This window comes from Gigantopelta aegis, chromosome 11 (genome assembly GCF_016097555.1).
Source record: "Gigantopelta aegis isolate Gae_Host chromosome 11, Gae_host_genome, whole genome shotgun sequence".
NCBI lineage: Eukaryota > Metazoa > Mollusca > Gastropoda > Neomphalida > Peltospiridae > Gigantopelta > Gigantopelta aegis.
Genome location: NC_054709.1, coordinates 14,956,988 through 15,010,403, shown reverse-complemented (window position 1 = coordinate 15,010,403; position 53,416 = coordinate 14,956,988). Strand labels below are relative to the sequence as shown.

At 36.8% G+C, this 53,416-nt stretch overlaps 1 protein-coding gene across 3 annotated transcripts; it reads right to left on the bottom strand.

Annotated features, from left to right (window-relative positions):
- Positions 1–19,129: 19,129 nt before the first annotated feature.
- Positions 19,130–51,016, bottom strand: LOC121385433 (pyruvate dehydrogenase (acetyl-transferring) kinase isozyme 3, mitochondrial-like). 3 transcript variants are annotated; one of them, XM_041516112.1, is made up of 12 exons: positions 50,516–51,016; positions 38,603–38,744; positions 37,004–37,075; positions 32,575–32,638; positions 29,927–30,047; positions 27,999–28,085; positions 27,151–27,228; positions 25,435–25,511; positions 24,361–24,459; positions 23,510–23,620; positions 23,269–23,382; positions 19,130–21,582 (listed from the first exon to the last, which is right to left on the bottom strand). In XM_041516112.1, exons 1-12 carry the CDS (start codon positions 50,616–50,618, stop codon positions 21,394–21,396), a joined length of 1,257 nt encoding a protein of 418 aa, XP_041372046.1. In that variant the 5' UTR covers positions 50,619–51,016; the 3' UTR covers positions 19,130–21,393. The 3 variants fall into 3 exon arrangements, with proteins under 3 accessions (XP_041372046.1, XP_041372044.1, XP_041372047.1); XM_041516110.1 differs by lacking the exon at positions 50,516–51,016 and adding an exon at positions 41,694–42,091; XM_041516113.1 differs by lacking the exons at positions 19,130–21,582; positions 23,269–23,382; positions 23,510–23,620; positions 50,516–51,016 and adding exons at positions 24,073–24,229; positions 41,694–42,091.
- Positions 51,017–53,416: the final 2,400 nt, after the last annotated feature.

The window sequence follows — 53,416 nt, the reverse complement described above, 5'->3', positions numbered from 1 at the left end:
TATAAGAACGCACTATAGTGGTGAAAGCATTGATATACGTGTTCTGACATCTACTTCACCCCACTCCTTCAAATAAAATGTGTACATCTAAAGGCAAATGCATGTATCGTATGTACGCACTGCGTGGGCGAATTATAGGCACATTTATTTTAGTCCTTGGCCCAAGTAATTGCTGAATAAGTGAAAAAAATAATTTTGGGGCCGAATTTTCCAAAATGGATTTTTGCCGAACGGTGAGTCATAAGTAGTCGAATAAACAAAGTTTTTGGTACATAATGGATTGGGACCACTCACACAGGGTCTCCTCCACTCTATAAATATCAGAACCCTTTCCGGAAGTCAGTATATGAGGCAATTACCGTCATATAAGAACGCACTATAGTGGTGAAAGCATTGATATACGTGTTCTGACATCTACTTCACCCCACTCCTTCAAATAAAATGTGTACATCTAAAGGCAAATGCATGTATCGTATGTACGCACTGCGTGGGCGAATTATAGGCACATTTATTTTAGTCCTTGGCCCAAGTAATTGCTGAATAAGTGAAAAAAATAATTTTGGGGCCGAATTTTCCAAAATGGATTTTTGCCGAACGGTGAGTCATAAGTAGTCGAATAAACAAAGTTTTTGGTACATAATGGATTGGGACCACTCACACAGGGTCTCCTCCACTCTATAAATATCAGAACCCTTTCCGGAAGTCAGTATATGAGGCAATTACCGTCATATAAGAACGCACTATAGTGGTGAAAGCATTGATATACGTGTTCTGACATCTACTTCACCCCACTCCTTCAAATAAATGTGTACATCTAAAGGCAAATGCATGTATCGTATGTACGCACTGCGTGGGCGAATTATAGGCACATTTATTTTAGTCCTTGACCCAAGTAATTGCTGAATAAGTGAAAAAAATAATTTTGGGGCCGAATTTTCCAAAATGGATTTTTGCCGAACGGTCAGTCATAAGTAGTCGAATAAACAAAGTTTTTGGTACATAATGGATTGGGACCACTCACACAGGGTCTCCTCCACTCTATAAATATCAGAACCCTTTCCGGAAGTCAGTATATGAGGCAATTACCGTCATATAAGAACGCACTATAGTGGTGAAAGCATTGATATACGTGTTCTGACATCTACTTCACCCCACTCCTTCAAATACAATGTGTACATCTAAAGGCAAATGCATGTATCGTATGTACGCACTGCGTGGGCGAATTATAGACACATTTATTTTAGTCCTTGGCCCAAGTAATTGCTGAATAAGTGAAAAAAATAATTTTGGGGCCGAATTTTCCAAAATGGATTTTTGCCGAACGGTCAGTCATAAGTAGTCGAATAAACAAAGTTTTTGGTACATAATGGATTGGGACCACTCACACAGGGTCTCCTCCACTCTATAAATATCAGAACCCTTTCCGGAAGTCAGTATATGAGGCAATTACCGTCATATAAGAACGCACTATAGTGGTGAAAGCATTGATATACGTGTTCTGACATCTACTTCACCCCACTCCTTCAAATAAAATGTGTACATCTAAAGGCAAATGCATGTATCGTATGTACGCACTGCGTGGGCGAATTATAGGCACATTTATTTTAGTCCTTGGCCCAAGTAATTGCTGAATAAGTGAAAAAAATAATTTTGGGGCCGAATTTTCCAAAATGGATTTTTGCCGAACGGTGAGTCATAAGTAGTCGAATAAACAAAGTTTTTGGTACATAATGGATTGGGACCACTCACACAGGGTCTCCTCCACTCTATAAATATCAGAACCCTTTCCGGAAGTCAGTATATGAGGCAATTACCGTCATATAAGAACGCACTATAGTGGTGAAAGCATTGATATACGTGTTCTGACATCTACTTCACCCCACTCCTTCAAATAAAATGTGTACATCTAAAGGCAAATGCATGTATCGTATGTACGCACTGCGTGGGCGAATTATAGGCACATTTATTTTAGTCCTTGGCCCAAGTAATTGCTGAATAAGGGAAAAAAATAATGTTGGGGCAGGATTTTCCAAAATGGATTTTTGCCGAACGGTGAGTCATAAGTAGTCGAATAAACAAAGTTTTTGGTACATAATGGATTGGGACCACTCACACAGGGTCTCCTCCACTCTATAAATATCAGAACCCTTTCCGGAAGTCAGTATATGAGGCAATTACCGTCATATAAGAACGCACTATAGTGGTGAAAGCATTGATATACGTGTTCTGACATCTACTTCACCCCACTCCTTCAAATAAAATGTGTACATCTAAAGGCAAATGCATGCATCGTATGTACGCACTGCGTGGGCGAATTATACGCACATTTATTTTAGTCCTTGACCCAAGTAATTGCTGAATAAGTGAAACAAATCTTTTTGGGGCCGAATTTTCCAAAATGGATTTTTGCCGAACGGTGAGTCATAAGTAGTCGAATAAACAAAGTTTTTGGTACATAATGGATTGGGACCACTCACACAGGGTCTCCTCCACTCTATAAATATCAGAACCCTTTCCGGAAGTCAGTATATGAGGCAATTACCGTCATATAAGAACGCACTATAGTGGTGAAAGCATTGATATACGTGTTCTGACATCTACTTCACCCCACTCCTTCAAATAAAATGTGTACATCTAAAGGCAAATGCATGTATCGTATGTACGCACTGCGTGGGCGAATTATAGACACATTTATTTTAGTCCTTGACCCAAGTAATTGCTGAATAAGTGAAAAAAATAATTTTGGGGCCGAATTTTCCAAAATGGATTTTTGCCGAACGGTGAGTCATAAGTAGTCGAATAAACAAAGTTTTTGGTACATAATGGATTGGGACCACTCACACAGGGTCTCCTCCACTCTTTAAATATCAGAACCCTTTCCGGAAGTCAGTATATGAGGCAATTACCGTCATATAAGAACGCACTATAGTGGTGAAAGCATTGATATACGTGTTCTGACATCTACTTCACCCCACTCCTTCAAATAAAATGTGTACATCTAAAGGCAAATGCATGTATGGTATGTACGCACTGCGTGGGCGAATTATAGGTACATTTATTTTAATCCTTGACCCAAGTAATTGCTGAATAAGTGAAACAAATAATTTTGGGGCCGAATTTTCCAAAATGGATTTTTGCCGAACGGTCAGTCATAAGTAGTCGAATAAAGAAAGTTTTTGGTACATAATGGATTGGGACCACTCACACAGGGTCTCCTCCACTCTATAAATATCAGAACCCTTTCCGGAAGTCAGTATATGAGGCAATTACCGTCATATAAGAACGCACTATAGTGGTGAAAGCATTGATATACGTGTTCTGACATCTACTTCACCCCACTCCTTCAAATACAATGTGTACATCTAAAGGCAAATGCATGTATCGTATGTACGCACTGCGTGGGCGAATTATAGACACATTTATTTTAGTCCTTGACCCAAGTAATTGCTGAATAAGTGAAAAAAATAATTTTGGTGCCGAATTTTCCAAAATGGATTTTTGCCGAACGGTGAGTCATAAGTAGTCGAATAAACTAAGTTTTTGGTACATAATGGATTGGGACCACTCACACAGGGTCTCCTCCACTCTTTAAATATCAGAACCCTTTCCGGAAGTCAGTATATGAGGCAATTACCGTCATATAAGAACGCACTATAGTGGTGAAAGCATTGATATACGTGTTCTGACATCTACTTCACCCCACTCCTTCAAATATAATGTGTACATCTAAAGGCAAATGCATGTATCGTATGTACGCACTGCGTGGGCGAATTATAGACACATTTATTTTAGTCCTTGACCCAAGTAATTGCTGAATAAGTGAAAAAAATAATTTTGGTGCCGAATTTTCCAAAATGGATTTTTGCCGAACGGTGAGTCATAAGTAGTCGAATAAACTAAGTTTTTGGTACATAATGGATTGGGACCACTCACACAGGGTCTCCTCCACTCTATAAATATCAGAACCCTTTCCGGAAGTCAGTATATGAGGCAATTACCGTCATATAAGAACGCACTATAGTGGTGAAAGCATTGATATACGTGTTCTGACATCTACTTCACCCCACTCCTTCAAATAAAATGTGTACATCTAAAGGCAAATGCATGTATCGTATGTACGCACTGCGTGGGCGAATTATAGGCACATTTATTTTAGTCCTTGACCCAAGTAATTGCTGAATAAGTGAAAAAAATAATTTTGGGGCCGAATTTTCCAAAATGGATTTTTGCCGAACGGTCAGTCATAAGTAGTCGAATAAAGAAAGTTTTTGGTACATAATGGATTGGGACCACTCACACAGGGTCTCCTCCACTCTATAAATATCAGAACCCTTTCCGGAAGTCAGTATATGAGGCAATTACCGTCATATAAGAAACCTCTATAGTGGTGAAAGCATTGATATACGTGTTCTGACATCTACTTCACCCCACTCCTTCAAATAAAATGTGTACATCTAAAGGCAAATGCATGTATCGTATGTACGCACTGCGTGGGCGAATTATAGGCACATTTATTTTAGTCCTTGGCCCAAGTAATTGCTGAATAAGTGAAAAAAATAATTTTTGGGCCGAATTTTCCAAAATGGATTTTTGCCGAACGGTCAGTCATAAGTAGTCGAATAAACAAAGTTTTTGGTACATAATGGATTGGGACCACTCACGCAGGGTCTCCTCCACTCTATAAATATCAGAACCCTTTCCGTAAGTCAGTATATGAGGCAATTACCGTCATATAAGAACGCACTATAGTGGTGAAAGCATTGATATACGTGTTCTGACATCTACTTCACCCCACTCCTTCAAATAAAATGTGTACATCTAAAGGCAAATGCATGTATCGTATGTACGCACTGAGTGGGCGAATTATAGGCACATTTATTTTAGTCCTTGGCCCAAGTAATTGCTGAATAAGTGAAAAAAATAATTTTTGGGCCGAATTTTCCAAAATGGATTTTTGCCGAACGGTGATTCATAAGTAGTCGAATAAACAATGTTTTTGGTACATAATGGATTGGGACCACTCACACAGGGTCTCCTCCACTCTATAAATATCAGAACCCTTTCCGGAAGTCAGTATATGAGGCAATTACCGTCATATAAGAACGCACTATAGTGGTGAAAGCATTGATATACGTGTTCTGACATCTACTTCACCCCACTCCTTCAAATAAAATGTGTACATCTAAAGGCAAATGCATGTATCGTATGTACGCACTGCGTGGGCGAATTATAGGCACATTTATTTTAGTCCTTGGCCCAAGTAATTGCTGAATAAGTGAAAAAAATAATTTTTGGGCCGAATTTTCCAAAATGGATTTTTGCCGAACGGTGAGTCATAAGTAGTCGAATAAACAAAGTTTTTGGTACATAATGGATTGGGACCACTCACACAGGGTCTCCTCCACTCTATAAATATCAGAACCCTTTCCGGAAGTCAGTATATGAGGCAATTACCGTCATATAAGAACGCACTATAGTGGTGAAAGCATTGATATACGTGTTCTGACATCTACTTCACCCCACTCCTTCAAATAAAATGTGTACATCTAAAGGAAAATGCATGTATCGTATGTACGCTCTCCGTGGGCGAATTATAGACACATTTATTTTAGTCCTTGACTCAAGTAATTGCTGAATAAGTGAAACAAATCTTTTTGGGGCCGAATTTTCCAAAATGGATTTTTGCCGAACGGTGAGTCATAAGTAGTCGAATAAACAAAGTTTTTGGTACATAATGGATTGGGACCACTCACACAGGGTCTCCTCCACTCTATAAATATCAGAACCCTTTCCGGAAGTCAGTATATGAGGCAATTACCGTCATATAAGAACGCACTATAGTGGTGAAAGCATTGATATACGTGTTCTGACATCTACTTCACCCCACTCCTTCAAATAAAATGTGTACATCTAAAGGCAAATGCATGTATCGTATGTACGCACTGCGTGGGCGAATTATAGGCACATTTATTTTAGTCCTTGGCCCAAGTAATTGCTGAATAAGTGAAAAAAATAATTTTTGGGCCGAATTTTCCAAAATGGATTTTTGCCGAACGGTCAGTCATAAGTAGTCGAATAAACAAAGTTTTTGGTACATAATGGATTGGGACCACTCACGCAGGGTCTCCTCCACTCTATAAATATCAGAACCCTTTCCGTAAGTCAGTATATGAGGCAATTACCGTCATATAAGAACGCACTATAGTGGTGAAAGCATTGATATACGTGTTCTGACATCTACTTCACCCCACTCCTTCAAATAAAATGTGTACATCTAAAGGCAAATGCATGTATCGTATGTACGCACTGCGTGGGCGAATTATAGGCACATTTATTTTAGTCCTTGGCCCAAGTAATTGCTGAATAAGTGAAAAAAATAGTTTTTGGGCCGAATTTTCCAAAATGGATTTTTGCCGAACGGTGATTCATAAGTAGTCGAATAAACAAAGTTTTTGGTACATAATGGATTGGGACCACTCACACAGGGTCTCCTCCACTCTATAAATATCAGAACCCTTTCCGGAAGTCAGTATATGAGGCAATTACCGTCATATAAGAACGCACTATAGTGGTGAAAGCATTGATATACGTGTTCTGACATCTACTTCACCCCACTCCTTCAAATAAAATGTGTACATCTAAAGGCAAATGCATGTATCGTATGTACGCACTGCGTGGGCGAATTATAGGCACATTTATTTTAGTCCTTGGCCCAAGTAATTGCTGAATAAGGGAAAAAAATAATGTTGGGGCAGGATTTTCCAAAATGGATTCTTGCCGAACGGTGAGTCATAAGTGGTCGAATAAACAAAGTTTTTGGTACATAACGGATTGGGACCACTCACACAGGGTCTCCTCCACTCTATAAATATCAGAACCCTTTCCGGAAGTCAGTATATGAGGCAATTACCGTCATATAAGAACACACTATAGTGGGGAAAGCATTGATATACGTGTTCTGACATCTACTTCACCCCACTCCTTCAAATAAAATGTGTACATCTAAAGGGAAATGCATGTATCGTATGTACGCTCTCCGTGGGCGAATTATAGACACATTTATTTTAGTCCTTGACTCAAGTAATTGCTGAATAAGTGAAAAAAATAATTTTTGGGCCGAATTTTCCAAAATGGATTTTTGCCGAACGGTGAGTCATAAGTAGTCGAATAAACAAAGTTTTTGGTACATAATGGATTGGGACCACTCACACAGGGTCTCCTCCACTCTATAAATATCAGAACCCTTTCCGGAAGTCAGTATATGAGGCAATTACCGTCATATAAGAACGCACTATAGTGGTGAAAGCATTGATATACGTGTTCTGACATCTACTTCACCCCACTCCTTCAAATAAAATGTGTACATCTAAAGGCAAATGCATGTATCGTATGTACGCACTGCGTGGGCGAATTATAGGCACATTTATTTTAGTCCTTGGCCCAAGTAATTGCTGAATAAGTGAAAAAAAAATTGTTTTTGGGCCGAATTTTCCAAAATGGATTTTTGCCGAACGGTGAGTCATAAGTAGTCGAATAAACAAAGTTTTTGGTACATAATGGATTGGGACCACTCACACAGGGTCTCCTCCACTCTATAAATATCAGAACCCTTTCCGGAAGTCAGTATATGAGGCAATTACCGTCATATAAGAACGCACTATAGTGGTGAAAGCATTGATATACGTGTTCTGACATCTACTTCACCCCACTCCTTCAAATAAAATGTGTACATCTAAAGGCAAATGCATGTATCGTATGTACGCACTCCGTGGGCGAATTATAGGTACATTTATTTTAATCCTTGACCCAAGTAATTGCTGAATAAGGGAAAAAAATAATTTTTTGGGGCCGAATTTTCCAAAATGGATTTTTGCCGAACGGTGAGTCATAAGTAGTCGAATAAACAAAGTTTTTGGTACATAATGGATTGGGACCACTCACACAGGGTCTCCTCCACTCTATAAATATCAGAACCCTTTCCGGAAGTCAGTATATGAGGCAATTACCGTCATATAAGAACGCAATATAGTGGTGAAAGCATTGATATACGTGTTCTGACATCTACTTCACCCCACTCCTTCAAATAAATGTGTACATCTAAAGGCAAATGCATGCATCGTATGTACGCACTGCGTGGGCGAATTATAGACACATTTATTTTAGTCCTTGACCCAAGTAATTGCTGAATAAGTGAAAAAAATAATTTTGGGGCCGAATTTTCCAAAATGGATTTTTGCCGAACGGTCAGTCATAAGTAGTCGAATAAACAAAGTTTTTGGTACATAATGGATTGGGACCACTCACACAAGGTCTCCTCCACTCTATAAATATCAGAACCCTTTCCGGAAGTCAGTATATGAGGCAATTACCGTCATATAAGAACGCACTATAGTGGTGAAAGCATTGATATACGTGTTCTGACATCTACTTCACCCCACTCCTTCAAATACAATGTGTACATCTAAAGGCAAATGCATGTATCGTATGTACGCACTGCGTGGGCGAATTATAGGCACATTTAGTTTAGTCCTTGACCCAAGTCCGGAGTTTGCCGAAGCTTAGCTGAATGTGGATGCTGTCGGGTTTCTTTCTGTAGTGTGTGTATTAGTGATTAATATCTGACTCTTTTTTTTTTAAATTTAATCAAGGAACTCAAAAATGGTCGATGTAAATGTATTTGACGTCAAACATAGGATCCTTGTGGTATTAGAGCGGGATTTTTTGACTACTATTTGGCGGTCGGCGATTGCCAAAAAATTAAATAGCTTGGTCTCTGAGTGTAATGAGAGCGTATTTATGTCCAAATGTCCGTCTAGCTCTCTTACAGTCAGAGTACTTGGGCTATAATAACATATGTGGCTGAAACTCCTATACCTGCAGCGTATTAATCGAGACAAATGCCACGGATATAAATACTACCACCCCCTCACCCTAACGGGTAGCGTCTATGACTACCCTTGTTCCGTACAAAATTCGAGTACTTCTTTTCACAGGCACCCCATACATGTTTCAAGCAGAAGGCTACTTGACAATGTGGTACTAGATGAAATAAAACTGCATACATTGTTTGCCCAGATGAAACTATTTTTATTATTATTATTGTTGTTTTTACAACCAACACTCACATTTATGACCAATGACAGGACTTGTGGTGTTTACTTCTCTATCGAAACTTCGGTGCACCTCCAACTTTGACCCGGCTGGAAGTTATTTCGTTTAGTACTAGGGACCTACCTATAATGATAACATACGTTTTTCAAAAAGTGTCCAGCTATGTGTTTTTTTATGACAAACGGGAGCTGTTGTATTCTGACATAAACTGACAACCTCACTGAAACTATTGTTTCTACAGTGCAACCTAATACAATGTCCACCTCGTAAGAAATGTGTTTGAGAAAATCGTGTTATTAAAAAAATGTACCTTTTACGAAATATGGATTTCAAGTGAAATTACGGTAAGATATCCGATATTTATTGTGTACGAAGCCAAAACAAGGGTGCGAAAAGTGACTGTCATCGACCGTAGTACTAAACCTATTCTAAATACAAAGTGGTCATAGTCTGATTTGCATTTCGATTGATGGTCAGTGTATTTTCCCACCAAAATGTCTAGTCATGGATATTATTTTTAATATAATTTAAAATTTAGTTAATATTTGTATCCAAAAGTATTGAAGGCAGGATCCAGAGCTATATGACATACTAAATGTAGAGATATGCAGATTATATATGACGGGTCCACGGGAATAACCTGTGATGTCACATTCTTGGTAAGGTGATATGTTTTGTAATTTTAAAGTTTATAACACAATCGTGGAATATTTATTCCCAAGAAAGCATAATTTACCGACAACTTTTAATGGCCTACCATAGTTATAGGATTTTAATTTAGTGAGTCATTGTGATCTTGACATACACAACCGTTATAATACTGACCATCTGTTTGGACATAGGTTATTCCCGTGGACGCTTCATATAATTTCATTCGCAGTTTGATGGTTTGCACTTTCCAATTCAATAGTGAAATAAATACATTTTACTTATAATAATTAATGTGTATTTATTTCAACAAAGTTGGGCCATTGCAAAATATTACCAAAAACATTATAAATGCCATTTTATCTAATTTCGTATCTGTCATCGATGTATAGGGGAATGGTTGAGCAACTCTCCATACCTGAAACGTGCACGGGACGTAGCCCAGTGGTAGAGTGTTCGCCTGATGCGCGGTTGGTCTAGGATCGACCCCCGTCATTTGACCCATTGTGCTATTTCTCGCTCCAGCCAGTGCACCACGACTGGTATATCAAAGGCTGTGGTATGTGCTATCCTATCTGTCCGATGGTGCATATCAAATATCACTTGCTACTAATGGTAAAATGTGGGTATGCTCTCTAAGACTGTCACAATTTATCAAGTGTTTGACATCCAATAGCTGATGATTAAAACATCAATGTGTTAAAGTGGTGTCGTTAAACAAAACAAACATTTAACTGTTTCACCATTCCAACCAGTGCCGCACGATTGGTATATGAAGGGCCATGGTATGTGCGGTCTTGTCTGTGAGAAAGTGCATGTAAAAGATCCGTTGCTGCTAATGAAAAACTGTAGCATGTTTCCTCTGAAGAAATGTTTGACATCCACCAAGTCATGATTAATACATTTATCAATGTGTTAAACAAAACAAACTTTTAATTTTATTTTACATAGTAACTGTACATCAGTGTTTTATATTTCATATAAGTATTTCAATAAAAAATAATAACTGAAAAACATGATTTGGCTTCCATCGTTTTTGTCATAAAATGAAAACAACAAAATCAAACAAACAACAATAGGTGCATATCAGTGGCGTAGTGCGGGGAGGGGGGCACAGTGACAATGCCCCCCAATCACAATTTCTTTTTAACTATTAGTTTATAAAATCAAACATCAATAGTGTGAGTTGCCCCTCCCCCGAAATAGTGCATCCCCCCCCCCCCCCCCCCCCCGCCCCGTATAAAATCCTGGCTACACCAGTGGTGCATATTGCATAGTACATGGCTTGTATTTGATAAATGTATTGCCTAATTTCCTTTGTTCAATTTATTTTGGACAGGATGTCGCTTAATCAGTGATTAAGTACGGTAATCTGTGCTCTAGTGGTGTCGTTAAACAAAACAAATTAAACGTTTCTAAGACACTACTGCTGTAATTTCTGCCCATCACAAGCTCCAAACTTCATCCAATTTAAATCGGCATCTCCCCACTATCATACTACTAGTTTAAAAAGTTTGGTTTGTTTAATGACACCACTAGAGCACACTGATTCATTAATCATCGGCTATTGGATGTCAAACATTTGGTAATTTTGACATTACTCATCAGAGGAAACCCGCTACATATTTTCTAATGCAGCAAGGGAACTTTTATATGCACTTTCCCACAGACAGGATAACACATACCACCACCTTTGATATACCAGTCGTGGTGCAATGGCCTGAACGAGAAATATCCCAATGGGCTCACCAACGAGGATCGATCCCAAACCAACCACGCATCAATCGAGTGTTTTACCACTGGACTACGTTCCGTCACCTACTAGTTTAAAGTCACAGACGCTAGTTTCAGTGGACACTAAGTTTGGTTAATCTACAAACCATTGAACTGAACACAAAGTTTGGTTAATCTACAAACCTGTAACATGTCTAGATAGTTACAATAAGAGTGAAATACCCTTTAAAAATACACAAGGTCATCTCCATAACTGTTATTTCACAGAGATACAAATCATTTTAAAAAATACTAAAGTATTTTTTGTAGCACAGGCTCTCTGCAACAGAGTATTAAAAACATTCTTGTTAAAATTTGTTTTTTTTTCATTTATACTTTCTGCAAAGATATTAATTTCTAACAACAACAACACATTAAACTTGCAGGAATATATTTATTTTAACAAGCGAGCGAAATAAAAATAAACACCATTTCGTGGACTACAACAGATTTCTTTAAGAGAAGATCGAAACCGATCCACCTCACTACAACGTACATATGCATGTTTGTGTACGCTACACACTTAACATTGTCAACTCTTCATGTTTTCAGTGACAGATCTCGTCGTTACGGGGAGCTATCACTCTCGCTCAACATCACTCACCTGAGACTAGTTCAAGGAGAGTAATTTTTAGCTCTCCTTAAAGGGCCATTCTCATTATGCGATTAGTCGCACCGGCAGCGAATATCACTATGCAAATTTCACATATTGATCAATACACAATTTTAAAACTATCGCTAATAAAATTTTAAAACAAAACGTTCCCTGATTAAATGACAATTAAATATTTACATGTTAACAAATAAGGTGTTGGGCCGTGCCTTATGGGGAGACGAGGAGGTACAGATGAAACCTTTTAGTTTAAAAATGCCATTATAAGTTTGAAACTGCCAACGTTTCGCAAATTATTTGACTGGTTCACGATGTGGCCATCTGGTTTAACGTGAAGCGCATAAACCAGTCTGGCGGACGTTTTCCTGCTCGGTCTGGCTGAACGCAACCATGGAGAATACACTGTCTAGACTATCACTATGGCATTGCCCCATTCTTTTTGTACTGCCAACTGTCTCAATATAGCCATAGCCTTGGCCAGGGCCCCGTTCCACAAAACGATCTTAGCCCTAAGATCACCTCAAGTGCATAGCTACCTTATGCACTAAGGTGATCTTAGTGCTAAGATCGCTTCATGGAACGGGGCCCTGGTGCTTATAAACGTTTTAGAGTCTAGAGACTCAAGACTCTTATTAGTCTGAGACTTTAACATCATGATAATGCCATACAAATTGTATGTGTGTGACGTCATTAGAGATCGATTCTGGACTCTTTAAACGTTTTATAAGCACGGGTCCTGGTTATTTAGTTGAACAAGAGAACTGTATTAGCAGCACGTGATGTTATCAATGATGGATAAACAAGCACTCTGAGAGTAATACTGAAGCAGTACATGTCCCCTAAAGGCCCAATAAGTCCAATAGCCATAACCGTGTGAAAAATGGTAAATCACCATGAAAGGCTGTAACAGAACATGATAAAGCTATACACAATATTTCAGCTCAATATCGCGAGGCATTGTGTAGAAAAAAAACGTGTGGGATTTTTTGTTTTATATCTCCCAAGTTCAACGGCCATAATTCTGTGATGAAAAAAAAGAGGAGGATAAATCATATGAAAGCAAACGTGGTCTATAACAGTATATAATAACGTTATATACAAAACGTAAGCTCAATATCTTGAGAGACAGACAGACAGACAGAAGGACAGAGACAAAATTTACATGCATAATCCACTCCGGTTGCACGGGTAGGGTACTATTAAGATAGTTTTACTGGTAGCACTGAATGTCATCAAAGGTGGTTTAATAAGGACCGTGACACATTCATCCCAGTACATGTAATATTGTATATTAATGGGGAACAAATAAGGGCTCACACCAACACTATAATAGTAGCGAGAGACTGCAGCCAAAACCTTTATCCATTTTGTCAGGACGTTAACCGTGTTATTAGCATTAAATCTCACATTACTGATATTCAGTCCCATAATTAAATCTTTGTACTTTATACAGACATTATGATGCTAATGGTGACTGAAATTTGGTCTACAGTACCAAGTGTTCCTTATTTCTTTCTCTCAGTATATTTATTAGGCTAAACACTGGTACAACCGGACACCTATAAGCATGTCCTCAAAATGTCAACTGTAGGAATAAAATATGACATTTTATACAATAGAGCGACAGTTGTAACAATCATTAAAATAGGGGATGGGACGTAGCCCAGTGGTAAAGTGCACGCCTGATGCGGTCAGACTAGGATCGATCCCTGTTGGTGGGCCCAATGGGCTATTTCTCGTTCCAGCCAGTGCTCCACGACTGATATATCAAAGGCTGTGGTATGTGCTGTCCTGTATGTGGGCTGGTGGATATAAAAGATCCCTTGCTACTAATGGAAAAATGTAGTGGGTTTCCTCTCTATGACTGTGTCAAAATGACCATATGTTTGACATCCAATAACCGATAATTAATAAATCGATGTGCTCTAATGGTGTCGTTAAACAAAACAAACTTCTTCATAGAGACAATATAAGTCTGTTTTTGTGACATGTGCAACCATGCACACAGGCCACAAAAGTTAGTTTGTTTTTGTTTAACGACACCACTAGAGCACATTGATTAATTAATCGTCGGCTATTGGATGTGAAACATTTGGTAATTCTGACACTTAGTCATAAGAGAAAACCCATTACATTTTTCCTAATGCAGCAAGTAATCTTTTACATGCATTTTCCAACAGACAGCAAAGCACATACCACGACCTTTGACCAGTTGTGGTGCACTGGTTGGAACGAGAAAAACCCAATCAGTTGAATGGATTCACTGAGGTGGTTTGATCCTGCTATGCAAGCTATGCAAGCATCTTAAGCACCCACAGGCCACAATAATGACCATCTCAGAATGGGAGGATGAAAACCATCGTCATGGCTTCACCAAGAAAATGTGACGTCATTTTGTATATTTTTTCTACCATTTTTGTTGTTGTTGTAAATACTGTTTATGCCAAATGGCAGTACATATATGTTGTAACAATTTTGATATTTTCGAATAAACCATACACAGAATTGATTAATTTGTATTTATCACAAAATAATTGCCAAAACAATAAAATATGACACATGCAATCATGATAATGAAAGTTTAATTAAACATGTATTATTTAACCGTAGACATAAATTCTTAGACAATAGTTTACATTAAATTTGGTTTTCAATAAAACAGAATTTGTATTAAAAACAATGTGGTTAAAAAATGAGGGGTTTTTTTTATAAAATAATTTTCTGATATGCAGTTAAGTTTTGAAAAAATACATGTAACTTTACAATACGAATAATAAGCAGAGGTCTTATTTGAAAAATATTGGAAATGCATATCTCTTATCTTAACAACAAAAGATATAGCTGTCAATATTTGGTTCTGACACCAGCCTTGGTGGTGTCGTGGTTAAGCCATTGGACATAAGGCTGGTAGGTACAGGGTTCACAGCCCGGTACCGGTTCCCCACCCAGAGCAAGTTTTAATTACTCAGTGGGTAGGTGTAAGGCCACTACATCCTCTTCTCTCTCACTAACCACTAACAAACTAACAACTAACCCACTGTCCTGAACAGACCGCCCAGATAGCTGAGGCGTGTACCCAGGACAGCGTGTTTGAACCTTCATTGGATATAAGCACGAAAATAAGTTGAAATAAAATGAAATGGTTTCTGACATTCTACAATAATAAAGCTGTGTTGACATATACATAGATATGGCAATTGTTTTCAATAGAGGTATTCCCATGTCTAGATACGGATACAGGCAAAACGTTTTCGATCGCTCCATGTAGCGATTGAAAAACTGAATGACGGAAGTTGACAAAAATAGGTTCTCATGCCAGTTTCGTTTGGAAAGACCTGTTACTGAATGTGTATTGTATTTACAATCATACACATGTGAACACTACGTCCCATTGTTGGATCCCATTTTTGTATGCATATGCCACATGATCAGATCAGATGTATCCGTGTATACATATCCATGTATATGTGAATATTCATTGTAGCTTAACAGTTGTCTCACACTGAACTTTGGTTTTGATTAGTTGTATAATATACCGGTACTTTGCAAATTGTTTAGCAATGTGGCAGTATGGGCAAAAATAAATATATTAACAAGGCTATAATAAAATAAATGCAAGGTTTTCATTCAAATATGTTTCAAAATGAGGGCAGTGGTGATATATTATTGTTTTTTTATTTTATATTTTCAAGACAATGGAAATTATACTGCACACTGAGATACACTAAAACAATATTCCAATTTAAAAACAAAACACACACACACCCCTCCCTTGTTGGCCTCTACTCTCTGAGCAGACAGCAGTGAAAATCTAGGATTTCATTGTGGTTTCATTATGGCCTAAAAGAAACAAAATGGGTTTTAACCAATTATCACAAACAATTATGTTTTTAAAGGCATGATCACATGACACTTGATCCACTAAATGGCCTCAAAAGATAAAATAAAATGTTCAAATTGTTTAGTTTTTTTTGGTTTTCATATGCAATTAACCAATATTTGTCTTTATAAAGCTATTCAATTACGCCATATATTTGTATTGGTTTAATGCTAAAAGGTTCTGTGCAGCAGAATAATATGCAAATAACTGATTTATGCTATAAACTGGTATGCATTAAAGTGGATTCGACTGTACCAAGTCTTGTACTTGCACATATTACTCGTTATTGGTATTTTGGTAAACACTGATAACTGAATTATGGCTACACGGCCATAAATTGGAAAATTATATTCTTTTTCATATTTACATGTATCTAAGGCCTAAAAGAATAAAACTATGTGCTTCTGGGCAACCAAATCATTATATTATATATATATATATATATATAAAAATTAATTTGACATGTGGATAAAAAGAATACATACAGAATATTTGATTTGGACTCATAGGGGTGAATGTAGTAGTGGGACCATGTCTTTAGTAGTACACCTGTGATGTGACCATGTCCTTGGTAGACCAAATGTTGTGTGACCATGCCTTTAGTAGACCACCTGTGGTGTGACCATGTCATTAGTAGACCTGTGGTGTGACCATGTCTTTAGTAGTACACCTGTGGTGTGACCATACCTTTGGTAGACCAAATGTCGTGTGACCATGTCTTAGTAGATCACCTGTGATGTGACCATGCCTTTAGTAGACCACATGTCCTGAGACCATGCCTTTGGTAGACTACGTCGTGTGACCATGTCTTTAGTAGACTAACCATGGAGCGACCATGCCTTCAAGTTGAAAATTACCCAAGAAATATTGTTAATGGATACCCGCAAATCCAAACAGCCCTGTGGACCATAAGGGTAAATGTAGGGTTTGTTTTTTGTTTTTGTTTTTTTTAAATAAATAATGAAACACCATACAAATTGCATGCATATTCATGACATCATTACATATTTAAGTCTAAAGTTTTATACGCACAGGCTCAGGACCAAGACCAAACAAATTCAAGACTTTCAAAGACTTTTGCCTGCCATTTTCAAAGACTTTCAAAGAATTTTACACAGTGGTCAAAGACAATAGAATGCAATAAAAATACCAAAATCAGTTCATTTACGTCGATGTACATGGCAAACTTTAAAAGTTTTTTGTACATGCATCATGACCGATTAAACCTTGCAAATGGAAAATATCAAATGCATGTTGCTGTAAAAGACATCATCATTGCTTTGGCTATGATTTGTGAGAATTTTAAAGACTTTTAAAGACTTATTACAATTCCAAGACTTTCAAAGACCTAAAAATTATTTTCTTCAAATTCCAAGACTTTCAATGAATTTAAAGACTGCTACGAACCCTGAGGACCGAGTCAGAAAAAAGTGCAACTGTTTATAAGTAGAAACAAAACAGAACTCTACGAACAGGTTAAAAATGTGTTTTGTAAAAGCAAAAATGAGGACTTCCTGGGTATATACATGTACAAGTATGAATAAAAAAACAACCATTAAAGGGATACACTCTAGTTTTTAAACACTAAGGCACACTGTTTCACCTAAGACTAGTTTCAACACTAAGGCACACTGTTTCACCAAAGACTAGTTTCAACCCGTAAAAAATGGACACTTAAGTTTGGTTAATTTACAAACCGGTAACAAATTGGAATACAACAGAGTGAAACAGGAGGTTGTGACGTTGAAATACCGTTAAAAATAGACTAAAATGCAACTCCATAAGCGTTACTTCTCAGACGCACATGCATTTTAAAAATATAAAAAAAAATGCTTTTTGTGGTACAGTAAAACCTCTGTAAACTGTAATCCCCTGAAAAGAGGATGTTTTCCATGGGCCTTTTTTAAACAACTGTACATAAAAGAACCTCTCTAAACAGGATACCTCTTAAAACCGGACATTTTACTTGGTTCAGAGGATGTCCAGCTTAGGGGTGTATCACTGTATTAGAAACACCAGGATGACCAGAAACATTTCGGTTCTACGGAAATGGATAATCTAAACAATAAAATTTAAGTGATGTTTGATTTTAATGACCATAAACTGCCCTAATTGTAACAAAAAATATCCTTAGTGTTTGAAAACTAGGGCCTCTGTCCCTTTAATCAGATAACACATTAATCAACAACAAATAAAATATATACACAAAATAATATAAGGAAACACAAAGATTTGTTAATGCTGTTTCATTAGTTACTAATAGAATGGAAAACCGATAAAACAAATTAAGATAAAATTAAACGTTGAGCCAAATCCAGAACAAGAGTGGTTATTACTGTAATAGACATTTGTTGTTTCTATTCAATACCAATACAGGATTTACACAGCTAAAACACTGGTACTACACATCAACACAGGCATTGAATTTAGGAATTTAAATTAAAAAACATTTTTTTAAGGATTCCGCTGTAACCATAAAAATGACATAATACAGTGAAACCTCTCAAACCCGGACCCTCTAATTCAAGAATTCCCTCAAAATCGGATGGTTTTTGTGGACCCTTTTTTAAATATCTGTACAGAAGGGAACCTCTCTAAACCGGATACCTCTTAAAACCAGAATTTTTACTTGGTCCCGAGAGTGTCCGGTTTAGAGGGGTTTCACTGTTAGATAATGTTGGATTCCATCTCATTATCTAAGTTATGCTTCTCAACTAAAATCTGGGATTTGTGGAAGCACATAATCCTCCTAAATTTGCAGCCTGGTTCATAAAAACAAACAAAAACAAAACAACAACCACTCCCCAAACCCCACCCCACACACAAAACAGTATTGCCTGATGTACTAAAATACCAAAAACATTGTTACACAGTGACTTACTACAGATACGTGTAGATGCTTTTATAAATTAATATAATTTTTATTATTATTTCTGAGGGCAACATACAATGCACATACACATACAGGTATACATGTATATATATATATATATACACACACACACACACACACACACATATATATATATATATACATACACACACACACACACATATAATATATATATATATATATATATATATATATACACATTTTTATTTATTAGCCACATGGTAGTTTTTTTCAAAGGAATATATTGTATGTACATGTATGTTTAACATTCTCAAGTAAGTTTACATAATTTAATTAATACCAGATACATACACATGTATAACATAGCACATAGGTCCCGTTTTCCATCGAGGTGATTTATTGTGCACATTTCCAAGCAGATTACCATACAAAATTAATGTTATTGAATTGCACTTTAAGCCGCTAGTAAACACTTGGTGAAAAATCACTTGTCAATCAACTCCACTCACCCACCTCTACTGAAATTCACTGAAAACCGGACATTTTTCAGTCCTTTTTTTAGAATATTAATACAAAACAGAACCTCTCTAAACCAAACACTCTTAAAAAACCAAATGTTTTACTTGGTCCCTTGGGTGTTCCATTTAGAAATGTTTAATTTTATATTTTATCTTGTAAAAGTACCCTGGTACTTGTGCATTTTATTTGTACATAATGAGATACATAAACATTTTAAATACTAGTACGTACATGTACATTAACAAGGTAACCAGTGTTAATGATTTAACAAAACTTTCAAACAAACAAGATGGGCAATAAGAGAATGAAATTTAAAAAAACCCCAAACAAACCCAGAACCATTATAGATCTGTAAACTTGGGCTATTATATGCTGGCACTGAATTTGAAGATGTTGTTTTACGATTTTGATGCAATTGTAAACTGATGTAATATTGATAATATTTGGGGATTTCATCTCATAATTTTACGCTTCCGGTCCAAAAACTGAGATCTGCAGAAGCATGGAACCATGCTAAGTTCGCAGCCTTTAGTAGATCAACTTAGCACTAAGAAATCGTAGAACAATTGTAGGCTATGACGTCACTACAGCATACGCTTCGAAAATCTCAAGTCAGAGATTTTATGCCAACAGTGAAAAAAATACAATTCAGCAGTAATAAATAACAAATGTTTCAGCTTTCAAATCCGCTAAATTCACAGCCTGGAGGTTAGTACGAGATTATGAAGACCGTATGAAGACCTAAGACGACTTTGTAACCAAAAGTTCTGACTGCAAAGGAACCTTTGCCTGCTCTTAAATTCCCCTCCGAAAATGTTATTTTAATCACCTTCTGAACAACTAAAAAGTGAAAGAATCATCAAATATTTTAATACGCTGATTGCCATTTTTTTTTACAGCACACGCCATAGAAACGTCATAGCTTACGATGGTTTTATAATTTTGTGGTGCTAAGATTGCTGTGAAAATCTCAAACTAGATTCTATTGCAACAGAGAAAAACAATTCAACAGCAACAAATAACAAATGTTTCAGCTTTCAACCTACATGCATCAAAACAACTCATGATGGCAGGGTTCAACACTTTTTTTTTTCTAGTAATAAAATTCATGAATGATATAAATTATTAGTTTAAAAAAAAAACTAAAAAAAAAGCTAAAAACAAAATTAAAAAAAGCCCGACAATTATTAAAAAATACTTATATTGCATTTTATCCGCAGAAAATTTCACACAATAATATATTAACATTCTGAAAACCGTATTGACATATAATTGTGCTCCTCTTACACATTATTGCCTGAACTACAACAACAACCATCTGAACAGTGTTTTTAGAAAACTCCTCAAGTTCATGAGAGGAGAAGGAAGGAAGGAAATGTTTTATTTAACGACGCACTCAACACATTTTATTTACGGTTATATGGCGTCGGATCATGAGACGAGAAAGCACAATGTTATACGCAGGCAGGTACGTGTGCAGGGATTACAAAAGTTTAATAGGGATCACCCCATGCTCATCAGAAATATGCATTAAAAATAAAAATTCACATGGACTAAGGGTAGGGACCAATACTCAAAACCCTCCTCTGCACACACGCCAGGTTATAGGTTTCCAATGATTATAACTGAGAGAGAGAGTACCTTTTTAACATACCCCTATACCACTAAGGTTTCGGGAATTTATAACTGAACTAAGTCTCATATACCACTGGTTTTGATTAACCACATAGGGGACGTAATCCAGTTTAGGACAACCACTATGCATATAAGCTATAACAAGTAATTTATTTGCGTATGTCAATTTTTCCTCTCTCTTGAACTTTACTAAGTTCTGTGAAAACATTCTTCATATTATTATCTTCTGCATAAAAAAAGGACACAATGTATACAATGTCACATTATTTCAATTACCCTAAGAAATATTATATTTCCACATTTTCAAAAGTTAATGAGACAACAAAAAGGACTCTATGGTCCTCCGTGGTGTGCCAGGGGTCATGATAACTTGTAGGATCTCCTCATGGCACCGGCCATCCACGTGGTGTAGGATCGCGACTGGGATCCCGACCCCCCAGTTGGGGTCCAGGGGGAGCTCCAGTCACAGACAGGGATGTCTGCCGCGTACACCTTGGATGCGGTCGTGTTGTAGATTGGTAGTAGTTCACTCGCCTCGTTCGACAGGACCTGCACAGAACATTTCAACTTAGTAAGACCCGTGCTTATAAACCTTAAAGTCTAGACTTTAACGTCATGGCAACGCCATTCAAATAGCATTACGTTAAACTCTGGACTTTATTAAAGTCTAGACTTTAAGTTTTATAAGCACGGGCCATGAAACAAAGAAGATAGGCCAAAATATTTTTTGGTTAACTCGATGCAGCAAAATGTTATCATTTTGAAATCAAGCTATTGTCCTATGGTATATTTTGACGTATATAATGTTACGCTATTGTCCTATGGCATATTTTGACATATACATGTATAATGCCAAGCTATTGTCCTATGGCATATTTTGACGTACATAACACTGAGCTATTGTCCTATGGCATACATGTATTTTGACATATATAACGTCGAGCTATTGTCCTGTGGCATAATTTGACATATATAATGTTAAGCTATTGTCCTATGACATATTTAGTTGACCTATTGTCCTATGGCACATTCTAACGTCTATAATGTTGAGCTATTGTCATATGGCATATTTTGACGTATGTAATGTCGAGCTATCGTCCTATGGCATATTTTGACATTTATAATGTCGAGCTATTGTCCTATGGCATATTTTGACGTATATAATGTCAAGCTATTGTCCTATGGCATATTTTAATGACTATAATGACGAGCTATTGTCCTATGGCATATTTTGACGTATACAATGCTGAACTACAGGTATTGTCCTATGGCATATTTTGACGTATATATAATGTTGAGCTATTGTCCTATGGCATATTTTGAAATATATAACATTGAGCTATTGTCCTGTGGCATATTTTGACGTATATAATGTCGAGCTATTGTCCTATGGCATACCTGTATTTTGACATATATAACACTGAGCTATTGTCCTGTGGCATATTTTGACGTATATAATGTTGAGCTGTCTATAACGTTGAGTGGTCTATAATAAGTTGCTGTCCTATGGCAAAATTATTAACAACTATTATGATTACCTTGAATTACTGATATTTTGAGATTATTAATTGTGGTCTTTCCAACTTTGAGATAGCAATATTTGACTGTGTAACAGAGAGAGAGAGAGAGAGAGAGAGAGAGAGAGAGAGAGAGAGAGAAAGACAAAGAAGAAAGAAAGCTAAGGAAGTCAACTTTAATGTTTTCTTGAGATACAGAGAGTGAGACAGACACAGACGGAGAGAGTGATTGACAGAAAGAGACAAAGGGAACGAGAGGTTGCGACTGAATAAAAATATGTATTTTTTAAATTTAAATATTGATGTACCATTTACATGATTTTGTTTGATTGCAGTCTGTCTGAAACATGCATTTCACATTTCTGCATGTTTTCAAAAACATGAACAGCCACAGAACCCACTATAAGGTGGCTTTAAAACTACAGCCTCTGGGCAGTTTATTAATACACAGGATATGGAAGCAATTTGGTGAATTTTACCCTTACAAAATGCACCATAACAACTGGTTGATTAGTTTATTGCAGGTGGTGATTTTGGCAGCTATTGCTCTTGTCACCCCTAGATACATATCATGCTTACAATTACACACACCACTTCATTCAGTAGATACAGCTTTCTGCTTTTTTATAAATGGCAATGCCCTGTGTTACTACCAGATTTTTGCTGGACTTCACCAAAATGTTCCTCATGTTTTAAACCTACATGTATTTAGTGTTACCTTGAGATATATGATGGCATCGGTTCCATAGCCTTCGATGGAAGTGAGAATGAGATCTCCTTGGAAGTAACGGGCGTACAGTCTGGACAGTGGTAGACCATATCCATAGCCAGCCTGCAATATTTTAATATTTAAATGTCAGCAATAACAAATATTTTAACAGAAGATCAGGTTGGGATTTTTTTTTAAATGGATGCAACATTTTGTGATAAGTGTGTCATACAATTGTTGTAAACCTTACCAAAGGTGCAGACCCTTCTTCTGTGCGACAAGGCAGAGGGGCAGTCGAATACATGTACTGAAACAACAGATCCAGCTTCAGTCGTGGGATTCCCCCACCTTGGTCCGACAGCTGAAAGTAAAACACACGAAGTAAAACTTACAGTCAAAATACTGAAACAACAGATCCAGCTTCATTTCTTTTCTCTTTACTATTTTATTGTAAACTCGTTTGTTACCAGTTATTATAAAAAAATCGTGAAGTGAAAATGATTTGTCAACGTTTACCTTAATAGTGAGATTCTGTTGTAGGTTATTACCAGTCATTGTAATAAAATAGTGAGTCAGAGAATTGGAGAATACTCTATGAGCTACGAGGCAAAATTATTTATTTAATAACAGTATCGTTTGAAAATTTTCCATAAAATTATAAAGATTGATAATAGGTAATAAACAAAATACCCACCTCGCTACTCTGCAATACTGTTTATCTTGCACTTGTGAATTGATGTTGACAACAGTATTATTTTATTTATTACTCATTATCAATCTTTATCATGTTATGGAAGATTTTCAAATGATGCTGTTATTGAAAACAAGTTTCCAAGTTGAGAAAATAGAGACAGTGTCGCATCATAGCAGTGACATACGTATCGCTGATGATGTAAGTTAGTTGTTGACATGACTTCCTGTAACTGCTGCACGCACTAAAATGATCAGCTAACAGTTGTGATGTCAAAGCCTATAAAAGTAAAGCACTGATTATGACATCTAAACGTATCTAGGGGAAGTAATGGAGGTTTTCTTTCCCTAGGGAAAGACAATTTTTCTTTCTCCCCATCTCTCTACCCATACTGATTGCTCAACATTTACCTTAATAGTTAGATCCTCTTTGCCCTTCACTATTATGATCTTCAGTTTGGGAACGTCATCTTCTTCCAAGTACTTCTCTACCACTGCTCTCATCGCATTCTGAAAATAAAATAACATTACAATTATAGGATATTAAACGAGCTTCCATTTTGTATCATGTTTAGTTGTCACAAGCTTTAGCAAGTGACAATGAAATTTATTTCACGAGGGACATAAGCATAATACAAAATGGTAGCGAGGTTAATATCCTATTTATTATCCATAATCAATCTTAATTTATAGCACTTGGTTGATGTTCCTGTATGGTTGTAGTGCACCAATCGATGACGCCACTGAGTGATGTCGAAGTATTATGCTCCACTTGGTGTTTTAGTGGGACGTATCACTTTGATATGTACCAAGAAAGGTTCAAACCATACGGATAATAATAATAATTATTATCCTGAAGAAGCAAAGAATATATAGTAAATTTAGATCATGTGCATCAAAGTACTCAAAGTACATCAAAGTAATTATGGACTACACCTGTAAGAAACATTTTGTTGTCAACCTAAACTATGAAATTATGCAGGTCAGTTACCAAGTAAATGATGTCCTCAAACATAGCAGTACTAAGATACTGTGGCATTTTTCAAATAATTTATTATGACCGTGAAACTGCCTTGAAATGAATGCAAACTAATTGGTAGTGTGCAACCATAACTCGTACCTTGAGCAGTTCGAACAGCATACGATACACGTACGATGGGACGTACCTTGAGAAGTTCAAACAGCATATAATACAGGTGAGATGGGACGTACCTTGAGAAGTTCAAACAGCATGTGATACAGGTAAGATGGGACGTACCTTGAGAAGTTCAAACAGCATATAATACAGGTGAGATGGGACATACCGTGATGAGTTCAAACAGCATATAATACAGGTGAGATGGGACATACCTTGAGAAGTTCAAACAGCATGTGATACAGGTAAGATGGGACGTACCTTGAGAAGTTCAAACAGCATATAATACAGGTGAGATGGGACATACCTTGAGTTCAAATAGCATATAATACAGGTGAGATAGGACGTACCTTGAGAAGTTCAAACAGCATGTGATACAGGTGAGATGGGACGTACACGATCTGAATAACTGGCTCTTTGTCGTGATCTGAAAAATAAAATCAAAATATGATATTTTTTAAAATCATTTTGTTTATAAATCATCAGAACAAATATTTCATCAAATTCGATAACAATTCATATAAAAATTGTTTGACATATTTTTTGTGAGTAAATATATACTTAATTTGTGAATGTAATACACTGATAAATTCACACAAACATAAATAAATAAAAACATAAATATTCTAAGATTTATAAATTTGTTACAAACTCCAGGGCTCGAACTTAAGAATTTGTTTCCCACAGCAATTTTTAAAAGAACTGCAAAGGGTTAAACAGTCCACCGACAGCAATTTTGAGCCTGCCTATGGTAATTTTTTTAAAAGTGACATTGGCAGAAAATAAACCCGACTGAAAGGCTATCTTGTTATATGTAGACATCTTTTAAATGTGCATATGTTAAATACTGGCAGATAATGTACACCAGGTGTATACATTTCACCATTGTTGAGGAGCTTTACTGACAGCACAAAAGTGCCATCGGTGATGCTCTCTACCTATGGCAATTTATATCTCAATGACGGCAATTGCCATCGGTGCCGCCGTTAAGTTCGAGCCCTGCAACTCATACAAGTACATCCCATCGGTGGTCACATTGGGCTATTTCTCACTCTAGCCAGTGTGCCACGACTGGTATATCAAAGGCTGTCGTATGTGCTATCCTGTCTGTGGGACGGAGCAAATAAAAGATTCCTCGCTACTAATGGAAAAATGTGGCAGGTTTCCTCTAAGACTATTAATGCAAAAATTACCATATTTTTGACATCTAACAGCTGATACTTAATATGTAGTGTGCTCTAGTGGTCCTAGACCGACTGCACATCTGGCGAGCGCTCTACCACTAGGCTACGTCCTGCCCCTGGACTAATAATGGTTTCAGCAGAAAATATAAAAAAGAAGATTAACTGATACTTGATGAAGGAAGGAAGGAAGGAAGGAAGGAAGGAAATGTTTTATTTAAGGATCATTCAACACATTTTATTTACGGTTATATGGCATCGGACATGTGGTTACAGACCACACAGATATTGAGAGAGGAAACCCGCTGTCAACACTTTATGGGTTACTCTTTTCGATTAGCAGCAAGGGATCTTTTATATGCACCATCTCACAAACAGGGTAGTACATACCACGACCTTTGATATACCAGTCATGATGGACTGGCTGGAATGAAAAATAGCCCAATGAGCCCACCGACGGGGATTGATCCCAGACCGACCGCGCATCGAGTGAGAGCTTTACAACTGGGCTACATCCCGGCCCTTGAAACTCGAGGATGGATATGAATTGTGATATACTATACCGCTATCAGGCATGTGATTTGCTATTCTTAAAAAAAGCTGAACATTTTCTATCATACAAAAGTGCAGCGATTTCCTTGACTGGTCATCAGTATTATATCGCGGTACACTGTCTACAGGTAAGCGAACAGCCATTAAGAAAAAGGTTTAGTGGAAGTGCAATAATAAAAAAACACCCTGAAAATAAAGGGAACAGGGATTTTTTTTTTTTAATAAAAAAAAGTTTCACGGATTTATTTTACGATAAAAAAAAAAAAATTAAAAGCGGAAGAATCACATGCCTGCGCTATTCGTCTAACCCCTTGACTAACGCGGAGTCCGTACCATTCACACACTTTATGTCAACCTCAGGGGATACCATGTAGTACTGATCACATAGAAACTTTGCATTCTCATAGGCATCTGCAAGAGAACAAAAACAATAATGCAAAAATTAATCGAAATACAAAGTCATTATTTATGGCATAATATACAAGATAAAGTTAAAAGTTTGATTTGTTTAACCACTAGAGCACATCAGGGCTTCTAGATTATGGTAGCCCCACTCCCATGGCTAGTGATATTCAATGTTGGGCTAGTAAATAATTATTATTGCAATGCCCGATGGCTGATGAATGTTTGTTTTTTTGTTTATCAAATGTTGCAGTCTATTTTGTAAATAAGAATATCCTGCCTCCACCCCAACCCTCAATGTTAGTGTGTTTAAGCTCTATCTCCCTCTTTAGGTGACATATCTGATTATTACTATTATTTAATAAAATTTTATTAACTTAAAGTAAAGTAGGGCTAGTGAATTTTTAATCGTGGCTAGTATATTCTTAAAATCACTGATCCCATGACTAGTGGATTTTTAAAAAATTATAGAAGAACTGTTGATTTATTAGTCATCGCTATTGGATATCAAACATTTGGTAATTTTAACAGTCTTAAAGAGGAAACATGCTGCATGTTTCCATTAGTGGCAAGGGATGCGTTTGAGCAATGTTACGCAAGTTACAGAAATTTGCTTGTTTTTGATACTTTTTCAAAACTTGCCCAATAAAATAGTTTTTTCCATACTTTTTCAAGACTGGGAAAATTAAAAATATAAATTCCATACTTTTCAAGGATTTCCAGACTGGAAACGAACCGTGTCTGAATTAATAAGAAGGATTTTTTAAAACCTTGCTTACCTTCAACCACATGAAGAACATTGCACTTTGGATCAATACATCCAATATGGCGGGGATGGTTCGAAATTTCTGATCCAAAGAGAAGAGCTGAAAAAAAAAAAAAGAGCATTCACAGAAAATTAATAGTAGTTACAGTGTTACTGTTGCAGTAACAAATGTGCCAGAAGCAGTGGTGGGGGAGGGAGGGGTGCACTGCACCCCCCCCCCCCCCCCCAAATCTGAAGAGCATTCACAGAAAATGGAACTTTTCCAAACAAATAGTAGTGCTACACAGTTACTGTTACAGTGACAGATGTGCTAGAAGCAGGGGCGAGGAGGGAGGGGTGCTGGGTGCACTGCACCCAAAACCTTAAGATGGAGGGGCAAGAATATGAATTGCCCCACATTCCCTCCAGTTGAAAGACGATCTGAATTTTTTTTTTTGACTCCTAGAATTCAGACGGGTAAGACATAGCCCAGTGGCAAAGCGCTCGCTCAATGCACGGTCGGTGTGGGATCGATCCCCATCGGTGGGCCCATTGGGCTATTTCTCATTCCAGCCAGTGCACCATGACTGGTATATCAAAGGACGTGGTATGTACTACCCTGTGTGTGGCATGGTGTATATAAAAGATCCCTTGCTGCTAATCGAAAAGACTAGTCCATGAAGTGGCAACAGTGGGTTTCCTCTCTCAATGTCTGTGTGGTCCTTAATCGTATGTCTTGACGTCATATAACCGTAAATAAAATGTGTTGAATGCATCGTTAAATAAACAATTTTTTTCTTTTTTTTTTCCTTTTTCCCCCAGTCTAGGACCGATTCTTGATCTACATGTATGAGACCAATTTTCTTCTTTTTTTAACACATGTTTGCCAGTTCCACTTGTCATTCTTGTCGGTCCAAAGCAGGCACCTGTTCGTTTCTATTATTAGAACAAATTCCTAATTGTTTATTAGCAGCATTTCTGCACGTTTATTTGTCTACATATATCAACTGATGTGTATTTTGATTCTCAAAACTAGTCCAACATTTAATTTGTAAAAATGGTCAGTTTCATGCCTAAAAGTTTAGTTTTTTCCATCAGTAGTCTGTAATACAAACGGTGAATATACTATTTGTGAAGCCTTTCAATTGGACCTGCTCAGGCATCATTATTAGTACTTGTTTAAAATAAAAATAATAAAAAGATGTCTGGTCTTTCAGATGTTTGTGCTTTTAATCATATATAATATGTATTATCCACAAATTGTATTAACCACATAGTGTATTATCCACATAGTCCAAGATATTCAGGGAAATATAATGACGTGCACACCAAATGACGTCATTTTGGGAAACTTAATGCGTTTTCCTCAGTCTTACATATACCTCGGTGAAATCGCTTACCAAAATTACGTCATTTCATCGTCTCCTTCTAATTATGTTTGAAACTTTTACACATAGTCCTTGTTGTTCATAAAAATATATATATATACATTATGGATAATGTGTATAATAAAGAAATTATTACACTCGCGTGTGAATCGTACTGATTTTACGAAACTCATGTCAGGATTCATGTATTCCCCTCGTTCTTCGTCAGGAAAATGCAAAAATCCTGACACTCGTTTCGTAAAATCAGTTTGACACACAAGCTCATGTAATAATGATGGATTGGAATTCGCAAAATCTAGAGGGGTCCCGGAAATTTTTGAAAACCTAGGTTAAAATCTGTGCCATCTGACACATTTTGGAGGAAAGGACAATTAAAATGTGAGGAAACACAATGTTCCATGAGAGGAAAAGAGATGATCCGAGGAGAATTCCCACCCCTGAATAATCTCTATATATCATATGACCTCAGATTTAATAAAGGGCTCCTCCAGTTTACTCTCCCCCACTACCCACCGACCAAATAACTGGTATCTTCTGATGCCTATGACGTGGCTGTTACTATCAAACTGCTTACTGTGCTGGTTAATAAGCATCCGAATGCTGATGCGACTCATGTAGAATCGGTCAAGGAAGTACTGAATTCGGTTCTCGGACGTGCTGTCAATGCCGTGCGCGTCTTTCATCTCCATGATGCCCTGAAACACAGCAACAAAGTATACGGAATTGTCAAATATACAGATAAAATATAGTACATACTATCACAATGTCATAATAGTTAACTACACATGCATCTTTTGAACTACACTATTACATAATGGCTTATTATACACACGTCTTTTGAATTACACTATTACATAATGGCTTATTATACACACATCTTTTGATATATAAACTTTTACATAATGGCTTATACACACGTCTTTTGAATTACACTATTACATAATGGCTTATTATACACACATCTTTATATATAAACTTTTACATAATGGCTTATACACACGTCTTTTGAATTACACTATTACATAATGGCTTATTATACACACATCTTTTGAATTACACTATTACATAATGGCTTATTATACACGTCTTTTGTGTTATACTATTACATAATGGCTTATTGTACACACATCTTTTGAGTTATACTTTTACATAATGGCTTACTATACACATCTTTTGAGTTATACTATTACATAATGGCTTATTATACATGTCTTTTGAGATATATATACTTTTACATAATGGCTTATACACGTCTTTTAAGTTATATATATACTTTTACATAATGGCTTATACACGTCTTTTAAGTTATACTATTACATAATGGCTTATTATACACATATCTTTTGAGTTATACTATTACATTATGGCTCATACACACATCTTTTGAGATATATACTTTTACAAAATGGCTTATACACACATCTTTTGAGTTATACTATTAAATAATGGCTTATTATACACACCTTTTGAGTTATACTATTACATAATGGCTTATTATACACACGTCTTTCGAGTTGTACTATTACATAATGGCTTACTATACACACATCTTTTGAGTTACACTATTACATAATGGATTATACACACATCTTTTGAGTTATACTATTACATAATGGCTTATTATGTGTGAATATTATTAATTACATAAACACAAACACAAATATCTACATGTATGTGTCTATCTAGATGTGCAGGTGTGTTTAGACATGTTATCAAATGATTACAAATTACAAGACCATCCACGTAATATGTTTATTTGTTGTTAAACTTGATCAAAAACGGATAAATTTGATGTTTCCATTTGCTAACTGTATTAAATTTGATCCTGCAATAGATAGTGAAACTAAACACAATTTTTAATCAGTTGTTTACAATAACATGTTAATCATGTGATTTTAACCTTTCTGTTAATTATATCCTACAAAGCAGATATTTTAAATTCTGCAGCCCTCTATGTTAACATTTCCCTCTAGGAGCCAGATGGCGCCTACTTGTATTTTTATATATACACATGTAGATAGTATGAAAATTTTCAGTCGCCAAATCGGTCGCAATGTAGATGTAGATGCCTGTTCAGTTTCCAATTCACTACATGTACATAAAAGGGCATAATCCATCCCTGAGGTGGATTCAAGGGACCCGTCACCATCTAAAAATATCCAAGTGCCTCTCTGTTTTGCTCTTTTAAATTTTATTTTCCACTGTACAAGTACATGTATATACAATGGATTGTAGGACGAAACTAGTAATGGTCTAATAATATAAGATACGGACTTATAATAATCCCAGTTAGGTCGAATGAAGGAAATGTTTTATTTAACGACGCACTGTACACATTTAATTTACGGTTATATGCCGTCGGACATACAGGTATGGTTAAGAACCACACAGATATTGAGAGAGAAAACCTGCTGTCGCCACTTCATGGGCTAATCTTTTTCGATTAGCAGCAAGGGATCTTTTTTATGCACCATCCCACAGACAGGATAGCACATAGCACGGCCTTTGTATACCAGTCGTGGTGCACTGGCTGGGACGAGAAATAGTCCAATCAGCCCACCGACGGGGATTGATCCCAGACCGACCATGCATCAAACGAACGCTTTACCACATTGATCTACCTGTACATCCCACCCTTAGGTTGAATGATGAACTCGACAAGAGGGCCACAGATTGAAATAGTAATAAAGCCAATATTTTGTTATTATTAAGGAGCCCTTTGCAGTTATCAACGACACTTTCACAAGCGTACAAACCAGTGGGTTTTTCTTGTTACCTCTCACCACTCCTAAAAGTGTATACGCACCAAAAATGTGGATTTTGTCTTTTTAAAATATTTTATCAACATTTTGTTTATTTTAGAGTATGCTAGCATTAACCAACTCCCCACTATTGTACAATTCATACGCTTGTGAAAATGCTAATAACTGTTAATGGATGTTAATTTTTCTTTATCTAAGTACATATTATATTTATTTATTTTAACCTTACAAAATGTGTGTATATGTTTTATAATACATGTAACTAATATTCATAGAAGAGAGTTACCATACAATTAATTATTAACAATGTTACTATGTACTGTATATATAAACGTATACATTACATGTAATTCAACCATCACAACATAGAGAAGTTAAACGTTTTCAGACACAAAATGCAGTTCAGTAATAACAAATGTTTGGCACAATTGAGGTCGAGCCTTCCTGGCCCCTCTGTTACCTGTGCCATGGTCTCGACCACATTGGTGTGTCGATTCCGAATCTGTACAAGCATTTCCGTGAAACTGAAAAGACATCTTAAAGTAATTTGCAGGAAAAAAAAAAAAAAAAGAAGAAGAAGATGATGTTTTCAGCAATAACCGTCAATATTTAAATTCAACTAATACAGCAGTTCTATATACTACCACGTTTAAAAATGTACACACTACCACGTTTAAAAATGTACACATTACCAAGTTTAAAATGTACACTACCAATTTCAGCAAGAACTGTCAATATTTAAATTCAAGGCAACAGTTCTAAACTACCAATTTGAAAATAATGTACACACTACCAATTTTAAAATTTACACACTACCAATTTTAAAATGTACACACTACCAATTTTAGCAAGAAATGTCAATATTTACATTCAATGCAGCAGTTTTATATACTACCAATTTTAAAATGTACATACTAATTTAAAAATATGTTCAGTACTTCTTTGAAAAATATTGCTAATGGCTAATTTGAGCAACATTTTATTAGCCAAATACTAAATGTTGTAGCCACTTTGTATAAAAATGATTACTGGTTATTTTGACAGTAGATAAGGTGAGATCTTCTTTTCTATTTTTGATGTTATGGGTACCAGTGTCTGCGTCTCAATGTTAATAAAGCATTTAAGTAACAGTATCAGATAGATCTGTAAATCCCCCCTTACCCACTACCGACCCTGGTCGGGCTGCTGGTGCTCTCTTGCACTTGTCAGCACGGGCGGGCTGATCCCTCCTCCCTCCCACCCACCCCAAACCCTTTCCTGTCCTGGATGGAGGACCCAGCATGGGTCGACACCTGTGCCTATGACAGGCGTGTGCTACAACAGCTTAATTGCTCTGAATGTGCACATTATAAGCCCCATGACCTAGCTGACCTGAACTGATCTGTAAATCAGGCAACCAAGACACTTTTACAAAACATTAATACATCATGTATGTGTATGTATGTATATATATATATATATATATATATATATATATATATATATATATATATATATATATACACACACATATATATACAGTGAAACCCCTCAACACCGGACCCCCTCTAAACCGGAATCCCCTCAAAACTGGACGTTTTCCGCGGTCCTGTGATTTACACATCTTTTAACACTATATTTTACCCATCAAAACCGGAAATCCCTCTAAACTGAACACCGGACAAACAATTCAGTCCCAATGTGTCAACTTAGTGTAAATGCTACCCCTGAAAACCGGACGATCAAACATGGCGCCCACCTGTCTGTGAACACCGATGGCTAGTGCAATATGTGCATGCTCGAGATTGCTGTTATCAGTGTAATCACCGCTGCATACAGTACAGGTACCGCTCAGCAGGCAAGATTAGCAACTTGACAATAAACAATTAAAAGGACTGATCGCAAGCTTTGGTATGGAGTTAACTACTGTAAACACATTAATTGTGTTGTAATTATGGTTAACATTAGCGGAGTTTGGGTTTGGGTTAGATGTCTTTATTAAGTTACGAGTGTGTTTTAAGGTCTTAAATGTGATCCTTCACAAACATGTCTCATGATTTGCTTCAAAGATTGACACAAATAACAGGGAATTTAATTTGCTGCCTTCCTATTGTGTGAATGTGTTGGGTTTTTCCGTCCAGGCAGACCCCTGAAAACCGGACATTTTACTGGTCCCATGGATGTCCGGTATTGAGGGGTTTCACTGTATATATATATATATATATATATATATATATATATATATATATATATATATATATATATATATATATATATATATATAGCAAAGCAAATTTGCAAACAAGGAAAGGAAAAAAAAGGTTAGCCACGACACGTATGGTAAAAATGCATTTCAAAATGTGCTTCATTGCAAGCTGCTGTCAGTCTTAAAAATAAAGCAAAAATGTGGAGACATTCTTTAGACATTGTTAAAATATCAGTAGTATTTAAACCATCTCCTGTAAAAGGGACAGACCCTAGTTTTTAAACACAATACAGCATATTTTTCACTATTAGAGCCATTTAAGATCACTGAAATCAAACATTACTTATATTTTATTCTTTTGATTATCCATTTCCGTAGAAGCGACATGTTTCTGGATAATCAATGTAATTTGTACAAATAATTTTTATGAGTCGTACGTGCGGGCTCATATGCTAGCTAAGCTAGAGAGTTCTATATGATGTTTGCGAGCCTCAGGCTCCCGGACTCTCTTCAAAATCGCACGCTGGAAATGCATTGCTTTCCAGCTATTTCCAAATGAAGAGACCTGATACTCCAAACTATTATGAAATGTAAGCAAGTCTGTGGAACTTGGATGACCTTGCATATGCTCCAAACATCAAATATGCTGGTACCAACTTACAAGTAAACACCACATATAAAGTTTAATGTTTTGTTTTGTTTAACGACACCACTGGAGCACATTGATTTATTAATCATCGGCTAATGGATGTCAAACATTTTGTAATTTTGACGTATAGTCTTAGAGAGGAAACCAGCTACATTTTTCCATTAGTAGCAAGGGATCTTTTATATGCACCATCCCACAGACAGGATAGCACATACCAAAGCATTTGATATACCAGTCGTAGTGCACTGGCCTGGATGAGAATTAGACCCCACACATAAATTTATGTTGGTCAAATTTACTACTAGTGCTCATTACTAACTTCAAGATACATGTTGTATACTAGCTATGTACCCCAAGAATATAAAATCAAGAAATACGTGTACAGTTAAGTATACTCTTAAAATATAATACATACATGTATTTGTACATGTACATAAAATAACAAATGCAAATTATTATGAAGATACAGTACAAATATTCTTTGAACTCAAACATGCTGATCTATTTGTAAACATATGGAGCTGTATATACATGTATCTGGCTCCCCATCACTCCCCCGAGAGTAATTTTCAGCTCCCCACAGTATATATATTATTTAAAAAAAAGAAAAAAAGTACACATAACTACAGGTTTTAAAGAAGTAAATATCAATGGTTAGTAAAATGGTATACATGTAGCTTAAATGACTCCCATAATCCAGCCCTCTACATTAAACTTTCCATCTAAGGTCAACGACAGTCACTTTTCGGACCCTTGTTTCGGCTTCATACACAATAAATAAAACATATCCAATGGTAATTTTTTGATAAGATATATTTGACAAAAGGTACCTTCTATTTCTTTCATCTTTTAAAACTTAAAATTAATATTTTGTCCGGAATTATGAAAAATAATAATAAATACTGATCTGTAAACAGCATTGTCCGTTATAGGAACTTGACGGGGGACAAGGTTAGTAAACCAGTTTTTATTTTAATGTGGCAAAGCATTGTAATAATATTACTAATTTTGAATTTGAATGATGTCAGTATTTCAAAAACGTCACTTTGTATCTCCTGACAATAACCATAAACTGCACTGGTACATGAAGTTCTGTTATAAGAATGCTGGAAAAATTCCAATGCAAAATTGCTATTAAATCTTTTTTGTTGGAACATTGCTTAATGCACCTGAATGTGTTTGAAGAAAATCTTGCCATAAAAAAATTGTACCTTTTACAACATATGAATTTCAAGCAAATTTACAGTGAGATATGCTATATATTTATTGTGTACGAAGCCAAAACAAGGGTGCGAAAAGTGACTGTCGTCGACCTTAGGAGCCAGATGACGCCTACTTGTATTTTTATATTGTTAATATGAAATGTTTTAGTTGGTACCGGCCTTGGTGGCGTCGTGGTTAGGCCATCGGTCTACAGGCTGGTAGGTTCTGGGTTCGGATCCCAGTCGAGGCATGGGATTTTTAATCCAGATACCTACTCCAAACCCTGAGTGAGTGCTCCGCAAGGCTCAATGAGTAGGCGTAAACCATTTGCACCGACCAGTGATCCATAACTTGTTCAACAAAGGCCATGGTTTGTGCTATCCTGCCTGTGGGAAGCGCAAATAAAAGATCCTTTGCTGCTAATCGGAAAGAGTAGCCCATGTAGTGGCGACAGCGGGTTTCCTCTCAAAATCTGTGTGGTCCTTAACCATGTCTGACGCCATATAACCGTAAATAAAACATTTCTTTCTTTTTTTGTTTTAGTCACCAAATGAAACAAATGGTTGCATATGCAACCAATTCGGTCACAATGTAGAGGGCTGTAATCTACTTCAGAGGATCTTTTTCTAACTCCCCTCAATGTTCTTCATGAAGAAGACTGACGATCATCACAATATACAGGTACATTGACCTCCAGGGTACATGTATATAGAACCAAATCAAAATCCATGTATAGACCCAAAGGCTTTATTCAGCAAAAACATGTTACGTGTTAATTAATACTGCTTTTAAAGAAAACTGTCAGATACTGTACGAAGCAGAACAACATTAGGGTGACACAAATTTACTTACTGTGTGAGAGTTTTAAAATCTTCAGTGTTAGCTTGCTCAAAGTGAAGGAGCTCCTTGAAACTTTGCTCATACCTTGTGTGAAAATGATGGAATTACAGACAAGATTAATATCAAGCTTTTGAAGAACAAATATATCAGGGCTCAATTTCACAAAACATTGTAAGCCTAGTTTTGCACATAAACGTAAAACTACAACTAAATCACAATTCATATACATGTATATTACTATTATATACTCTTCAAAAAAAGTAGGGGAACTCCAATATGAATTTACAATTGCCAACATTGCAAGGTATATTAGCTGTGGGGAATGGTTATATAATAGTGAATTAATTGGGCAAACATAACAACCGGTAGTTAGTATTACAGTAGGTTTTATGACCATCAAAGATTTTGATGGACGATTGGAGTCAGAAGTGAAATTTGAAAGCTGACAGGTTTTTTTTCAGTAAGTCGCAAATTCAAACAATAAAAATGACTAAAAAACTCAACAGAATGAAAAAGATTGATAGAAATAATGTTCCAAAGTGATTAATCGACCTTCCTGAAAATTGTCAAAATTGAGAATGACACCCCACGCATGTGTACGGGGGCAACTGCATGATGCATGTGCAAACTATGGAATGTGTTTCGGTGTGTTGATAAACAGACCTGAACGTTCTTTATTAGGATGTCTGTGGTCAAAACGTACATTCGGTCTAATAGTTGATATTAACATTAATATTTCAGGTTCCCCTACCTTTTTTTGAAGAGTATACATGTAGTACAAGAAATATAGTTTGAAGTACATACATTTTATGTTCCTTTGTCCTTAAAATTCTCTATCTTCCGTAATGATGTAATTTCCTACATGAAATGTATGTCAAACATGTGTAAATGAATGTCTGGTTAACTGCTAGTTGCAGACGTAAACTTACGATGTAGGGTGAAATAGGCTCTATATATCTTTAACTTTTTCTCCTAACTGAAAAGATGTTTGTTTATATGATGAAAATAGTACAGTGCTACATGCAAAATGTGAATAATAAACACTATCCACTAATCAGGGTTTCTGCCAGAGGGTAAAATGGGTATACCCAAATTTTTATTTGTGGAGGAGGCCCCCCACAGCCCCTGTTGACTGTGGTTGCATTCAATAATATACTAGTAGCGCCATACCCAAAAATGTCTTTCTGGCAGAAACACCGACTATTTCACACATTATTCCAGGGATATGACATCTGTTCTTAAAAAAGTTAACTGGTGAATGGTTAAAAATTATTTTACATATCTATTAAGTTTTGTTTTTGAAGGTGTGTGTTTTTTTTTTTTTTTGCTCTCTTGCTTTGTGTGAAGGTTTATTTTTACAATACAATATACAGGGCTAGCTCTGGATAAGCAGAAAATTTCGCCAAAGTATATATTAAACTTCAAAATTCTATAGATACCCAGTTATTTTGTAACAAATATCATTTAATACTTGAAATTCTTTCCCCAAATTAAAACAAAACTTGCCAATTGTTTTAAAAATTCACAACTGGCGAATGTGTCGAGTGCCAGAGCTAGCCCTGTAATACATGTATTTTAACCCTCCCAGACCCGAAAACAAATCCTGCTCACCAACTCATAACTAGAGAAACGGATGGCATTCGTAGAAGATTGTCAGGTAACAGACTTATTTCCTTCATGATGTTTGCCAGCCTCACCGGCAACTCCTTGCGTAAAAAGTGAAATGACGATTCCTGACATCCTGTTTGGCTGCCTGCAACAAAATGGGTATTATTAAACAGGGAACATATTATTTTCAAAATCTTGATTACGCTAGCAATATTTCTAGTCGATTGAAAATTGATTTGCAACTACCAGGGGTGGGAATTGGTGAACTGTAAAAAAGAGGAAATCTAGAGGGGGCCAGGAAATTCTTGAAACCCTAGGTTAAAACCTGTGCCATCTGACACATTTTGGAGGAAAGGACGATTAAAATGCGAGGAAACACAATGTTCCACGAGAGGAAAACTGCTGATCCGAAGAGAATTCCCACCCCTGAACTACAGTTTAATGTTTTAAAGTTGTGTAGCTACATAATGTATCTCTGGAACTTACGTACAGTGAATCTTGACGCAACTGTAAGCTACATACATGTATATTGTACATGTATGTATATAATTCTTGAAAATTAATCATTTAATCTACATTGTATGTGCACTGATGCAGGGCTTCTAGAATTTTTGTAAAATCTACTAGCCATGGGATCGATGATTTTTAAAATGTACTTGCCACAATTAAAAATTCACTAGCCCTACTTTACTATCAGTTAATACAATTTTACTAAATAATAGTAATATAGTCAGATATGTCACCTAAAGAGGGAGACAGAGCTTAAAAACACAAACATTGGGAGGTTGGGGTGGGGACAAAATATTTATATTTACAAAATAGACTTAACTGCAATATTTGACAAAAAAACAATTCATTAGCCGTCAGGCATGGCAATAGTAGTTATTTACTAGCCCAACACTGAATATCACAACCATGGGAGTGGGGCTACCATAATTTAGAAGCCCTGAAGTTGTTGATTGCCAAATCACTAAATGCGAATTAAACTTGAATTTATCAAATATATTTCATTACTAATTCACACAAAAAATTGTTAGCTAAATTAAAGTTGAATTGCCAAACTGCTAATTAATATTTTATGGGCTTCAATCAGCCTATTTAAACCCTGTACATGTAATTTCCAACACTGTATTTGTTATTTGTATCAAATGGATGGAACAGAATATTTAACCTAAAGAACACTGCTGTCTCAGGTACCTTTAAAATTACCAAATGTAATCTATACTTAGAAAGTTTAGAAGGGGGGGGGGGGGGGGGTATATGGTGGTCTTATCATGCCCCCTTATCATGGTCTTATCCCCCCCCCCCCCCCCCCCCATATATGACAGCCTTCATCAGCCAAGGCTATACACACAACATAGCACTTGATACTGAAACAGGATATATAGCTCAGTCGGTGGAGCGTTCACCCGAGGTGCTTGGGTCGAATACTAAGGATCAAATCCACCTCAGTGATCCTATTTTTTGATTGGATTTTCAACACCACAACCAGTGCCCAACTGGTATATATCATATTATGTGGTACATGTACATGTTGTACACATGTGATGTGCTGTCCCAGGGCTCGATCTTAGGGGTAGCCTGGGTGTTTTGTCTACTGATAATGATATTTTGCACAGGCTACCTTATGTTTAAACTCGGTAGCTCGCCGGGCTACTAAATTTGTTTTTGCCAGGGTTTCTACCAGAAAGACATTTTTGGGTACATTGGCACTATGAAATTGAATATTTACAATATGTGTGCTGAATGCAACCACAGTATGGGGACCTCTTCCAGAAAGAAAATGGGTTATGGTTAGGGTGTGGGTTAAGAAAATCATACAGTAATGATAAGAGTCATTCATTTTGTCAAAATCTGCAAACAATTTGGGTATGCATGGCGCCATACCCATTTTATCCTCTGACAGGAAGGGGCAGATCGTAGCCCAGTGGTAAAGCACTCACTTGATGCGCGGTTAGTCTGGGATAGATGCCCGTCAGTGGGTCCATTGGGCTATTTCTCGTTGCAGCCAGTGCACTACGATTGGTATATCAAAGGCTGTGGTATGTACTACTCTGTCTGTGGGATGGTGCATATAAAAGATCCCTTGCTCCTAATGGAAAAGAGTAGCCCATGAAGTGGTGACAGTGGATTTCCTCTCTCAATATCTGTGTGGTCCTTAACCATATGTCTGATGCCATATAACCGTAAATAAAATGTGTTGAGTGCGTAGTTAAATAAAACGTTTCTTTCTTTCTTTCCTGACAAAAACCCTGTTTGCACATGTATCCAGTTACTTTGCAATCAACAAAGACACTTAAACACCTAAAAAACCCACACCTAAACAAACATGTTTGATAAAAAATAAATGATTTTGCTTTTTTCAAAAGTTTTAATTTTTTTTTAAATTAAAATTATGTGGCTACCACTGAAAAATGTTACGGTCAAGGTCTGCTGTCCTGTCTGTGAGAAAGTGCATATAACAGATCCTTTGCTACTAATGCATCGTAACAACCTCCGCCTGTTACCGGCTTTCCTGGACGGAGGAGCCAGTCAAGGCTGGCACTTGTGCCCAGGACAGGCATGCGCTACAACAGCTTGCTCTGAATGTGCATGTTAAACACTCTGATCTGACCTGACCTAACATGCATGCATTTCCTCTAAAGACTGTCAGAATTACAAATGTGCTCTAGTCAAACAAATTTTTCAGTGGCAGATCCGGGGGGGGGGGGGGGGGGGGGATTAAGGGACGTCACCCTTAATGTTTTAAAATGTCTCCCCCCCCCCCCCCCCCCACTGAGATGCGATGAGATGCAGGGCTAGCTCTGCCACTCGCCAATTGCGAATTTTAGGAACAATGGGCAAATATTATTTTAATTTGGCGAACAAATTTCAAGTAATAATTATTATTTTGTTGGAAAAACAACTTGGTTTTGCTCTCTTTTTTTTGTTTAGATAATTTGGCAAAATGTTTTGCTCACCCTGATTCCATGATTCACACGCCTCTTTTCTCATTACCACCCCTCCCCAAACCCACAAAATAATTCCTGGATCCACCCCTGCACTTAACTGTGATTCTGTTACTTTAAAATGCTAAACTCACACAGACACTCACCAAATTCCAAGAGCTGCTTTAACGACAAAGGCGATGGGTTAAAGTTGACATACTTTTCGAAAGAAGCTTTTCCTAATCCCGAACTCAGAACTGCGTACAACCTCATACATAACCTCATGGTGTACTAGTGTGTTTACAAATTCCGTGGACGAAGACTACGTGACCATTCACACAACTAGCCTTTGCTTGGCCTTTTAACCGAATTACGGCTTCGCTTTGTCCTAATTTTATGACTTCGTCATAAAACAATTTACTATTGCGTCAGTCAGGTCGTCAGCACATACCAAACGACAAAACGAAATCAAAACAAACTCGTAATTAAAGATGCCGATGTAATCTACGACAGCTCTGGGCATTATTCGCAGAGTAGTCAGTTGACTTCGATGAACTTTTTTAGAACCAAAAAGTTATTTTTGTCAATGTCAGACGATCAGTATAAGGGAGGTAACTCTAATAGAAGTTAGATATGTCACGAATACAGGTAGTACTAAACCAAATAACATCCAGCTGGGTCAAAGTTGGAGGTAACTTTTGATGGTTTAAGTTTGTTTTGTTTAACGACACCACTAGAACATAATGATTAATTAATCATCGGCTATTGGATGTAAAACATTTGGTAAATCTGACACGTAGTCAAAGAAAACACTCTACATTTTACCATTAGTAGTAAGGGATTTTTTATGCACTTTTTCACAGACAGGAAAACACATACCACGGACCTTGACCAGTTCTGGTGCACTGGTTGGAACGAAACAAACAAAACCAATCAGTTGAATGGATCCACCAAGGTGGTTCGATATTCTGCGACGCAAGCACCTTAGGCGAGCACTTAATCCAAGACGTTGCTACGTTCGATTCGGACTCAACCGACGAAGCTAAATCCCCCCCCCCCCCCCCCCCGACACACACACTTTTGATAGAGCAGTAATAAGTGTGACAGTGCTTGTTGTCAAAATATTTAGTTTTATCTAGGCAAAACATGTATGCAATTTTATTTTATCTAGTACCACTGTGTCAAGTAGCCTTGTGCTTGAAATATGTATGGGGTACCTGTTTAAATAAATAAATTTAAAAAATGCAATGTACGAAACTAGGGGTGCTGTAAAAACATCCAATTATATCGAAAATTAGCCTCAAGAAAGGTACCATTTTATTCAATTAATATTTTGAGCATTATAGTACTGATAGTGTTTTTAACCACAAACGTTAACATTGTCACCTATGGGATTTTATGTGGTATAGTACAACCTATAGCTTGGACTACACCAAATAGAATCCCATAGACGACAATATTACCGCGTGTCGCTAAAACAATCTGTACAATATAGCAACAAAATTATGACCCATAGATATGTATACTATACAACAACCCCTTCCCCAAAGTTTAAAGCGAAGAAATTGTTTTAATTTAACCTTTCATTGCATATTTTCGATATAACGGATCAATGTTTGGTGGGGTTGTTTTTTGTTTTTGTTTTTTTTAACAACACCTCTAGATTTACACAAAATTGTAACTTACTTAATTCGATGATTAATAAATCAATGTGCTCTAGTGGTGTCGTTAAACAAAACAAACTAACTTTAACTTACTTAATTTTACATATAGTACCAGGGTTTCTGCCAGAGGGTAAAACGGGTATGGCGCCATACCCAAATATTTTGCAGATTTTATTTTTTAAAGTTAACATTTTGACAAAATTAATTACTCTTATCATTACTATATGATTTTCTTAACCCTAATCCTAAACTTAACCCATTTTCTTTCTTGGGGAGCCTTCTGGGAGACGTTTGGTAAGAGGGTACTTGAAAATTCTTTAGAAATACTTTATATAATGCACGTTAGTGTACCGTAGGTGCCCTTTCTGAACTTTGCACCCCTCCCTAGAAAATTCCCGCAGTCGCTCATGATAATAACGAAGAGTTAATTCACTTGTAGTTCCGTATTTCATAATTAAAATAATATATATTTTGTTAATTCGTACAAATACAAGGCCGGGACGTAGTCCAGTAGTAAAGTGTTTGCCTGATACACGGTCGGTCTGGGATCGATCCCCGTTGGTGGGCCCATTGATTATTTTTGTTTCAGCCAGGGGACGGGACGTAGCCCAATGGTAAAGCGTTCGCTTGATGCCCGGTCGGTTTGGAATCGATCCCCGTCGATGGGCTCATTGGGCTATTTCTCGCTCCAGCCACTGCACCACGACTGGCATATCAAAGGCCGTTATCATGTCTGTGGGATGATGCATATAAAAGATCCCTTGCTGCTAATCGAAAAGGGTAGCCCATGAAGTGGTGACAGCGAGTTCATCTATATCTGAGTGGTCCTTAACCATAATATGTCCGACGCCATATAACCGTAATTAAAATGTGTTGAGTGCGTCGTTAAATAAAACATTTCCTTGTTCCAGCCAGTGCTATCCTGTCTGTGGGATGATACATATAAAAGATCCCATTACTAATGGAAAAATGTATCGGGTTTCCTCTCTAAGACTATGTGTCAAAATTACCAAATGTTTGGCATTCACTAGGTGATGATTAATAAATCAATGTGGTCTAGTGAAGTCGTTAAATAAATCACACTTTAACTGTCATACATTTATATTACAAATGTATATGCTTAACATTATATTCAACTCGCTTTCGCTTGAAGGTTGTACTATACAAATAAAGGGACATTCCTGAGTTTCCGAATAATAAAATATTTCTACGATTAATTTGACAGATAAAATATATTTTCTTGCTTAAAATATCAGTGTCTGTATATTTAATGTGTTTCTGGTCGTCTTAATATTTGTAAGAAGGCCAAATTGGATTTTGTCTTCAAATAATTTCGTACATACGAAATTTTTTATTTTAGGAAATAAAATGAAATTTAACCTACTAAAAATATTAGAACGATCAGAAACACGTTTAATATACAACCACTAATATTTTAGGAAGAAAAATATATCTGATATGTAATTACAATCGTTAAAAAGTCGATAACATCTCAAAAACTGCAGCAAACTCAGGAATGTCCCTTTAACGTTTGTGTTTAAAGACACAATATGCAATATATCAACAAAACTATGACCCATAAATATCAGTACTACAACCCATACCTCAAAGTATTAACTCAAGAAAAGGATACCTTCCATGGCTCATTTTCGGTATAACCAGATGTTTTTACAACACCCCTAGTTTTGAACAAAATGTTAGTACTGTTTTTTTACAGGTACCCCATACGTGTTTTAAGCGCAAGGCTACTTGACACAGTGGTACTAGATGAAATAAAATTGCATAATTTATTTGCACAGCGGTAAATGATTTTTTTTTATTTTTTTATTTTTTTACAACCAACACACATTTATCACCAATCACAAGACTTGTGGTATTAACGTCTCTATCAAAGGTTTGGTCCACCTACAACTTTGAACCACCCAGAAGTTATTTGGTTTAGTACTACTTGAGACAACTCGTAAATTAAGTTTAATATGGTATCTAATGGCCTAGCGTGTAAAGTTTTCTATTTACAACGCAGGCACCTACTTTATTAAATAATATAAATAGAAAACAGCTGTTACAACCAACGCGTCATTCTGATTGGTCTATTTTGACACACCCACATTTGTGGTTATGGAATTCCCGCAACACCTGGCAATGGAAATGCATAAACTGTGTCGGTTGACATGTATTTATATTCGGGCTGGTGTATTTCGTAAATGTAGGTCACCCGTACAATGCAGCAATTCAAATGATTCAATTCTTAGTTCTAAAAGTATGCTTAATTGCTGACACTGACCTGTTATAACCAGTCAAGACCAGTTTTATTTATCCCCCCTCTCTCACTGTCTCCCTCCCCTCCCCCTCTCTCTCTCTGTCTCTCTCCTTGTCTCTCTCTGTGTGTGTGTGTGTGTGTGTATTTATATATATACAGAGAGAGAGAGAGAGATAGATACAGAGAGAGAGAGAGAGAGAGAGAGAGAGAGACCCACACACGTGTTTGTCTATCCGACTGTCTGTCCGTCCATCCATCCAATTGTGAAAAAAACAACCAACCTAAAAACAAAAACCCCTCAAAAACCTAACAAAATAAAACAAAAACAAAAAACAAAAACAAACACTAAACAAAATATATATATATATATATATATATATATATATATATATATATATATATATATATATATATATATATTAAAAAATAATAAAAACAAACAAACAAAAAACAACAACAACGAATAAACGAACGAACAAAGGAACAAATAAATAAGTAAATATACTGACCCACTTTCAAAATACACTTCTGAGTTATTTGTTTATTATTGTAGTGTCAAATGGTGATATCAGACTTTAATATGCAAAGTCAACCAATAAACGAGATCAATCAATAAATGTATGTGACTATAAGCTGAAGGGTATATATGCAGTTATATCAAGGTCAAAATATTGCGTGACTACCATAATAATATGTTGATAATGTTGACTTTGGGATTTGATATAACTGGTTGTAAACAGTGACCCTTTAAATATCTTCTCGGACACCGGATAAATTTTGTTTCACAAGGTGCCCCACGTGTGCGTGTATTACCTGGGTGCACTGGTACTGTAATGAATTATGCCAGATAAAACTTGAGTAAAGAAACAAATTGTACCGACTCTGTATGTATGTATGTATGTATTTATGTCGAGGTTGACTGTTACATACATAGATATTAATGCACTGGCGCAGGGGATAATTAAATCCTTTCTGGCCTCACAAATCGCCCCATGCCGTTGCTGGGACTCGAGCCTGTGGCACCGAATCGCCCGCGAATTGCAAGACTAACCACGATGCGCTCTGAGCTATTGAGGCATCCATAAAAATGATGCTATTTTAACTCAACCACATGCATGGGGCCTACAATCTACGCGGTCGATCCCGCTTACGTGCATGAAACAGTGGGCAGACCTGGCACTGGATAGTATGTATTGATGTATGAATATCTATATATTGTATGCATGTCGAGGTTAACTATTATATACATAAATATTAACACACTGGGGCAGGGGATAATTAAATCCTTTCTGGCCTCACAAATTGTCCCATGCCGTTGCTGGGACTTAAACCTGTGGCACCGAATCGCCCGCAAATTGTAAGACTAACTACGATGCTCTATGAGCTGTCACTGTCTGTCTGTCTGTCTGTCTGTCTCTCTCTCTCTCTCTCTCTCTCTCTCTCTCTCTCTCTCTCTCTCTCTCTCTCTCTCTCTCTCTCTCTCTCTCTCTCTCTCTCTCTCTCTCTCTCTCGCACACGTACACAATATCTCTCACTCTTTCTCTCTCACACACACATTCTCTGTGTCTCTTTTTCTCTCTTCGCCCCCCCCCCCCCATCCACTCCACCCCACCCCCCCAAAACAAAACGAAGAAGAAAAAAAAAATAAAGAAAAAATAACGAGAAAAAAACTTAATTTGAAAAAGAAAAAAGTTTCTTAACAAAATATTATTAACCTGTATATAGATTATAGATAATGTTCAACAAATGGGTGAAGGCAAACTGCAGGAACAGCCAAGGTATAGCCGTTTCTCTAAAGGTTGTCACGAATAACTTGTCCCTAGTGGTCAGGATAATCGTTCTTTGTTTACCTATGTCGTTCCACTTCTGCGGTTTTGTTCTATCGCTATTTATGTCACCTGTCTTGTGCAAATATACCTGTGCATGGGCATGGGAACTTGCACGTAACTAAATACCTGTGTTAATAATGGTATACTGGCGCGGATCCGGTGTGTATGTGTGTGTGTGTGTGTGTGTGTGTGTGTGTGTGTGTGTTAAGAGTGCCCAGCCTCTCTCTCCCCGAAAATTTTAAATGCCCCGAAAAAAAAAAGTGTTTAAGGCAGAACAATACAACCGGTCTCTGTGGTGTCGTGGTTAAGCTATCGGGCATAAGGCTGGGAGGTACAGGGTTCGCTGCCCAGTACCGGCTCCCACCCAGAGCGAGTTATAATGACTCAGTGGGTAGATGTAAGATCACTACACCCTCTTTTCTCTCACTAACCACTAACCACTAACCCACTGTCCTGGACAGACAGCTCAGATAGCTGAGGTGTGTGCCCATGACAGCGTGCTTGAACTTTAATTGGATATAAGCACGAAAATAAGTTAAAATGAAATGAAACGAATACCTTTATTAGAATTTAGTGGAGAAACGTTTCATATTTACATCAACTTGATAATTTGTTGGGTCAATATTCCAATGATCGATTATAATCGAAAACTGATCGGTCCGACTATCGATAAGATGATCGATTATAAGGAAAATATTGACTGTAAATTGTTCTCCAATTTAGATGATAGAATTGATGCAGATTATTATGTTCAGGTTTCTGTTTTATTCCATGATGACATAAAGAAAAACGATATTAAAGGGACATTCCGGAGTTTGCTGCAAATGTTAAGATGTTATCGACTGACAGATACTTTTAAACGATTGTAATTAATTATGAAATATATTTTTCTGCATAAAATATTAGTGGCTGTATATTAAACGTGTTTCTGATCGTTCTAATATTTGTACTAGGTTAAATTTCATTTTATTTCCTAAAATATGTGGGGGGTTTTCGTACGTACGAAATTATTTGAAGACAAAATCCAGTTTGGGTTTCTTACAAATATTAAGACGACCAGAAACACATTGAATATTAAGACGACCAGAAACACATTGAATATACAGACACTGATATTCTAAACAAGAAAATATATTTAATATGTAAATTTAATCTTAGAAATATTTTATTTGTAGGAAACATCTTACAATGCAACAAACTTCGGAATGTCCCTTTAAATAATTGTTATTAAATAACGATATTAAATAATTGTTATTATATAACGATATTAAATACATAAACAAATCTGGCTTGTGCCCTCTCCGCCCCCCCCCCCCCCCCCCCCCCCCCCAATGATATATTGTGCCTCCTAACTAGAGCTTGCCCCCCCCCCCCCCCCCCACCCCACCCTTCAAATATTGTTCCTACGGGCCTGGTACTATCCAATATTTTGCTGCACTTCAAAACAAAACCATGTCTTATCGGACAGATCTGGCGCGATCTTGATAAAAAAAATCCCATATCGCATTGTGTACTTTGGACTTTAGTCTTATCTGTTTGGGATTATCTTGCGCACGTTTCTCGCCTAACCTCTAACCCAGACCCAACTGTCACTCTAGTTGGGAAGACTCCATTAGTAAACCGAAGTCAACATTATTGCGGATCTTCTATGGCCCGCGGGGCGGGACGTAGCCCAGTGGTACAGCGTTCGCTTGATGCGCGGTCGGTGTGGGATCGATCTTCGTCAGTGGGACCATAATTCAAAAACTAAAATTGCCGAGAGGGATGGCATGGATTTCACTCCATCATGGTTCTGTTAAGGTGATGCGATAGCTAGATTTGGTTTCCAACAATTAATGTAATTTTTATTTTTTATCCATTTTTAGATAAATAAGCTCCTTAATTCCGTGACAGTATGCCTTTAAAGTTTTTTTTTTTTTTTTTAACTTGTAACACATTTAGTTAAAGTTACAATAGAGTGAAACGAAGTAGTATGACGTTGAAACGCCCTTAAAATAAGACTATAACACGTCTCCATAACCGTTACTTCTCAGACGTACACGTGCGTTTAAAAATATATCTGAAAAATGCATTTCCTGGTTTTAGAAACACCAAGATGACTAGAATCACTTCGGTTGTATGGATAATCTAAGCAATACAATCTAAGCAATGTTTGATTTCAGTGATAAACAACATCTCTAATAACGAAATAAATAAATAAATAAATAAATACGCCATATGATGATAGCATTATAGAAAATGTTATGTGAAACTATAACCTGATGTCCACATGAACGCGCTGGAAGTTTTAAACACTAAACCACATGAGACTGATGTGTAGTAGCAATTACAGTACTTCTCCACCCAGTACCTGATAAGGAGTTAAAGGCACAGGTCCTAGTTTCATTCCGTGAAAATGGACTAAAACTCGACTCCATAACCGTTACTTCTCAGACGCATGTGCGTTATTAAAAATATTAAACTCGACTCCATAACCGTTACTTCTGAAATGCACGTGAGGTTTTTAAAATATGAAAAATACAGTATGTGATATTAAAAACACTAGGATGACCAGAAACACTTCGGATGTACGGAAATGGATCCTCTAAACAATAAAATCTAAGTAAAGTATGATTTCAGTTATATAAAAAAAAAACGGCTCTAAGAGTGAAAAATATGTCTTAACATGTTTAAAAACTAGGGGGTGTCACTTTAAGGCTGATAATATGATATAGTCTGGATGCAGTAGTGTTTAAAAAAAAAACTAGGTTCTGTGACTAAACTTTAAAGGGACATTCCTGAGTTTGCTGCAGTTTTTAAGATGTTATCGACTAAAAGATACTTTTTAACGATTGTAATTACATATGAAATATATTTTTCTGCATAAAATATTAGCGGCTGTATATTAAACGTGTTTCTGATCGTTCTAATATTTGTAGTAGGTTAAATTTCATTTTGTTTCCTAAAATATATTTTTTCGTACTTACGAAATTATTTGAAGACAAAATTGAAGACAAAATCCAATTTTGGCTTCTTACAAATATTAAGATGGCCAGAAACACATTGAATATACAGACAATGATATTCTAAACAAGAAAATATATTTTATGTGTCAGATTAATCGTAGAAATATTTTATTAGTGGAAACATCTTACAATGCAGCAAACTCGGGAATGTCCAAGTTTAATCATAGAAATATTCTATTAGTCGGAAACATTTTACAAAGCAGCAAACTCGGGAATGTCCCTTTAACTTACCAAACTCGAGGAACTGTTTCATGGAGACGGGGGACGGGTTGTACTGCGAATACCTATCCAGGAATGAGGACAGCTTCTGAAGAAGTCTTCGAGTCAGTCTCATGATGGCGATGGGTCCTCTGTCGTCGGCGTGTCAAACATACATCCTAAACATACACAGCGTTTCTTTCAGCAACATTCACAAACTTAACTGAGCGTTTGTCTAGTTCATGCACGGCCCAAGAACTGTAACGTGATCTCAACTTATAACGGCCTTCCAAAACTTTATCCGCAAACAGCTGATTCCGCCAATGTCACTTATTCCTATAAATATACGTTAGTAACAGACAAAGCGTGCTAGATCTGTAAGCTGTTGATAGCTAGCATTTACCTATTTGTCTTCAAATTGTGCACGTGACTTTTGGCGATATTGGTAGTAGGCGTACATACGCACGTAGATCAAAACAGTCAAACCAGTGATATATATGTATGTGGGTCGGCAGGGAGGATAGTGGGTGACGCCACGCTAGTGAAATGTCAACAAAGCCACATACACCTAATTCGGACAGTTGGCTAAAACATTATAACGCATAGCACGACGGCTTTTAAAACCACTCAGCCGACTGGGCGAATCGAGGGCTGTCGTTATACTGTGTATACATACTAGTATGCATGTTGATGGGGCGGTACAGATGTGTTATGTAATGCACGGTTCAAAAGGCGAACGCAGCCGTAAGCTAACACTTCAAACCAGATCACAGACAGGTCAAATTTGAAATTAATCTTAGCGTCACGTTTTGATAATACGTCTCGAGAAAACATTAAAGTTGACTAACCTAGCTTTGTCTCTTTCTCTTTTTAATTTCTCTCTCTTTCTTTCTCTCTCTCTCTCTCTCTCTCTCTCTCTCTCTCTCTCTCTCTCTCTCTCTCTCTCATTTCTCTGTGTCTCTTTCACTCCCTCTTTCTATCTCTCTCCCCCTTATCTCTCTTTCTCTCCGCCTCTGATCTCCCCCCTCCTCCCCCCTTTCTCTATCACCCCTCCCTCCCTCTCTCTCACCCCTCCCTCTCTTTCTCTCTCCCTCCTCCTTTCCTCTTTCTCACTCTCTCACTTCCTCTAACTCGCCCTCTCTCCTCCCTCTCCTCTATGTTTCGTCCCCTCCTTTCTCATCCTGTCTCCCTACTGTCCGTCTGCCTCTCATTCACTCACCCAGTCTCTCTTGTTTCTCTCACTCACCCCCCCCCCCCCTCTCTCTCTCTCTCTCTCTCTCTCTCTCTCGTTAAATAGTTATTTGACTCAGACATGTTTAAATGCCTTTAACATGGCTGGGACCGTGAGTGTACTAGCTGGCATCAGTATGTGTAATGAATCAATAATGTAACATGTGGTACATCAAAATAAAATGGAGCAGAAGCAGCAGCAGTAAATAAAGTAAAAATAAAATAAATAAACAACACATCTGCACTAAATTCGACTCTGTAGACACATTAAGCTCGATCCCCGTCGGTGGGCCCATTGGGCTATTTCTCGTTTCAGCCAGTGCATCACGATTGATATACCAAAGGCCGTGGTATGCTCTATGAAAGATTCCTTGCTACTTAGGATAATACTAGTGGAAAAATGTAGCGGGTTTCGTCTCTATCAGAATTACCACATGTTTGACATCCTATAAATCAATGTGCTCTAGTGGTGTCGTTAAACAAAACAAACTTTAAAGTTTTAACTGTAGACACGTTAAAAAGGTTTAGATACAAAGATAAACTAATAAAACAAAGTTGATCGGGCCTTAGTACCGTATAGGCAGGGAGCAAGGCCTTTTTTCTTTTCTTTTTCTTTATTTTGGTGAAAGTAAACCCTTCTGCTATACTTTTTAAATCGTTTTCATTTCAAGTTTATCATCTCAGAAGTTATAAAATATTGGCCTGCTTTGCGAAATCTATTGCCAATTTTATATAGGACACACATTTCATGGGCATCCTGGAATTTTCTGAAACTAGTTTTTTTTAAATTATAATGTATTGAAGTGGTTTTATGGAAAGCTGTATCACAAATGATGCAGAATAACAGGATATAAAGTTTTAGAAGGAAGGAAATGTTTTATTTAATGACGCACACAAGACATTTTATTTACGGTTATATGACGTCGGACATATGGGTAAGGACCACACATATATTGAGAACGGAAACCCATTGTCGCCACTTGCAGCAAGGGATCGTTTATATGCACCATCCCACAGACAGGATAGCACAAAATTTGATATACCAGTCGTGGTGCACTGGCTGGATCGAGAAATATCCAAATGAGTCCACCGACGGGGATTGATCTTAATGTGTCTACAGAGTCGCATTTGGAGAAGATGTGTTGATTACAATTATTTATTTTATTTTCACTTTATTTACTGCTTCAAAATTTGATATACCAGTCGTGGTACACTGGCTGTAGCGAGAAATAGCCCAATGGGCCCACCGACGGGGATCGATCACAGACCGACCGCGCATCAAGCGAACGCTTTACCACTGGGCGACGTCCCGCCCTAAAGGTTTGGAGTAAAGTACCATGAGAAATGTTTTGTCTTGTAATGACGTAGATCAAAAGCAAGATATAGGTATTACATTTCCGGCGACGTCGCCGACGGTGTCAACGTTTACATTGCTTGAACGTTACATTTAAGTTTAGCGCCATTTCTCAAAAGCTAAAAGTCCTAAATCAATTAAACTTTGTTTATAGCTGTACCTATGTATGTTTGTCATAATGCATGTTTAAACAATTATTTCAAAGATATAATGTTTAATTAAAGGGATATACCCTAGTTTCAACCCGTGAAAATTAACACTAAGTTTAGTTAATCTACAAACCTGTAACACATTTGGATAAAGTTACAATAGAGTGAAACATCAGTCTGTGACTTTGAAATAGTGAAATA

Excerpts from the sequence above, each read along its gene's own strand:
- LOC121385433 (XM_041516110.1), bottom strand. The coding sequence starts at position 41,811 with ATGAGGTTATGTATGAGGTTGTACGCAGTTCTGAGTTCGGGATTAGGA. Across the intron at positions 32,639-37,003 it reads GATTTTAAAACTCTCACACA|TTTCACGGAAATGCTTGTAC; the intron begins GTAAGTAAATTT and ends ATGTCTTTTCAG. Across the intron at positions 21,583-23,268 it reads ATGCCATCATATATCTCAAG|GTCCTGTCGAACGAGGCGAG; the intron begins GTAACACTAAAT and ends TGTTCTGTGCAG.